The sequence below is a fragment of the Bacillus rossius genome, chromosome 16, assembly GCF_032445375.1.
Source record: "Bacillus rossius redtenbacheri isolate Brsri chromosome 16, Brsri_v3, whole genome shotgun sequence".
Classification (NCBI taxonomy): domain Eukaryota; kingdom Metazoa; phylum Arthropoda; class Insecta; order Phasmatodea; family Bacillidae; genus Bacillus; species Bacillus rossius.
In genome coordinates this window covers 1,390,863-1,460,513 of record NC_086343.1, presented here as the reverse complement: position 1 = coordinate 1,460,513, position 69,651 = coordinate 1,390,863, and the positions used below count along the sequence as shown (strand labels likewise).

General features: G+C 38.4%; 3 protein-coding genes across 9 annotated transcripts; 2 read left to right on the top strand and 1 right to left on the bottom strand.

The window, feature by feature from the left end:
• Positions 1 to 21,509: 21,509 nt before the first annotated feature.
• On the top strand, positions 21,510 to 45,168 carry LOC134540357 (activating transcription factor 3-like). 5 transcript variants are annotated; one of them, XM_063383033.1, is made up of 4 exons: positions 21,510 to 21,598; positions 35,528 to 35,986; positions 36,337 to 36,444; positions 38,872 to 45,168. In XM_063383033.1, exons 2-4 carry the CDS (start codon positions 35,561 to 35,563, stop codon positions 39,118 to 39,120), a joined length of 783 nt encoding a protein of 260 aa, XP_063239103.1. In that variant the 5' UTR covers positions 21,510 to 21,598; positions 35,528 to 35,560; the 3' UTR covers positions 39,121 to 45,168. The 5 variants fall into 5 exon arrangements, with proteins under 5 accessions (XP_063239103.1, XP_063239108.1, XP_063239106.1 ...); XM_063383034.1 differs by lacking the exon at positions 21,510 to 21,598 and adding an exon at positions 21,902 to 22,059; XM_063383038.1 differs by lacking the exon at positions 36,337 to 36,444 and having other exon boundaries at positions 35,528 to 35,923.
• A 2,388-nt stretch (positions 45,169 to 47,556) lies between these two features.
• LOC134540356 (methionine aminopeptidase 1D, mitochondrial) lies at positions 47,557 to 55,148 on the bottom strand. 2 transcript variants are annotated; one of them, XM_063383032.1, is made up of 6 exons: positions 54,999 to 55,148; positions 52,414 to 52,624; positions 51,507 to 51,698; positions 49,680 to 49,830; positions 48,420 to 48,530; positions 47,557 to 47,990 (listed from the first exon to the last, which is right to left on the bottom strand). In XM_063383032.1, exons 1-6 carry the CDS (start codon positions 55,109 to 55,111, stop codon positions 47,767 to 47,769), a joined length of 1,002 nt encoding a protein of 333 aa, XP_063239102.1. In that variant the 5' UTR covers positions 55,112 to 55,148; the 3' UTR covers positions 47,557 to 47,766. The 2 variants fall into 2 exon arrangements, with proteins under 2 accessions (XP_063239102.1, XP_063239101.1); XM_063383031.1 differs by having other exon boundaries at positions 54,957 to 55,139.
• A 2,019-nt stretch (positions 55,149 to 57,167) lies between these two features.
• On the top strand, positions 57,168 to 67,128 carry LOC134540355 (glucose dehydrogenase [FAD, quinone]-like). 2 transcript variants are annotated; one of them, XM_063383029.1, is made up of 3 exons: positions 57,168 to 57,450; positions 60,605 to 60,817; positions 64,897 to 67,128. In XM_063383029.1, the coding sequence occupies exon 3, from the start codon at positions 64,905 to 64,907 to the stop codon at positions 66,747 to 66,749; it is 1,845 nt and encodes a 614-aa protein (XP_063239099.1). In that variant the 5' UTR covers positions 57,168 to 57,450; positions 60,605 to 60,817; positions 64,897 to 64,904; the 3' UTR covers positions 66,750 to 67,128. The 2 variants fall into 2 exon arrangements, with proteins under 2 accessions (XP_063239099.1, XP_063239100.1); XM_063383030.1 differs by having other exon boundaries at positions 57,168 to 57,519.
• Positions 67,129 to 69,651: the final 2,523 nt, after the last annotated feature.

Genomic DNA, 69,651 nt, shown 5'->3' with positions numbered 1-69,651 from the left:
TCCCAGGATAAAAGAAAGAAATAAATAAAAACAAGCGAAACAGAATAAATCAAATAATAGCCATTAAGCTGCACAAGAGATTATTTTGGCAGGATTATTGTAATCCTTAGTGAGCTACAATAATGTATTGCTTCCTCATTTTATCCTTACCAGCTACCAGCCTCACACACAGGAGCGTCAAGAATTGTGTTCCAAGTAGTCTGTGTTAAATGCCGGCTTCCACACATGTTACTGTATGTGTGTTTTTCGCATAAGCTTGTGTGTTTCACGTATTTAATATCTAACATTAATATATTTGTATGTATTTTTTTAAAAATGAAATCATCAAACAATTAACTTAAGAAAAAGTACTAAAGTAATTAAATAAAACCAAAACATGAAATGTTCAGTTTTCATTTCTCAAGCAAAATCATTATTTAAATTTCTATGTGTAAAACTTAAAAACGTCGGAGTTCAAGAAGTCTACCATTCCCTGAGATTTTAGTGTGACAATCAATTTTCTTTTAAAATTCCATTATAAATAATAATAATTACTCTTTAAAAAAAAAGATATAATGTTTATACTAACCCCCTGCTGAAAACCTGGCTACGGCCCTGGAACATCGTGACCTTTATAAGATTCTACTTTTTCAACATAAAGCAACCCCCCCCCCCCCCCCCCTTATTTTTTTTTATGCCTTAATGCCCTCGATACTGGCGACCTCTGGTAGACACCATCTGTGACTTCTCATTTGTATCATGCTAACAGTTTGGATAACAATCCCTGGAGTCATAGCGAAACAGTAGATCCAACATGGCGGACAGGAGCTCGCCAGCCGACACACGGAGCCGCGCGGGGCAGGGTGGGGGAAGCAGTGAGATCAGCGGCAGAAACGGCGCGGTGAAAGGTGTCCTCGCTGGCGGTTCGGCCTTCTGCCGCCTGGCGCGCCACCGTCGCTTCACCCAGGCGGGGGTGCGGCATAGACATCACGACTCTGAGTCACCGCGCTAATGTGGTCACGCTGATTAGCGAGTTACATTTTTTCATAATTTTGATCAAATCAACAAGTGTTTATTAAATTGTTAAAAAAAATTGATGAAGTCCGATTTATATTTCAATCGTGTATTTATGTGGTATATAATTTTCAATTCACAGGATGTATGCAGCCTTTGTCGTATAGGTAACTATTTTTGATGTGCAAACATCCTAGCTCTCGGTATACGGCGTTTGGTAGAAGTAATTTCCTGAAAATGGAAAGGAGTTCGATGAACGTAAACGTGACACAAAGATGGCGAACCCACGTGTAGCAACATAAACACGTATATAGGCCTAGTCACTTTCGAAAAAAAAAAAATTAGGGTACATTACAAACGTATTGATGTGCGAAATAAAACTTAATGATGGTGAAACTACCCTGGAATATATTTGGTAAACTAAAAAAAAAGTCATAGTCATAAGTAGGGTAATCTCACGTTTTAAGATACCTAATCAAATTGGCATTACAATGAATATATTACATAATTATTCTATTTCCAAAATTTTAATTGGCTTAATAAAACAGCGGTAGAGAACGCGCTCGTTAATCTCTAGGAACGTGGTTAAAATCAATGAATATATTTTAATATCATTATAATATTATAATATTATATAATTAGGTTGACTCAGCTCAATAAGATTAAAGTTGCTTTGTATGAAGTATTTACACACTGATTTCAGTCGTTTAAGCAAACACAAATATATAAACATGTACGAGTACTTAGTGTTATAATAAGTGTTTTAAATGTTTCAGGTTAATGTTTTGATAGAAGTATAACATAGAAGTATAACTTTTAAAGCATGCGAAAACTTTATAGTATTAACTCTTCAGTGAATTTTAACAAGATGGGTAGTATGTTAATAAAATTCCTTGTCGAAAATCGGGTCCAAGGCCGGGGTTTTATCGGAGCTATTTCTAATACTTTAAAATTTCCTGTTATTTCGTGCTGCTATTAGATATTAGCGGTCTTTTCGATAACCGGTATATACAAAGCTTATGATACGATAACCGTTTTATACTTTGTTGTGTCGCTGATAACCGGTTATTAAAGAAAGAAAATCTAATTCTCAACTGGTCGGTAGCGCACATCGTCCGATCTAACAAGCATCTTAGTATCTTCCTTCAACTTCCTTGTGTATCTCGGCATGTGCATTTCATTAGCGAAAGACCAGTTTTTGCTATAGATTTTCTGAACTAAACTATCTATACAGTGCTTTCCCTTCACGCAGTTCTCGGTTAGTAAATAATCGTTTAGCAGTTGACATTTTTAAGTTATTTAAGTAGGAACCTAGAAAAGCAATTTTTAAGTTTTTCGAGAAATAGCAAATCTTCAAAGTAACGTTTTATAGCCTACCATATGTCTCACCTCGCGATCGGCATAAACAGTTTTGTGCACGCGATCAACATTTTAACCAATTCTCAGTTATTTGACAACTATCAGGAAGTGTAAGTTATTAATTATTTTCCAATTGTTTGGTTTTAAAAGATTAGCTATTAAAGTTTGTTTCATGTGTGCGTAAATAGGCTATAGCGTATGCACGCCAAAGTTAAGCGGAATATGAAATAAATAATATATAAAACGTGTCATTCATTCGGTCAGTAGAATTTTTCTTGGTAATTATGCAAATAAATAAGTTGCTTGTATCAAATTATATATAATTACATATGTAACCGTAAAAAAAATGATATTCTTATGAATGAAAAAAAAAGAAGGAAAATTACAATGCCAGGATTTAAACTACGCCATAATTTTTATGGCTGTAATGATATTTTAGTCGCACTTTGCAACTGGAATAGTGAATGAAAGAAAACAGACCTTCATGCCCAATAATTGATAACGTTAACTTTCCAAATAACCAGCTATTCAATCGTAATCATAACTGCCATAACTGATATTGGAAAATAACCACTTCGCTAATCCCCAGCTGCTATCTTCGTTCGATGGCGGCAAGCAACGTCTACGATTCTCGCAGTGAATTCTAGCGGTGGGCGCAGTACGTATGGGTGTGGTTCGCCTCCAGGGATTCTGGTATTCGAAAAGCGAATATTTTATTTATCAGTTTATTTATCACACTCGACATTAATTTAAAGAATTCTGCGTTAAATTTTGTGTCCGAGTTTTGTAATTTAAATTTATTTGCAACATGAACATCAGAGACCCGCTCACATTCTTTTAGGACTTCATTTAAAAATCTCTTATCACTATGGAAACTTGGATTTTTTAGAATGTTTAGTAATCAAAATTTTGGAGACTTCTCTTTATGAATTTATAAGAAATAAACACTTTTTACAACAAAAGCTGTATGATCTCAGTCCAAACTGACGTTTTAATATAAATCGGACTTAAGAGTTTTTTAAACCACTAAATAAACAATTAAATTATTTTATTTATTAATTTTATTTATCAGCTTTATTGGTCGCGAAGTTAAGGCGATACGCCTTTCCTTACACTTACCAAATTAAACTTTTACATTTCTCTACATTAACATTGCATATTAAAAACAAAATAATAAAGCATAGAAAATAATACTTGATATAAAACAATCTTGAATGTAAACTAAATACACAAAGATGAAAGATAAGCAGAAAGCTAATTTGTATTTAACTCGAAATTTACACAAACACCCGCTGAAATATAATTATAGGTTAAGAGTCATTAGTTGCCAATATGATACCATCTCCCCACACATTCACACACATTCTCGCAGCAGGTAAGCCGCGAAGTGTCATGTCTAGTAGGTGTTCCTTCAGCCTGTGCTTGGAGGTTGCTGTGCTGTTAGACTGCCTCGTCGCCTGATGCAGTTCGCTCCAGGGCTGCTGCTGGAGGCTGCGAGAGATCCTTAAGTACTTGATGAAATAATTTACAAAGATTTACTCATATTATGGATTCAGTTTGAAATACTGGTAAAAACATAAAATTTAAGAATCCAACCAATAAGGTTACAGTCTCCATTAAGTTGGCTGCCTGGCTGAGCTCTAAGGACTACTCTCACCCGCGCACCACACACTTCTTCGCCTCTACGGACTAGCCACTTGTGTGGCCTGCAGTCTTTGAGTCAGTTCCGCGCCTGAATGGAGATTCTAAGCGCTAAGCGGTAACCCTAGAATTTTGTGGTCGATAGTTACATCTGCGTGTGCCTTTACATTTATGCCCAGCAAATATTATACAGGACTACAGTGGGCCCGTTTAAGTATCGTCGGGAAGTGTGTAATGCTTAGTGCAAATAGTACCTGGTGGTGGCATTGGTGTATGCCTATGGGTGTCTGGTAAGTATTGATGGTGAATAGAGGTAAGTGGTGGGTTGTACCTGAGTGTGACTATGGTGTTTAGGAGGTTTTTGTTGGTGGCTATGGAATATAGGGGTAACTGATTGGTGATGATGGCGGATAGAGGCACCTGATGGGTGTTTATAGTGGATTAGATGCACATGACTCTCACGGGGTTGTAATGTAGCAACGTGGCACGCCTCTTATTCATATGTAATAAAGATATTGGACTCGCGATAATTTGACTGTTGCGGGACCGAGGTGGTGTCAGATGATTAAACATTTCGGATAACTAAAGGTTAATATTTGAAACTGAATTTTGACTTCTAAGGCAAGAAATTTTAAGTTGTTATATATAACAACTTAAAATATATATTATACTAGCTGCCCGATCCGGCTTCGCACGGTTGTATTAATTGGGGGGGGGGGGGGGGGGAAATGAGACCAAATCTCTTATTTACAGTTATAATAAATGAAATAAAATGAAAATTAATTAATTTTGACAAAAATTTAATACAATGCTTTGTAATGTACCGAAGAAAAAACGAATAGCACCGATGGTTTCCCGACTCTCGAGCATGCAACGTTGTCATGGAGACGAAGTGCCCACTGTTTCCCGGGCTTAAACACCAATCAACATTGATGATCAGTTTATTATTAATAATAAATTTTTAAGACCATTGATCGAAATAAAAACCACCCTATCTCTCAAGTTGGAAAAAATTACACATAAATGCCCATTTTCATCGAAATCAGTTGACTTGGTGAAGGGGACCTTTTTAGAAATCAGATGTAGTTAGTAATTGTCTTCTTAATTTGAATAATTTATATCACTTTCAAATCCCGACCGACTTTGTTCTACCAGTGTATAGTTATTTACCTTTATATATCTAAAAATTGGTGGTCTGTATTTAATGAGTGATGAGGACTACACTAACAATGAAATAGTCGTTGCCATGGAGACGAATGAAGCATCAACAATGCTACAGCCGTTGCCGTGGTGATTTTCTGCCAACTCATACATACATCACATTAGAAAACTCTAAAATTATAAGATTAAGACCATTAATCGAAATAAAAACTATCCTATCTCTCAAGTTGGAAAATATTACACCTAAATGCCAATTTTCATCGAAATCGGTTAAGTGGTTTAGGAGTCCATTGAGGACAAACATTGTGACACGAGATTTATATATATTAAGATATAATAATAAATTTATATATAGAGAGAGACATTGAGGATATAAAAAACTAATTAAGCGTGGTTTTACACAAATGAATAATACAAATTTATTATTTATCTACAATATGTAGTTATATATATATATACACATAAATACAGTAGAGTCCCGCTAATCCGAACCCCGTTAATCCGAAAATCCGCCTAATCCGAACAGGGCTAGGACAAAAAATTTAATTTTTATAACATTTAAGAATTAGGAAAAGTAAAGAAAAACAAGTTTTTTTCAAGTAATGTTGTACGTTTATTAATATGTACATAAGAAAATTATAATTTATTTATTTCACTGTCTAACTGAAAATAGAAAAATATAGGATTACGTACATAGTACTTAAATACATATGTACGTATTGAAAATTTTTGAATTTACTTACATACTATATGTAGAATTAAAGTTCTGTACAGGATTGACACAAAACAAAACGTAAAATCTTCCTTTGACGCAATGCACTAAATCGGCTTGAAGATGCAATGTTTCGCCAACGCCGCATAAACATAACATTTGTTGGGGTTGCATCGGCATGTTGTTCGACGTAGCGCAAAGCCAGATCAAGGGCAGTGGCTGCGGCAATGTGAGAAACATCAGTCGGCGCGTTCCCTTCCTCCTCAGTCGTCTGCATCGAGAGCAGTTGACGTTCCCTGCACAGCTGCTACGATATCTTCATCTGTGGCCACAGGAGTCAATGGCCGTCCACTTTTCAACGCACTCTTCTGCATTTTCGCAACCTGGTACAATTTTTTTCACTAGTTGAAGAAGTTGGAACTTTTCTTTTGCCGGGAGGAAGACCGTTGGACAAACTCTAAATCAGGCCAGAGATTTTTTTTAGAGAATCCGTAAGCCTATGCGGAAAGGAGGATGGGGGCTTTGTTTACTCTGGTTGAAGTTCACTGCCCTTCCGCTAATACACACTCACGAACCGCCCTTCATTTCGACCTAATGTTGTCACGTAATGTAGGCTGTTGGATTTGTTAAACTCGGAATATTTGAAATTGCAGTTTAGGCTATGTGAGTAATTAAAAATATTATATGATACTAAATATGTACGCTAAATAATAAAGGTGTATTTTTCGTCTGACCTTTCATTAATATTTGTCATATCAGACACTAAATACGCCTCAAAAAGACAATATATGGCATCATATGACAAAGTTCCGCCTAATCCGAATTTTCGCTAATCCGAACAGGGTTCGGTCCCAATTAGTTCGTATTGTCGGGATTCTACTGTATCCAAATACCGTATATAGACATTCGTACATGTATAACATAAAACAATACAAATTGTAGCGATTACATTTGTACCTAAAGTACATATTTACGGCTTAAAAAATCTGAAATCTTTATTTTGTTTCTTCTAACGTAAAGAGTCTGGCATGACTTTTTCTTGGATATATTTTAAACATAAAATGTTCTGGTAGTCGAATTCCATCTCCTCACACCAACGTATCAAAGTGTCTGCAGTTGACATAACTTCATCGCAATGGTTGTGCAGTTCATCTCCGTGGCCTCCTTAACAGGTCATCTACAACATGAGCCGTAACTTCCTGGTTATCTCCTCTTAGGTAAGATCAGAAGCTAGGTTATCGTGTAATACCCATCTTCCCAAGTCTTCTGCAGTTTCTTGCGGAATTATAATTTAAGCACAAAGTGTAAGGGCAGACTCGATAACATCGTTGTTATCTTCAGATTTGTCATTTCTGTCATCTTTCTTTGGAAGGAGTGGGTTTTCTGGTCAAACATTTGACTTGATGCCACGCAAATGTTGCATTGACTATGGCATCCTTGGTGTTAAATCTTTTAAGATTGATGTGATGTCTACGTCAGGTTGGTTGACGAAATAAATCAGTAGGCGCAACGTGCTTTCAAAGTCTTGATAACATGTTGATCCATCGGTTGAATCAGTGCAGTGCAGTGCAGTGCTATGCGACTATCAGCCGTCCTAACTCTCAGTTCGCCTTGCCCGGTGTCCTGGAGCTTATCCAACAACAAAAGGGCATTCGATGGCAATTTTTTTTCCCTCTAAGTGTTCTTTGACTTCTCTTACAAAATGGTTAGAAAATCTGTTTAAAAAAATTTATTTAATGACCCACGCTCGGCTTCGGTTTTTATACGTTATTGGAAGAGATTCGACTTTTATGTTTTTAAATGTCTGTAGGTACTTGAAGTTACACACAGCTAAGAGTTTTAACGTATGGCTTCTAGCGGCATTTGCGCACACCATTAACGTGACACGCTCTTTTTGAAGTTTCCTTCCTGAAACTTTTTTCCTTCCTCCATTATAAAAAAAGTTTTTGTTGGGAGTTGCCGCCAGTTTAAGCCGGTTTCATCGGCATTATACAGTTGCTCGGGCTGAAAGCCTAGTTCGGTGACTTGGGCGTTTAAATCTTGAATGAAATAATCTTTAGTCTCGTCAGCTGATAGTTTTCTTCGCTCATCTACAAGAAACGAATGTCATGCTGCTTCCTAAATTTTTCGAACCAACCATCGCTGAAATGAAAATATTCTTTTGTTTATTATTTCACGATAAAAAAAAACTGGGGTTTATGTTTTAAGATATCTCCCGAAAAAAATGACATGCCTGCTTCTTTTTTTTACCTAAATCAAGCGTACAGAGCTTCCTCTACTTGCGGATATTCGCACATGCGAAGGGTTTTTCTCTAGGAGTTTTTATAAATTGTTCTATTTTACCCCTATTTCTTACTATGTCGTAAGTCTCCCGATGTCAAAAACTTTAGAAATGGCATTTGGAATTTCACCACAGTCATAACTTTTAATAATTTCCCATTTATCAGTAACAGTTAAAGTTTTATTCTTATTTTTAGCGGTTTCACTTGTGCTCCCCATCATACAACATAACACAAAAATTAAAACTGGACAATTAAAGTAGCAACATTCAAATACATAACAATAGTACTGGAACTGTTGTGAGTCGCAGGGCAGACGGAAGGAGGTGCCTCTCTCTCCAACAAGTGTGTGTCTCTTTTTCTCTGCAGCAGTGACGTCATACGACGCGGCGTCGAACTACCGAGCGTGTCGGATTATCGCGAGTCAACTGTCTTTAGAAGATCCTTAGGTCCACAGCTACACTCTTGCCACCAAACCAGTTAAGCATTATTTATTACATCTAGAGACCGTACAGCCAGTGTTTGACAAACACAGTGTACGCGATGCTAAAAGCGAAATGCGACACAGTATCCGTATGTAGCACGTGCTGCCTCCCAATGCACAGCCTCCAGCCGGCCTGAACAGCGAGAAGTGACTGCTGTGTCGGCTGCTTGTGTAGCTGTGCGCATGCGCGTTCCGCCCTGGCTGGGAGGATGTAGCGCTGGAGGGGCCTCTGCTCAGTGCGAGTGCGTGCCACATCGCGCTTGCTTAGCTAATCATTAATAATTTAGGTGTTTATTTGACTGTTATATTTTACTATGTGTATCTTTTACTCATTATAAATAGATGCAACTAATTAAGTTTTTTTGACGTGATAACGTCTTATAAATCGATGAACGCCGGCTGCACGCACGAAAAATTGTCACGTTCCGCCTGAGCCGAGCGTGCAAGAACCGGCCAACCACCGTGCGAGAAAATCTTCTATAATATCAAACAGGTTAAGGCGGGCTTTTTAACTAATTGTTCGTGTTTATATCTAAACGAATTATTTAAATTAAATTTGCAAACACTGTAAATAATATTTGAAAATTAAAAAGTATGCAATTTTTCATCAATGTTTTCTTATGACGTTATAACGTAAAATTATCGTCCATAAACCGACTTTACAGGCAACCCCCTTTTTTATTCATTTTGTAAGATTCAGTGAATTACATATTGATTGCATGTACTGCAGCACATCAGACTGTGTGCTTAGCAGCGCAGACAATTGTACCATCATTAAATTCTCTAGTGACCCGGTCTGGGGATGGATTAATGTGATGATCGCCTGTTCTGGCGGAGGACATTTGCTAACCAGGCAGCAAGGGACGAGCGAAGTCCCCAAGTGTGTTACGTAGAGGCCATGCAGCGAGCATCATGGAGTATGATGCCTGGAGATGGACACTAAGACTGAATGGGGACAGTTCACCGACACACTTTCAGAGCGACAACACTTATGTCGAGATACGCATCAACGCAACAAGGGTGTGGAGGAGAGGGGCCTTTTTGTGCAAGTTACCAACTTCCTTGATGCGGCTCGTGTACAGTTCTTCCCCCTCCTCTTTTGAAAGAATAGTTGGCTGTCTGTAACATTCACTTGCTCGTAATTTCATGTGATGTTTTCCTATAGTGTGACCACATTAGTTACAGCATGGCACATTTAACTTAAGTAACTTGAATTACATCTGACTAAATAACATCTTGCTTTATTTGTACATACTTAGCATTTTATAATTGGATTATCTGGGTGTTTTCTATATGCTTTACTTTATTGAAGAAAGAAATCGATGTAAGAGACTTTGCTCGCTATCAAAGAATTGAAATGGCCACGTGTCCATCAAATTCCTGCTCACATCAAAAAATGAGCAACTGGACTGAGTTACTGAATCTTTTCAAATAACTCTTACGGTGCAATCAAACCTGAACAGGGAATATGAAGGTAGTTGATTCCTGACCTGTCGTAGTAGCTTCCAGAACTTAGTGATCATCACACCCTGGAGAGTATACAAGGAGGTCGAGCAGGCGAATAAGGCAAGCCGGGTCTCGTCGGTTGTCGACGAGTTCAGGCGTTCATCAAGCACCAGCCTGAAGCTACTCTACAAGATGGCTAGAAGGAGCTGGTCGGTTTGACGGAACACTTGCCGAGACATGACGGATGAGGGAAGAACATCACAATAAGAGGCTCACCCAATAAGTTCCGGGTTCGAGTCTTCCATCGGCGAGTACCAACTCGTTGGGCGAGATGAGGTTCTAGAGACGAGTGTCTGCACACGACACGAAGGAGGTTGTCCTCATCACCACTACCAGGGTCGCGTTGGAGAGGCGAGTATTCACATACAGCAACACTACTGCGAGGGTCGTTGTTTCGAGTGCACCGGCAGTGAGAGATCCACACTCTGGGTGAGCACCACGGTAATAGCACCGAGAGGGAAGCGATGAAGCAGAGGGTTCATCCAGACGATCGCTCAGGTGACACCACACCCTGAGCTCCGATCCGTGAAAATGGAAGAGAGACGGGCGAGTCAGTGAGACATGGCTTATGTTCCTGGGATGTCATTACAACCTCGTTGTCATTTTGAAGGTCTTAGAACAAAAACGCCGATTACAATCTTCGGTATTTCGTCCCACCATGCGGCGACAGTTTTGGAAGCTCGTGTAGCCATTTTAAATTTTGAATTGAGTTATTGAAATGAAATTGAGATCATTTCAAAACGAACTTTCGAGAACGGGGCTAACCAAAGAACAACCGTTCTTTTGAAAAAGTGCTTGATTTTTGTAATGCCTAGACTAGCTGTTTACTTATCATAGTGAATGCCATATTTAATTCAGCTAGAGCTCAGGTGTACCCATTATAGTTTTACTAAATGTAAATACTTGTCTATATAACCTGTACTGCAAGTAATAATTTGTATAATACATTTTATTCTTGACCTTTGTTTAGAGCCTGTACTGAGGGGAACGCGTCTAAGAAGCAGTCAAGTCTATGGAAGCGAATAACTGTATTCGCGAAGAATGGTGCATTCATGTTTCTTTGTTTATATTTAAAGAGTTCGTTTAATTTTGTAGTAAACATATTATCGGCATCTTGTGTATATATCAACAGCCCATCAGCATTTCCCATACCCATATATGTTTCAAACTCTCTGGTAGATGGCAATGCAAGCTGCGACACCTAGTAAGGCCTTGAAGGATTCACCCTATAAGTTCAAGGAATTTCTTACAGTATAAAATTGTATGAGATTTTTGTCGTCAGTGGTCACGAGGTTTTGCTAGTGAGGAGCTAGTGATGAAGCTACCATGAGCTGGTGGTATGATTCATGCTCTTAGTCCCTTACGAATGCATAGTCTAAAGGAACTCCGAGTGGGTGTGCAATGCATTGCGAAGTTTTTGGCTATGCTTAATAAATTAATAAATTTGTAAAAATAATTTATTTGTTGTCAAATTCAATATTTCAAGACCACAATATCGTTATGCTGTATTTTAGTCATTTCATTGGAATGGTTGCTGAATTTTTTTTTAAACGAGCTTGCACATTACTAACTGCTTCAACTTTCCTAGTAGCAATGCAAGTTGGATCGCGGGATGATGTTTTGAATCAGCAAGTCGAGATACTTATTCGTCCAGAACTTTCGAATTAATTAATTTAACGTTATTCTCGTATACGTATTTAAATGGTCGTAATAGTGAAAATTTTTACTAACTCAATCGGTTAATTTCTTGTTTGTGTAGATAAAGAACACAAGAGTTATTACTAGCAAAGGAATGACCTGGGTTTGTTTGTAAGGCTTTCAAGCTGTATGACACCAGTTATAGCATGCATACATGTTACAACCAATAGCCGCTGATTACTTTAAAAGGAACGACAAGAATGTAGTAGTATCCTAGGAGCATAGAAGTAAGTAGAGATTTCAATCCCAGGTTAAACAGAATCTTATTTTTCTGATATCAGTTACAGTGGTTACAGCAACTGTTGTACTACAACCATACAGCATAAAATCAAATGAACTTAGTTTTGTCCTGAATGATTTAAGTATCTAGATTAGGTTACAAAATTACTCGTGCTCAGAATATAGGTTCCCTTAGTAAATTTATGAATTTTAATAAGTACTAGAGAAGGATAAAAGCCTTCATTTCACCATTAAGTCAATAAATAAATAGTACTTTCATATTCATGGAAAAGTTAAGGATTTTCTTTAAATTTTATTCTATACTAAATGATGTTTCGTTGATGGTGTTAAACTAAGAATTCAGGTTAACCTATTTGTTTCACGATAAAAACTTTGGCTCCTAAATTTTTTATATTGATTTATATAAATGCCCATCGTTTTCCTATTTATCTGAGAAACAATTGCCACTTACTCACTCAACCGCAGAAGAAAAACGCCATGGAAGTTTGTTTATGGCAGAACTAAAGCAAGGTGAACGAAAAGAAGTGAGATAGTTTGTGCTCGAGTGTTGAGAAGCTTCAACAGGATCTGTCCGACGGCCTGTCTCGCGCCGGAGTCTCCTTGGCGGGCCAGGGTCGCGCTCCGACGTAAACACAGGGGAAGGAGTGCTGTGCCAACTGCTCCCTCTCCCTCTCTCTCTCTCTCTCTCTCTCTCTCTCTCTCTCTCTATCTCTCCTCTCTCTCTATCTCTCCTCTCTCTGTCAGTCGCCAGAAGCATCGCGCTGGGACGCCGCGTTGCTTCATGACGGTCACTTTACACACAGCTGATGAATGACGTTCGTATTTCGTATCAAAAGAAACACAAAATTATGAATTTGCTATGTTAGGTACTAAAATAAGCTCGTGTGTTACTAACCTACTTTGAACTTAAAAATAAATTGTTTAACCAAAATGAATGATGATACATAATATATTTTTAATATGGTAACGTCTGAGGCATTTTAGAGTAGAATTTTATAAGCCCCAATTGGCGTTAGTTGGCCTTTGAAAATGTTTGCGCTCATCTGTAAGTAGTTTAGTATCAACCGCTTGGAAGCCGTTATGAATGCAAGGCAAGTAATTGCAAAACAACTCCTAAACCACCAACCACAGAGCACGGCCTGATACGCATGTTGTCTCTAGGTGCGACCCCAGCCAGTGTTGATGTCGAGACACCGAGATTGCTGACATGGAGTGTAGCGTGTTTCCAGTTTGTTAGCGACACGTCACTTAGGGCTGGAAGGGCGTAGCCCAGGCCTGTGCTATGATCCTTAAAGGGGTACACCCCGTATCAAGTCATCATTTTACGTCACACAGTTGCATTTGTAGATTTTTGATGTATAAAAATATTAGCTCTCAGTATACGGCATTTGGTAGGAGTAATTACTTGAAAATGGAACGGAAGTCGCTGAACGGAAATGTGACACAAAGATGGCGGACCCACGTGTAGCTACATAAACACGTATATATCACTTTCGTAAACATTAGGGTGCATACCAAATGTAGTGAGTGCCAAATGAAACTTTATGATAGTGAATCTATCCCGGAATATATGTGGTAAACTAAAGTAGTCATAGTAAAAAGTAATCTCGAGTTTTAAAATACCTACAACTGGCATTACAATGATTACAATACATATTCTCCTTGCAAGATGTCAGTACAGTACTGTCCGGTACTGTCAGTAGCACAGTACTGGAGCGCGAGCGCACTTCACCTCGAGGGTCGTGGTTCTAATCTCGTCAGTGGAATTTTTTTCTACCTTATTAATAACATAATGATATTATTTTATAATAATATTTTATCAGCTCAATAAAGTTAAGGTTTTGTTTGCAGTAATTATATACAGACTGATTTCAGTCGTTTTAGCAAAAATTAATATACAAACATATAATTAGTGTTATAATATGTGTTTTAAAATGTTTCCTGTCAATATTTTTGCAAAGCCATAGAAGTATAACTTCTAATGTGTGCGGAAACTGTGAAGTATTAACTGTTTGATAAACTGAAACAAGATTGACAGTATTTTAATAAAATTTCTTGTCGAGAATCAGTTCAAAGCCGGATTAGGATTTTTTCAAGTAATTTTCACTTTTATCAGAACCGTTTCTAATAGATTAAAATGTCCGTTTGTTTCGTGCTGCAATCTGCGGGTGATCGTGGATAGCAACGTTTACGATTCAGGTAGCGAATTCTAGCAGCGGGCATAGAAAGTGTGTGATTTGCATCAAGAAATTTTGGTTTGTACTTGAAAAGAAAATATTTTATTTATCAGTACATATATCACGCGGCAATTTTTTTTTTTAAGAATAATACTTTAAATTTCGTGTCTGAGTTTCTTATTACAAGCAAATATTGTAGGAAAGTCGTCGTAAAAACGGGTGACAAATAACGCAGCGCATTCTAGCGGCAGCGCCTGATCCAATGGCGTTAGCGCATATGTGATAAGGGTATTTTGGCCATTTAGAAAGTACTGTTTTTTCCGAATTTTCTGCAGTTGTGATTGTTTATTATGGCTGGAAAAGTTCTTGCAATTTTTGATTGCAACAATTACGGTGTTGCTAACTGCTCTAAGTTATTTCTGAAGATAAATTTCTATAGGCGTGTTGTCGCGGAAGTTGTCTGCGTATGGCGGTAATAACTAGAGACCCGTGATATTCGCGGGTTCAATGACCTCCAGGATAGACTCCAATATCCTCTACACACTCGGGCAAATGCCAACTGTTCATTGGCTGCTGACTTGTGAGTCGTCTCGACTGGGTGGCCTGTGATTCAACACTTCTATGAGTGAGGGTCTCTAATTGGCCCTCAGTCCTCCAGATTAACAGTGAACCAATGACAGAAGCAACACTAAGGTATAATTATTTGGATTTTACCATAACACGAAATGAACCCGCGAATTTCACGGGTCTCTAGTAATAACCTATTTTATATTTTCTTACATTGACACCGGGAGACATAGCGCATTCATTGGTGTGACGAAAAAATCTCTGTGATAGAAAAATCATTCTGTAATAAATTTTATAGACTTTAATAGTCACATAAAAAAATACTAGCAACTTTTAAAATACATTACAATTTTGAGATTAAACCATTGATAACTCAATATTTTAGGAAATAATTTTTTATTTTTTTTTATTTATTCAATTTTTGTTCTGTAGATCCCATATGGAGGTAAGGACTCCGGGATATAGAACAAGTCAATTAATACAAATATATACATATATGCAAACAAACTGTACAACCACAAAAACTAAATATTACACAGTACTTTTACATTTCAAACGTAAGAAAGAGAGATTAAAAAAAACATGGGTACATAAAAAAGAACATGGGTACACAAGAAATTGTATAAACTGAAGTCTAAACCTCAGAGTGAAGAGTTAGTTTACAAAACTTAATATTTTTCTCGTTTTGTGATGTATTTAAATAAAATTTACCAGAGTTTAGTTTTCTTATCTGTTATTAGGTCAAAGAATTCTATCAGAGACTAGGAAGGATGTTCTAACAGAACTTGTTTCATTTTTCTTTTGAATATAGGTAAATCGGTTATATTTGTGACATTTTGTGGCAATAAGTTGTAAATTTTTATGCCTATGTAATTTGTGCCCTTTTCATACTGACTGGTATTATGACCTGTTATCCTCAATTTAGATAGGTGTATTTAGTATTATGGTATAATGCGTGCCTGACTGTATGCAAGTTCGTGAGAACAAATCCCGTTTATCACAACATTTTTTAAATGTTCTTATATGACTCATTATTTCATTTTAACACCGTATTTAAAGAAAATAATATTTTACTTGCTATTTGTTGAAGTAAGTGTTATAATAACTTTAAATACGCAGTTCCGGCGTTGTATTGGTTATTTTACACAAGGTAGGCATATAACATTAATTTTTTACTGACAATAAAAATAAATCGTATAAATATATTAGAATTGATCGGTTGGGTATACAAACACAGAAGTGTTTATGTTTGTTTGTTCGCAGCTTCGATGATTGGATGGTAAAATTTCGAAGTTATTTAATGTAGGTACTGAAAGACTAGCTCACATTATTTTCCACTTAAACTCTGATCATTCTGTTTGGTTTTCTGAATTTTTTTCTTCCAAAATAAATAATTTTTTCTCACCATTAAACCTCTACTACTGACATTAGAGGTAACATCGTTAATTCAATTACTTCCGTGTTCGTTATTCCTGTTTCGCTTGGTTCCAAAGCTAATACGGAATACGCGCTACCTGGACAGTTGGACTCCTCGTCAATATTGGACTTGCCATGTCTATAACATGTTCTAGAGATGCTCCTCCCTAATGCGCTTGCGCAGGGGTATTCATAAGTGTACCATTACTTCTTCTTTTTTTCGGGCCCTGCGTTGGGCAGACATTTTCTGTTCCCCTCTGGTTACCCTTAGGTAGCATTTAATCTACCTGGTAGCTCGGCACGCAGCCAGTGCGTGCTGCCTCAGTCACGTGCTCACACGCGCCTTATCGAGCTCATTAGGCACGCAGAGATATGATTGTGAATGAGTGCACTGGCTTCAACCAGCTCGCTGCTTCATTCAGGCGCTCAAGTGCTGTCCCAGGAGTGAGGCGACATAACGCTGTGCACGAGGCGGCCTTGTGTTGAGTGGTCACGTACGTGAGGCGTGATCGCTGATCTGATCACGTGATCTGATAACTCAACAGGAGATCACCTTTAGAGAAGTTGTGCGTAAAATAAAATATCATGAAGTACAGAATTAAGTATTTTCGAACGGTTGCTAACATAAATTTTAAATTGGGTGAGTGCTGTGAATGGTGATTCTTTTTTCTCGCGGATAGACAACTGCCCTAGGCGATAGTAAAATTATATTTTGATGATTTGTCATTCGTGATGCGACACGAAAAAGCGCAGTCCACAAGGAAGGTCGAGGACTCCCCCCCCCCCCCCCTGGTTACTACACGGTCAGCTCCCTAGCCCTACACTGTACAAAACATCGTAAATTTGCATATTCAAAGGTTAATAATTAACATTTATTTGTCGTGAAACTAAAAAAATATTGGTTGTCTGTAAAGTCGGTTTACGGACGATAGTTTAACGTGACAAAGTCATAACAAAACATTGATGAAATGATTGCATACTTTTATGAATAAAATTGAATTTTTTTTTTGAATTATCACTATTTTGTATGGATACAAAGAAGGAGTGAAATGAAATCTACAATTTAATTGATAAATTTACTTTTATTTGCACTCGTTAATTCAAATATGTTTATTACTTTAACGAAGAAAATATTTTAACTATAACTTTTATACATGTTTGCTATTTAACTTCTTCCAATCTGTGTCATTCTGTTAAGGATAGGACGATGATAGGAAAAGTAGGAAACGAATGGGAGTGTTTCAAGTTTAATGTGCCTCGAAAAAGTCAAATCGATGGTTGTTCCAATCGAGTGGAAGAGAGATATTTGCGCCACGGACTCTGCAGCAATGCTAGGAGGAACGGGTTAGTAAAGAGCAATGAAAATGTTACATTGAAATGCATGAAAACAGAATTACGCCACGGATTCGGTTGCAATGCTAGGAGGTTCAGGTTAGCAAACAGCAATATAAAATGAGCGTAACGGGACACAGTGAAACGGGACAATGTGCGTAACGGGACACTTTTTCGTGCGTGCAGCCGGCGTTCATCGATTTATTAGACGTCACGTCAAAAAAAAAAACTAGTAGGTACAAGTTGTCAAGTTGTGTAGTTTTACACAAATGTTTCTAAAAAAACGTGCTACAGAATTCTGTAAAAAAACACGATTGTACACCTGTGTCCGGACCCATCCCTTCCAGGATTAAAAAAAAAATATGCAAGCGACAGGAGAAGACAGATTTAATCTAATAATAGGGACTTAGCTACACAGGTTCCAAAGAGAATATTTTGGATGGATTATTGCAATCCTTAGTAGGCTACAATAATGTATTTCCTCCCTATTTTAGCCAGACGTACATGTACCTCACACAAAAGAGTGGTAGGAATTGTGTTCCAAGTAGTCTGTATTAAATGCCGGCTTTCATACGTGTTACTGCATGTGTGTCTTTCGTACAAACGTTATGTGTGTTTCACATTTTACTATTACATAGGTACAGATGCTTACTTATTTCAACTGCAAAGAGGAAAGGAACACATTTCTGCATTATAGACATAAAACTTACCTCTTTGGAACTACATACACATTTTATTTTTGTGTCATGTTATGCAATATTTTATTTGTGTAATTTAACAGCTATTTGTTCATTGTTGGTATCAAAATTTCAGTAATGTGTAGGATAGAGATAATATTGTGCTAGCTGTGATATCTAAAACCTTTTTAGCCCCCAGCTAAGCAACCTAATTGTTTGTCAGTTTGTTTGGCGCACTATTCGAATGGTATATTAACTCCTGATATTGACTGGAATTGTTTTAAAATTATGTGATAGTAAACCAAGAGGAAGAGATTTTTTTTTAAATACTCTACCATTATGGAGGAGTGAGTGATATAATTTGGTTTGGCCGACTTTATGGCCTACCTGATATTCTAGGAATATATCCGAGTTAAATATTGTTTAAGTTCAAAGCAAAAGAAAAATATTCCTGATATTAAGTCTGTGCGATAGAAGTGTTACTACGAAGATATTAATTAGGTTGTATAGAAATCAGTGGTTGATGTTGTAAATGGCCATAGCCATTTTGGTATCTTCTGGGTGGTTAAACTGTTCACTAAGTGAAATTACTTAACTATTTTGACTGCTTGAATCTAGGTCAATTAATCAGTAAGCTGTGATCAAGAATTTAGTCTGCAATAGTAGTTAACATTTCATAAATTCTTTATCCGGAATCCAAAGAATTAATAACTAATATCAAGCGCCTAACGTTATTTTAATGAATTGATGAATATTGAAGTGACAACGTCTAATAAATCGATGAACGCCGGCTGCACGCACGAAAATGTGTCCCGTTACGCACATTGTCCCGTGACGCAGTGTCCCGTTACGCTCATTGTACGCTTGCGCCGCATCTATCTCTCTTCCGCTCGATTGGAACAACCATCGATTTGACTTTTTCGAGGCACATTAAACTTGAAACACTCCCATTCGTTTCCTACTTTTCCTATCACCGTCCTATCCTTAACAGAATGACACAGATTGGAAGAAGTTAAATAGCAAACATGTATAAAAGTTATAGTTAAAATAATTTCTTCGTTAAAGTAATAAACACATTTGAATTAACGAGTGCAAATAAAAGTAAATTTATCAATTAAATTGTAGATTTGATTTCACTCCTTCTTTGTATCCATACAAAATAGTGATAATTCAATAAAAATGATTCAATTTTATTCATAAAAGTATGCAATCATTTCATCAATGTTTTGTTATGACGTTGTCACGTTAAACTATCGTCCGTAAACCGACTTTACAGACAACCAATTTTTTTTTTAAACCAGCTTTTGAACTTTTGAAATACAGAGCACCAGCGTAATTTCTTAGCTAGTGAATCAATATTTTCTTGATTATATTAATGTGGAAAGTATTGTTTTTTCGATAATAAAAATATGTAATATTATTTTTATACTTGTAATTATATTTAAGATAATAGTGTATTAAGATACATAGTGCATGTTTGTTGTTAAGTTTATGTGTTGTCATGTTGTTAAAGAAAATAGATAGTTACATATTGCAACAACAATAAATAACACTATATATATACACTAAATACTACACTCTTCACTACACTATGTTGTATATTCTATCCCTTCAATGTATTTAATAGCATGAATATATATGTTTTTCTGGCTTGTTTTAATAAAAAAAATGAAACAATTTATCTAAGAAAAAGTATTAAAAACAGTTTAAAAAAAAACCAAATCATTAAATGTTTAGTTTTTATTTCTCAAGCCAAATCATTAACTAAAAATTTCTATGATTAAACGTTGGAGTTTAAAAAAAAAAAAAAGTATACTGTTCTCTGAGATTTTAGTGTGACAATCAATTTTCTTTTAAATGTCACTTATAGTTATAATCAATACTCACTCATAAATAATGATATATTAATACTTAAGCCACTCCTTCACAAAAACCCGACCACGGCCTTGAGAAAACAGGTGAGCTACTTGCTTCGATACATTTCCTGTTATGCCTTCTGTGGATTGTTTTAAAACGTAGTCTCAGCGCTCGGCTATTTTAACTTTTTATTAGATAATAAATGAGACAATATAAGCAATTTTATATGTGTTACCCTGAGCTTTGGGAACTGACCTTTCACAAATATCACGTAGCAAGAAGCAACTATCGTCCAACCATATATGCTAAATAACTCAATACGCAATGCTTATATAGGGAAACATTCTAAATAATTATCAAATAAAATTAAAAAGCAATGGCTTAAAATCAATAAGCCAATATGGCTAGATGGAAAATTTATTTGTAAAGTACAAGAATGGTATCCTGGGCTCTCACTACAGCGCTCCAGGTCTACACAGTGTATGAGTGACCCATAGTCTGACCCCAGGAGAGCCACTATCAGGGTTAAGATGCAGTTTTACAGTTCATTTAGATATACTCATAATTTAGTGAAAATTTTTAAAAATGATTTATGACAACTAAGTTTGTTGAACTGTGTAATCCCTGTTTTTATAGTTTCGGTGCAATGTGCTGTTTGAGGTTTGTTAATACTAAAACTAACATCACCTGGATAATAATTCATCTTGATGAGGCTTCCCTAACTTGGTTCTACGACAGCTTGTAGCCTAATTGATTGGTACTGGGGATGCTGCCAGCAATTTTGTGATGAAACCTAAATAGTGTAAATTTTTAAATTATTAAATAAAAGTTGGTCAAATGATCTTAGTGTACCTTCATATCTAATAATGAGTGGTGGTTTTATTTTCAGCTAGTAGCTCAGACTGTTCGCTTAACCAGACAACACCGTCACCACAGCTCGAACCAAGGACCGCTAGGAGTCCCAGGCCACTGCCTCTTGTTGTAGATTAGAGGTTATGTGTGGATGTCTGTGAAAAATATGATACTGAGTTACTTCTAAAGTGTTGTTAAAATTTGTTTCTTTAGCGGGATCGCGGTAGGGACTCGAATCCAAGTGCTGCTGAGGGCAATGCGATGAATAAAGAAGTGAGAATTGGAAAAGCGGGTAGAGAGGAACCAGCGTGTGTTATAATAATTGGTAGAGTGCTAGAGACAATGGCTATCGCGGATGGATCGGCCGTTAGCGTAGCGCGGCTGTGTTCGCGGGCCACACGGCCACCTGACTGCCAGGCCTCCCCCACTCCTGCCCGGCGGCCGGCCAATGGGCGCCCGCGCTGACGTCACGGCGGGCCAATGGCGTGGCGCCGCGGTGACGACATGCGCTATTGTTAGCGGGCGGTGGGCCGCCTGGGAGCGGCGCGAAGGCCGGCTCAGTGCGTCCCTAGACGCGTGGCGGGCTGGATGTGTGTGTGACGGGAGTTAGTGCTGGGTTCGAGTCCTCCAGGCTGCCACGCCCGCAGGTAACCACAGCGCGCCACTAACCACACTGTCGTGTTTACACAAAAATAACAAAACAACTACCTATTTTTTTTTTTTTTAAAGTGAGTCAAGCATGTCAACACATAAGCCACGCGCGAGTGTATGTGAAATCAAAGGCGTTACACTAGAACGGGGTTGATGAGGTAATATCACTTCCCCCCCCCCTCCCCGGAGAAATCCTTAAAAACACGTATTCCTACCAACAAATGGAAATAATCTGAAAACAAACAGCGGGGAAAAAGTTGTTATATCCCCCCCCCCCCCCCACGTGCGCTCGTGTGTGAGATGGTCACTCGCGGCAGAGGCGCAGTCTCACTTCCAGCAGTGGTCTCAGTGGCTGCAGCCTCGCCCCTCCCTTGCGGCAGGCAGCGGGAACCCACTGCGCTCGTCAGAGGCGCCTGTCGGGGTGCAGGAGGTCGTTACAACAAACACTCTCTGACTGGTATCTACGTTTTATTATTTTTAAAAATGTTATACCTTCGTTTATAATGTTGTTTATTAGTTAAATTCACAAAATATTTAATTCAGTTTAGGTACGATTGTGTGTTTACATGGTGGGTATGCCCGTACATTTAACGATTAGCTGCTTCCGGGACTTCTTATCTCGCGCAGGCCCGCGCCGACCAACTCGAGTTTCAGTTGCAAGCCAACACCGGACGGACAGCGCGGAAGGATACATTGCAGAGAAGCACAGCGAGCAACTGCGCATGTCGTTGGTTCCACGCTTCAGCTGCTGACCGAACACACAAGTCTCTACAGATACGTTCTCTGTGTTTGGTATTGTGAAAATTAAAATTGACGCTTACAAACTTAAAAATCTCGAACCAAACAATGACTGTCAGTGTCTTCTTGATCCCAAATATTTTTCCAAATAGCATATAATTTTTTTTCGTGTCTCCACGCAGTCAGGAGAAGTATTGGTTTGGACGCAACTTAGAACAGTTCATAACGGAAAAGTAAACGTGACCAAATATGTTTGTAAACTAATGTGATTCCTAGGCCGTAACTCAATTGTTTGGGCACGTGATAACTTGGATTTAGTATCGGCTATGATTATTTTAATTGATTGTCGCTGCAGCGATACCACACGTCACAGGTCAGAGCCATTGGGACTGACACCGACTGTGGCCTGCTGTAACGAACCACCCAGCATTGCTTGGAGGGACTTGGGAAGGCATGGCATGACCCTTGCTCACGCGCCATTGCTCAGCAAGTGCTCGCTGCTATGCGACTGGTACACGTGGAATGATATTGTAACACAACTTGATGTCCTACCTTGATCATTTACTTTCTAGGTTCATATTACAGCTACGTAACATGAGCTTAAACTATAATTATTAAAAATTTATATTAAATATTAAAAATTTATAAGCACTTATAATATATTGCATATTATTTATGAAAGAAGGGTTATTCAACCATAACTTAACAAACTCGAAAATGACATCAACGCAACCTCTTCGAAGTTGCTTAAACTTTGGAAAACTACTTTCAGCTGTCTTGAAGAAAGCTGTACAAACATTAGTGGCCTAACTCATGGTCATGGTTACGGCACCAGGGTCCAGTGTATGGATAACTGTGGACAACACAGAAGTGATTTATTTAAATTCTGTCAAGTTTGATGTACAGCTGTGCACTGAAGTAAGACAAGGTGTAGAATTGTGGCATTCTAGATCATAGTTCTGCGGAGACGGTAGAAAAGCCTTATTTGATAAGTGAGATCGGGAAGATATTTTACAGTTGGTTCAATTACAATCAAATTAAAGAAATCTTGAAGATTGAAGTTGAACCCGGTCCAAATCTGTGCCCATCATGTAGAAAACTAATCATTCAGATAAAATCGGCCGGTTTAGATACATCGGCATTTAGTGATGATATAGATAATGAAATGATGAATATTTCAGATTATGCAAACACTTGTCTGACAGTCCTTGGTATACCTCCTCTTCAGTTTCAATGCATTTGTAGTGGAGATATTCAAAGCTACGTAAAACGAAAAATAAGTCATGCACAAAGGACGATTCCAAGAACAAAAGCTGCTGTAGATATGCTAGATTACAGTTTGATGGATCGTCAAGTAAAATACGTGGAAATTGTTTAGATTTCAACCAATTATTTTAAAATTAACGGAAAAATGCAATATCCAACAACAAATACAAATTATGATTTTATAACCATCAAGCTGGTCCATAAAACAGACAAAGGAAGAATTAGATTTTTCAGAAAATCAGGTAAGAAAAGATATAAAACTGAAAGAGAATATTAGCTATGTCAAGTAACAAGCAAAAAGTAAAGCTCACGAGGTCGTGCTGAGGACAGAGTGAAGGAACCGCTGTTCTCTGTAAGCCCTTGACTTGCCTTTTGCTTTGCTCTCTCCAGTTGAAGTCTGCCACACACAAAAACCAAAAAAAAGAATTAAGTTCAGACTGACGAAACCCAGACTGTAGAGCCTTATGGAACCATATTATACTATGGATCCATAACTCCATATGAAGCTGAATGGAGATTTAAAGTTAAAAATACAATTAACATTTATGAGTATATCTGTAGCATCTTCAAAGTGCTTCTACAGGCCTCCAGGTACGATGGCATGAAAATATTAATAAAGTAAAAACCGAGTTCTATCTAATGAAAATAATTACAATCAAATTGGATGGTTCCGATTTTAGATATATAATTACAAAAAAAAAGTAAAATTTCACATTTTCTATTTTTTAGTCATAATTTAAGACCGTATTTAATGACTGAGTCTTTCCATACTTGCCAGTGATGTGTGAACATGTGACCTCGGTACGAGCAGATTCACGTGTTCTCATGGTGCAAATAAACTTATAATACTAAACTCAGACAAAATCATGCCGAGCGAGATGAATATTGGAGAAAAATGGTAAAAAAAAAAATCCTTTTTAAAACCTGACTATAATTCTGTTTAGCAAGATGGTACTAATGATGTCTCAGGGCTAACCGAACAGGAGTACATACCGAAAGCGTCACATCTAAATGCCTCAACACTGAACCTTGACATTTCTCCTTAGACTGGAATTATCATCGCCTGCGTACTTCTTTAGGCGCATTGAGGTTAAATTTTGGTATGCACCATAAATGAAATTAAATAATCGGTCATTACACAATGAAAATCTAACAGGTTGTAAGTCCAATACGCACTACTATAATCAAGAAATTCTTTTATTCAACATGGCGTCGAATATATGTATGCTAACAATTTATTGTGTGTCTACCGAATGACGAACGCTGCGCTATATCTACATCTCATTGTTAAATAAGTATTGTCAAAATTGTAATGGCGTATTTTTTTTTAAGTTGTCATTTCTTTGATGGCTATAAATTATAACATAAAATAAATTAAATGATAATTGTACTATTATAAAGATTTGTTTGGCACACTAATACGTTTAGTACAATAACTCCTACCAAATGCTGTATTCCGAGACCAAAGATGTCTGTACATCAAAAAAATATAATGTTCCTGAGAGTTGCTACAAACAACATTGTTTAGCCATGTAGGCGATGTATAAAATCTTAAAAGTAACTTCCTTAAAAAAATATTTAATCAAAAATAGATATTTAAATTATGTCTAAAATTTAGTTTAGATTTTTCGGTAACTTCCGAAGCTAACTTTAAAAATTTTACCTGAGTCAGCTTTTCAAATACGGCTCTTCTGCATTCTCCACATAAATATGAGCTAGAATGCCAATATTAATATGTCGTCTTGCTTCAGTGCACAGCTGTAAAACATCAAACGTGACGAATCACTTCTGTGTTGTCCTCAGCCATCCACACATGGGATCTGCGGCCGAACCATGTGAATTAGGCCATTAGAGTTTCCCACAGCTTCCTTTAAGACATCTGAAAGCATTGTGCCAAAGTTTATGCATAATCTAAGATGGTCGACCTGGAGACATTTGGAATCACCGAGAAGTGTTATGGCGATGCACTTATTTTTATATAAATAAATTCGGATAGTTATGCATTTGGCCCTTGTACGAGGTTAGAATAACAAACTTCAAAGTTAACAAAACGAAAAATTAAAATTGTCAAAATAAGTAATAAATAATGGCGACAAAATCGAGTAGCACAATTATTGTTTTGTTTGCTGTAGATACAAAATCCCTTCAAGCTCGGCTTACAGGTGCTGATAAGCGTTCACGTTCATATCATTGTTCTCTGGAATAGAAAGGGCCAAAGTACATTTTAATCAAATGTCAGGGAAATCAATTTTTAACTCCACTCATCCAGAAATATCAACGATAAATTGTCCATGGAAATTGCACCAAAAATGTTAAAGACCCAAATGAATGCAACATTAAAATGCAGCCAAATCTTAAAGGTAAGACTTCGAAATTTGTTTTGATTGTTTTGCGACCTCATGTTGGTCATCCCTTGTACAAATTGTTGGTTGTGTCCAAAATTGTTTCAGGCAAAAGTTTTAGATGTATTCAGAAGTTTTACGAGAACTAAGAAGGGATTTGATACTTTGTCTACTTAGGGAATTATGCATTTTTTTTTTTATCTTTCATCTTTTCCCCCCACCCCTTGAGCTTGTGGTTGGTATTAGAAAAACCTATCATACAATTTTTTTTTTTTTAACATTCTTGGGAGTCATAATACTTTTAAACGAATACAATACATTTTTCATATTGAGGGATTTTTTTGAAGTTATAGTGATTTTTTTTAAACAACCTTTCTATTTGCCATTTATATTCTTCCATCTACCTATCACCAGCACATCCTACACCCACTCATCTACTGCGTGTTCTAGCACTCCCCTCTCGCTTATAGTTGGCATCGTATTCTTTTCTCTCCATCAATCATTCGACTTACCTTGTCTTTCTGACACAATATTAACAAGGTTCTTTTTTTTTTTTTGTCATCAAACATCGTCACAAGCCCATGCCCTTGCTAATTAACTTTAATTAGTAGTTTTTTTTACTTTATTAATAAACCAAATTACAGTATTTGGATGGAGCACCACGTTTCAAAATATGTATCGTGTCATGGAGCGAGGTGGCAGTGGTAACACACTTCGCGCTTACTCCGGAGGACTCGGGTTGGAATCCTGGTTCGGATCCTCCATGGCTTCCCTGGATGACTGCAGGCAGCTGCTGGGACAGACCACGCCGTGTTCCCCAGCTCCCTGAATGCCGCCAGCTCATGAGCCCATGAGCTATGAGCTCGCTGCGTCTGCTCTCCGAGTGTTCGCCTCTGCAGTTGTGGGGTCTCGGTGGAAGCTACCGCCCGTCTGTGTTTATGGCGTTCTCGGTTATACTGCTACCTCATTTAGTTTCCCTATTTTGTCATTTTTGTTTTCAAGGCTACGACGTGTGTAGGCTCGCCGACACATAGCTGATTATACCCAAATCTCAAATTCCAACACGTCTGTTCCAGACTTTTCTTTGATATCCTTCATAGCGCACTATAGATTTAACATCTTGTGAGATAAACTGAAACCTTGCTTTACTCTTTTCTTTATCTTTGCTTGTGTTCCATGTCCTTCGACTCTTATCACTGTTGTCTGATTTTCACGTAGACTGTAGATAGGCACATATTATATCAGTATTTAAGTGAGTGCTGTTTTTAAGATCTCAAGCATTTTGTTTCAGTCTTCATTGTCGAAGGTTCTTTTCAGGAACTAACTGCAAGTAAGCAGTTTTTTTTTTTTGTATTTAAACCTTGTAAGTTTCACTTTTGGTTTACATTCAGTTTTTTTAAGGCGGGTTAATGACATATAATATGACTTTAATGGTTACTCGTGTAAAAATAAATGACCTTATGAATTTAGTTTTAAAAAAGTCACATAAAGTTTAATTTTTGAAGAGTGTGTTACGCAAACCTTAAATAATGGCGTGATATTCGCAGGGCCCGCTGTTTCCTCGGCACAGAATCAAGTCGCACTCGCCAAGAGCGCTGTCTGTTGTACAACCTGGACAAATCACACTCAAATTATAGGAAAATATGCCAATAGAAAATTGGTTTACCAAAACAAATGAAAATGTTCGTTGAGCGATATCTATTTAATGTAAAATATTATTATTAATAAAGTTTATAACACACACCTTAATTCATTGACCTTAACAAGCTAACCTAAATAAATTTCCTTCTAACATCATGAACAATAACATGTGAGATACGAACCTGTATCTCCAGCATATGAAGTAATTAATTTATTTAGTTGTATTTATAAGTGTATGGAAAATTAAATTTATGTTACTTTTAACTTAATCGCCTGGCGAGTTCTTTGGAACACTTTTAGCAGTATGTGCGACTTGAGCGAATAATGTTTGGCGGCATTGTGAACTATTTATTTCTTCTTGCACTTTTCTCAGCAGTTGTCCACACTAGACTACATCGTAGCTGCTATGCTCTTGTGACAGTTCGGACTTCATGACAATGGCTGTGTTGTCACCAGCTCGGGTTCGGGCACGGACCTATCACAACGTCCCTCTCTTCCACGTCTTGTGCCGTCTGCCAACCTTTGGGCCGGCCCCGGATTTTCTATGTCCAGTCTCTTACGAGGAAACAGTAATCCATATACAAAAGGAGTGTCTGTCTGCGCTCGCGTAGCGCGAGATAAGGCCTATAGCCGCGACATTGGCAGCTGGATTCTCAACAAGGCGTCCGTTTGCATCTCTAAACCATTTTTTTTTCGGAATTCGTTTTTTTTTTTTTTTGTGATTTTCGACCACGTTTGCCCAATAATCTCTTATTGCGTTGTTGATGTTTTTTTTTTTTCGTCTAGGCAATGGCTATTGCATTTACCATGTATAATACCCACAGCTTCAATACTCGCTCGAGATCGGACCTCCAGGTTTGTACCCAAGACGCGGTATTGCCTCCTGCACTGTTTCTGCGGCGAGACTGCAACACTCTCCACGTTCAAACACAAGCTTGCGAAACACGCCGTTCAATGTCGCCGGTGACTACACAACCACAGCTACTTGTGTGTATCTGCGGTATTCCTGTTTTAAGTTCTTTTAATACTTAACGTTATTAACATATGTTTATGTTCTTTAGTCGTGCAACTGTCTGGATTTTTGTTCCTAAGCTATTAGTTTAGTATTATAATCTTATGAAGTATGATTTTGTGTCGATTTGTGGTACTGTGCCTTGTATAACATAAAAAGAGTGTAACTCAATACACGTGATATAAATGAAACTTCCTTGGCATTTCAAACTTTAACTAATTATGGATACTAGTCCTATCTTCAGATCTCTTAATGCTAGCGCCTGTCGCTAGAAGCGCTGGGCGCACTGGTTGCAATTATTCCCAGAGATTGTCCGGTATTTAACTCTGTAGTCTTTGCTTTGAGTCTTTATTTAGGTTTGTTGTGTGTGTTTGCGATAAATAATGGATGATACATATAAAATAATATTCTAGAAAGGTATTTAATTTTTGAAATTGAAACTTCTTTGGGCGCGATGAGAGTAAAGTTTCAAGGCCAAATTTTAATGTAATGTTTTCATGAAAACATTGTTGTGAAATGTTTCTGGCGCGAGAAAGATAGAGAACAAGTACTTGGCCAAAGAGATATAAATTGATTCGCCAAAGACGTTTCACTACCAACACGTGTATTTAGTTCCAAAAGCTCTTTTGTTAGGTTATACTAGGCACCGACTTCAAAATTATAAAACAATTATTACATAATAAAAATAAGTTTCTAATTACAATAAACGGAAGAAAATAATTAAGTATTAAATTGTTGTATAAAAGATTTATTTTTTGCTTTGTAGAAAACTTATGTTACTTTTGTGTATTTTGAAGTCGGTTATTTTTTAAATTTGTTTATTTTATCTTAATATGGTTATTTTGACTCTTATAGCATTATGTTTAGAAAACCATTTGATAAATGTTTTTAAATAAAGGCGCGAATAAACAAAGATTACACCGTCAGGTTGGAGTCCTTGGTTTTTTCAAAACGCGCTCGTCAAAGGTCAAAAGATCGTTGTGTTTTGCACATGTCTCTGCTGTATTTAAATTAATAAATATAATGCATATGTATTAAATATTGTGTAGCGCCTCAAATGTAAAGGAATCGGTAGACTTAAGTGAACGTTTATTTTTAAATACCAACATCTGTTTTTTTTGTGCGTCCCTGTTATTTTTTTAGATGTAACAGTTGATTCTTTGAAATCACTGATTATATATTCCCTATTTGCGTATTTCCGGTATTTATAGCTTCCACTTTAATAAAGCCAATATTTTTTGAATTGCATTAAATGGCCATTTATGTTAATTAATTAACGAAACAAATATTGTGAATATAATATTGTGAAACAAATAGGTTACCCTAACATTAACCATCTTTATGAAAATCATTCAATTTTATTTTCATGTATATCAAGACACGGAAACAAATTCGACGAAATTTTAATTAAATTTTTATTTAAACGTATAAACGTATAAATGTATAGAAAAGACTTAGTCCTGAACCCGGGCAATCCTGAAATTGACCTAGATCCCGATGATACAGGAGCCACGCATTGTGTGATTAGTAAAAAAATTTAGCGCGCTGGGCTACTGACCACGTGGTGCAGCTAGTGGAAGGGGAGAGCTTCTCGGTGGAAGGGGATTAAGCAGGAGGGGGAGGGGAAGACTCTTTTGTCATTGTATCTGCTGGAGTCCATTTGCTGCGTTATCTGCGCACAAGGTCACTGCAAGGCGGGGACTGCATACCGCTACCTACACCAACAGGATCAAATTCTCGTATCGCCTTGCTTGCTTTTCAACAGTGTTTGAGTTCTTACAGTAATCCAGGGAAGACGCTGACTTCTATTGTAATGGCGACCGTGACTCTGAAGGTGACGCATTCGAAGACTGTGCTGAAGCACCTAAAGCATGCAAGATCGAAGACTGTGCTGAAGCTCTGAGACCAAAACGATGGAAACATTGTGATAAAATAAATAATTCTGATATAACTTACGATGATCAAAGGGTCGATAGTGATATTAAAAATATTTATAATAAACATTCAAGGAAGATAACAGCAGAAGAGATTGATTACGCTTCATGGGAAGATCCTAACTTATTGGTCGTCAGGTTAAGACTTTTACAACTTCTTTGTGCAGAAAACTATTCGCACATCAAAGTAGCCTTCATAATGAAAGAAACGAGGGAATCTTGCTACATAAAATGATGACTTGTTTACCTGCATTTGTATAAATTAAAAAGAGAAAATCAAATTTTTGTAATTTGAAAGTGACTGTTTTTTTTTATTTCACGAAAACTGATTTCTAAGTTAAGTTCTCGCGACTGCATTTTCAATGTGTGCTTTACATGTCCATTGCGTGTCCTGGAGAGAAAAATAAAATAAGGAAGCATGTTTAACATCGGAGTGAAATCTCTGTTTACTTGTATACTCATTGGGCACAGCCGAGGTCAGACACGACCGAGACTGCCGCCACTTGGCTGCTCGCGACCTTGTGACGTCATGGCGCAGTGCTAACACCGCTCAGCGAGGAGTCGCGAGTTACGCCTCGAGGGTGTAAACACTCAGTCTTCGCCGCGCTGGATGTCTGACTACCAACAATTCAAATCATTATTTTGGACATACTCCATTGCTGATTTGCACTGTATGTCATAGATTACACCCGAATGACAGATAAACAAGGATGACTACACAAATACACAGAAAACAAGCCAAAATCAGCCGCTGTCAAATGTTAAATCTATTGCCAGCACGAGAATTCTGTGAACAATTTCACAGCACGAACACAGTGGGCTGGCAAAGACGAGGCAATAGCCAAAAGCAGCAAATATTAACAATCAAAAATAAAACAATTATTGCGTTACGATGAATAGTTTCTTCCTTTCTTCTATTATAAATTGGTTTTCCACGGCCATTCCTATGTATGTATATGTGTGTGTGTGTGTAGTGATGACACAGTAAATAATAGTTATTTATTGTAATGTATTGCTATATTCGTATTTAATTTAAGGTAATTCTAGTCATTGCAAGGCACTATCTATGGATAAATATATTAAAAAATAACAACATATTTAAAATGACTGTTTTTACAATAGTTTGTAGCTATGTTCGTGTTTATTTGAAATCTATAATTATTTGTTTGGCAGCACCTTTAGTCATTATATTTCAACTCCTTAGTCATTAATATCATTCCCTGCATCTTCAGTTCATCTTCTCAGTTGTAGTTAACATGCATGACCCACTGCACTTGGATGCCGGACACATCTCTCGGCGACCGGCCGGTGACAAGAGGCTGGTAGACTCTCTGGTAACCTGTAGCTGCTGTAGCTGCTGGTAGCCTCGTCTAGATCCTGCCCACACTGCCCACTGCGCGCAGACTTCCAATAGTCACGTGTCCTCGCTGAAGCCAAGATGGCTGCTTCGAGCTTCCTGTTTACGTGCCGCCTGCGGTGCCAGAACCCCGCGCCAAGTTATAAACATGACTCGAGTTATTTTTTTTTGATTGGACTTATCAAGTCGTCGCTTGTGTCCGAGGGCTGACTGCAGTGCCTCGCCTCACTTGCCGACACCTCGGCGGGTAGTCTCATCCGTCTGAACCTTGCCAAGCGTCAACTTACAGCGGACAGTCGGATGGAATAACCTCCAAAATGTTAGCAAGATATATATTGCCGGCAACCTTTACTATCTTAAAAGTTTTTTTTTTACGTTTATTTATATATTTAGCTGTTTCCATTAAATGTTATTAACTTATATTTGAACATATTTTGAACTGAAAATATATTAATAAATATCAGAGAGAAAAAAATGAATTTAATTATTTATTAGGTGTTTAACTGTCATGATCGTCAATGTAATATATCTATCTATACAATATAAACATGATGGTAGCTTCCAGCAGACGAAAACAAGATGGCGGAAATGACATCATACTAGCTGGCGATATACATACTTTGAGATTAGTGGTTGGAAGTCAGTCTGTCGGTGGCTTCCGTGGAGGAATGATACATCGCCATTTTCATTTTTGCCCTCTACGGGTTCGAACCAAGGACTTTGAACTTAAGTGCTTTTTAAGTAAAATTTTAATTGTATTTAATTATTTTTTTTATTAAATTCAGTTTTTTTTCCCCTAAATTTATACCTTAATAATTACGAATTTTCAAGATGATGAATATGAAACAATTTAAAAATGGCGGGCATTCTTTATTAAACATTTTTATAAACTTTTTTATTAATTAAAAAATTTACCCCGATTTTCTAGCAAAAAAATACTGATTTTCAAGATGGTGGCCGTAACGAAATTTGTAACAGTGATGCCATAGCTCAAAATGGCGGACATCACATTCTAATGGTCGAGGTCATGACCTCGGTGGTTTAGTGCGGCTTGCTCATGGGGAATTTAAGCCGTTTGTAGGTTATTTGTTTTTTTTTTCTAAGCCAAAATTCTTTTGAGGTTTTTTCGAATTCCAAATTTTTGAATTTTTTACAGGTTTCCCCCCTCAAAAATGGAGATTTTTTTTTAGTTTTTTTGGATGAATTTTTTTTTTCCAAAAGCGGAAAATTTTGGAGAATTTTTACGATTATTTTTGGCAAATTTGGGCATATTTGGAGTCACTTAGGCAAATTTTGAAGGTCAAGGTTGTGGTTATAGGTCATGACCATCCAAGATGGATCGCCGTGACGTCATCGGAGATGCAGGTTTCAAGGCAGCAGACACCGCCGCCACCACACCACACCCTGAACCCTGGCCCCGGATTTACATTCATATACTACTTTACTGGCTGCAACAGAAGCTATCCCGCTCATTATCTTGCAATAACATCTCCCTCAAACAACATCCACCTGTCGTGGCTGGCAGATATTTCACAGCCTATCAGGTTTTTAACAGTCCGCCGCCAAGCGATAACAGCTACCTCCTCACCTAACATGGAAAATAAAAATCTCATAAATATAAATTTTTGTCTTCCAGGCAGATTTACTTGTACAAATTTACCGTGACCACGACTGAAAACTTTATATGAGTATATCGCCTAACTTAATGTTTCCAGGCTTGTAATTTTCGTCCACTATTAGAGTAAATCCACGCATTGTTGCCCGGGCAATGGGGATATTGCCACGACCACCCCCCCCCCCCCCCTTCCAACCATGTGCCCAAATGCGCCATGTTCCTGCCCTACTCGTCGTACGCCCAAGTTCCTGTCTCAGCCCGCCGCTTCTCTGTGCCTCCGTTTCTGAAATAACCTCGCGACTGATTGCCAGTGACATGAGTAGTTACATCTGGTCTGCACACCCCGCAATGCCGAGTGCGTGGCGGCCCCTGGAAGGATGCTAGAGAGTAGGCTCGTACGAGGCGTGACGTCACACTTCAGGGTGTTGGTCCCTGCACCATCCCCGTGCAGTACGGCTTCGACGAAGCATTGGCCTCGCCATTTGGATCTGTATTATTGTTCCGGAGCCAGCACAACTAAGCAATGAAGATAAAGAATGGCAACTCAATGTAATGTAATGCAAGTCCCTTAAGTGCTTTCAGAAATCTGTACCGGTTGTTTTACGCCTAAAAATTACTCTAAAAGCTTGCCTTTTAGCAATTTGAACTCTTATAAAAATACAGTTTAAAAATTTGATCCGAAATCAAAAGTACTTTTCGGCCCTCAGCTATTTCTTAAATACTTTTCGAAAACAGACCCCACTCGGATATCTTGCGTAGTTTTGAAATCGCGTTGTTTTTCCTGAAGCTCTGCGCACCGCATGTGTGCCCGGGCAGACGGCGCCCTTAAATTCAAAACCTCAGTTTCTATTGCCCAAAATACACACGGGTAAAAGCAAAGCGTTTTTGCAGCCATGCTTATTTTATTGCTACCAAAATAATTTAACATGGGCAAAAATTATCTCAAAGAATAATATGTTGCCATTATTATCCATATGCCACTCCGTTAATACACCATACCATAAATTCTGAGCTAAGAATGTTCATAAATATTGTTTATGTTATTATGTTTAAAAAATTCTGTGTTGTCCTGCTATTTAAAACTCAATTTCCGCTCGTTTATTTTAGTGGCCATATTCCGCATGTACAGTTGGCCCCCGACTGATGCTTGCGGGAGTTTAGTGTTTCAAAAGGACTGTATTCTACGGCAGTGGCTGTGTTTGGAGGTCCAGGCAGTATCGTGGGTGTTGCGCTATCACAGCTCCACGTGGTCACACAGTGGTTTGGCCTGCGACTCGCGGCGCGCTGCCATAGCCGGAGCTGCCCGGCGCGGAGGCTATCTGTGGTTGCGGTGGAGCGCGGCGTGCCTTATCGGCGCAGATAGCCCGTGACATCAGATGTCGCGGCTGCAGGACACTAGCGGAGCTTCAGCTTCTCTGTGCCACGCATACTTGAGCGAGTAACCGAGCAGCTAAACTAAACAAATCCTCTGTACATCGAAGACACCACTGTTGTCAGCAACTGGAAATAATGCAATTTTACAGTGCAGTTGTAGCCAGTGGCGTAGCCAGGATTTGTGTATGGGGGGTGTTAAGAAGCATGGCCCTCCCCCCCCCCCCCCCCCGTATTAAAGCGGGGGGTCCGGTGGTCCTCCCCCGGGAAAATTAGGATTTTAAGGTGTAAAATAGTGCTATTTTAGCAGTTTTCGGTATTTAAATTTAAATATTGTATGGTAAAATTTTTATTAATTTTAATATGAAATTTGTTTGAGTGATGAATAAGAAATTAATTAAAGATTTGGTGCTAAGGGGGGGGGGGGGGGAGGTTTGAACCCCTAAAACCCCCCCCTGGCTACGCCCCTGGTTGTAGTAGTGAAGGGCTTTCTAACTCTGTCACCACATAAAACTTGGAACCTTTCAAAGTCTGCCAAGAAAACCTTTAATATTTTGCTGTTTCCACACCTGCGACCTAACAGATATCTCGTGACGACACAATAATGAAACTGTGTGTATGCTGGGACCGTGCCGGTGTCATGTCGCAGGGCGGCCTCGAGGCAATACGGCAGCGCGCGACCATGTACAACCTGAACGTGAACGTGTCCTCCGCGGGCAACCCGGGCCTGCTGGCCGTGGAGGGGTCCTGCTCCACCACGCCCAAGACGCCCGAGATCCTCAACTCCCTGATGGCCATGTCCAACCCCTTCGAGGGCCTGACGGCGGGGCGCGCCCCCGCGCTCACCCCGGGCAGCACCAGCGACACCAGCTGCTCGGGGTCTCCCCTGGCCAGCCCCACGCAGCCGCCCAGCGTGCAGCACACGTGCTCGCAGCTCATCAAGGAGGGCCTCAAGCTCACCATCCAGACCAAGCGGCGCCAGACCGGCCAGCCGCTCGACCTGCTCGCCGCCGGCCCGCCACCCAAGATGGCGCGGCGCGACGAGGTGAGTCATCATGGTGGTCATTACGATGACGATTACGATGATCTCTACTCGCCAGGCATCGGGGTAAGTGTCGCCTTCTCTCGCCGTGCCCGGAGACCTTGGCGTTCCTCGCGACAGACGGTGTCAGGCCGAGTCCGGCCTCCGGCTGCTGCTGTCGCTGTCTGCAGTTCAGATGAAGCAGCGTGTTCATCAGAATAACGTACGGAAACCGACTTAGCCCAAAATTTTCTTTGTTCTTTGCTAGAGTATGTAAATTAGTTAGTCTTGCCTGAATCTGCTCTGAAACGTGAAACGTTAGGGTCTCCAGTGGTTTTGCATGCTCTTCAAATAATCCGTTACCTCGTTCAAACACTGAGGAGGTACTGTGGTAATTCTGTGGTGTCTTGACTGCAAATGTTCTGTCACTGGTGCAGCTGACACCAGAAGACGAAGAACGACGTAGAAGACGACGTGAACGAAACAAGATTGCAGCAACAAAATGCCGCTTGAAGAAACGAGAACGCACTCACAATCTTGTGCAGGTTAGATATCTAAAAAAAAAACATTTCTTGTAATACTACTGCTACTACATACCTCTTTCAGAACTATTCAGCGAATGGGAAATAAAGACTGTAGTTACGACACAGTAAGTTAATTAATCTATATTTTAGAAATTCTTTCCTAAATAAGTACTATTTAGTTTTCAAAAAATCCTTAAAAGCCTTTATTTTTTTTTACTATAGTCTTAAGTAATTGATATTTATTAACTATTGCAGTTAAGAGGAAATTGTGTCCTGTTGCCAAATCAGGTACTTGAATCAAAAGAATTCCCCTTTGGAGACAGACATTACTGCATCTGTAGAGAATTTTTCACAAAAAATCAGAATGTTTTAGGGTCATTGTGTTGTTTATTCAGTGTATGTTCAGTTCATGAAGACAATTATCAAAAGTAAAGACCAGTAATATAAGCTAACTGAACCATTAGGTAGCAGTTTTGCTAAAGCATAAAAAAATTAAAAATTTTCATTTACTACCTATTATTGCAGATTTTGCAACACTCAATAATTTTAATGGAATAATGTAGGGTATTGTGAACAGTGACTGAAAGAATTATTCAATTGTTTGGCATAAATAAGTGAATTTCACCTTTTTATTATGAGAGTTGGCATTCCTGACTTCCTTACCATGAAGACGGAATTTAGAACTTTATTGGTTTTCGAAACATATTGCCAAACATACCCGAATTTAGATACACATACCCAAATCACTATATCTACTGCTCGGGTACGCAAATGTACCTGAATTTAGGAGAATGAAAAAATTAGTAGTAGGGTAACAAATTTTTCTCTACTTTCTTAAAGTTACTCACAATTTCTGGGTTTGATTACAGAAACTTTATTAGCCAAGGTATTTATGTATGCTATATTTGGGCATTAGTAAAACATATTTTCCATACAAAAATACCTTTCTGGAACTCCCACTTTTCTGCATGCTAACTTTTTGCAGTAAGGTAGTTCCCCCTGTTGCAGTGCATGACAGAACTGATTCCCTGTGCCAGTTTCAGGCAGGTCAGGGAGCAGAGGTACTATATCTGTGAGCAGAGTATGGTTGTAGTGTGTAGTGGGGCAGTAAGATGAATAGTGAGAACTCGAGAGTTAAGTTGGACTTTTCCGTACTTGGGATATATTGGGGTTTTACAGGTAAGCTACAGTATTCAATATTTTCGTGTGTATAACAAGTGGCTCGAGTTACCTGTTCTTATGTTTTACTTTTGCTGTGTTTTTAATTTGTACTTGCTGAATCACGAATAGAAAATTCAATATGCCTTTAGTTAAAGTCTTAGCTGTATCCGAAAACATAGGGGATTGCATCCACAGCACACTCATCCCTACATCCCTTAGCAAATGCAGCCACAATGGAGAAGTCGCTTTTCTAGTGGACGAATACTGTTACTGCTAGCACCAAATCTCACAATATTAAAAATTCTTATAATGAGCATTAAATATCTTTATAAGGTTTAGTTCACATTTTGTTAATTTTTATTAATGTTTTTATTTGTCTGTATTTTAGTTATCACTTATGCTTATAATATTTTTAACAAGCCTTATGTCGAAAACCTGAAAAAATATTATATACAAATTAAATCAAACATGATTCTGAAGCTAATGGATGTAGGTACACATCACTGTACGTGAGTGTTGCGTCCCTAGAAACTTTGAGTTAGCATACGCATATAGGGATGCATCTGCATCGCTTGTGAGGATTCGGAAGTAATGCAAAGATGGCCGCGTCCACTGCGATGCACTTTTAGTGGATCCCTTAGGCTAGTATTCGGATGCAGCTAAGCTTTTAACAAATGACAAAACAGCCTAGATAGGTAGTGGTTGGTTCATTCTTGGTAAAACACAAATACTTATTTTGCCATTAAATAAACCAAACAAATTTTTTTTTTAATGGGTGATGATAAAATTTTACAAGGGTCCATTAAGAAGTAATATGACAGGTTTAAGTATATTGACAACTATTCAGAAAAACTTTTTATAAGCAGTGAAGTCAGAAAAGTTGAGTGGTGAAAATTGATCCCTGGGGCACATCAAAACAAAGGCAAACAAAAATTTAAAAAAGGGCCTTTTTTTTATGTCCTTACCTTCTCCCTAATCACTATGTAAAACTTCATTGCAAGTAGTTTAGCTGAAATCACTGTTTTGATGGTTAGATTCAAATTAATCAGTTGACATTTGGTATGAAATTATTGTGAACATTAGCTGCATTAAGTGCTTAATAGCTTAGCTGAGCTGTTTTCCACAAGAGAATACCCTGATTGTTGTGCAAGAATCGTGATGGTGGAAGTGAAGAAGAAAGGTCAGGCACATGGGAATCTGAATGAGCTTGGTTGGCCTGGTGAGACGGGAAGGTCAACCACAAGCCTGCGACAGTGGGCACATGGTGTGAGGTGCGTGTGTGCGCAGGAATCGGAGGTGCTGGAGTCTCAGAACCACGAGCTGAAGAGCCAGATCCAAGAGCTGGAGGGTCAGCGACGACGTCTCGTCGACATGCTGTCCGTGCACACGCCCACGTGCATGCGCAACAACGGCAGTGGTGCGCGCCAGCCCTATGCCGGCGGCTACGCTGCGCAGTCTCCCACGGGCTACGAGGCGCACTGCGGCTATGTGCTCGGCTACGCCGCGTCGCCCCTCGACCACCCGTGCATGGCGTAGTGTGCACGCCACCGCTTCAGTGCGTGCTCTCTCTTTCCAATAGTACTAGGACAGAGTTAACATGTAACATACACAACATATGGCTACTTCTGTGTTGTTAACTCAAAGTGAGGTTCATGAGAAAAACACTCACAAGCTATTGCCTCACCCTTCTCTTCCGAGTGCATGTCAAGTCCTGCGGCATGGTGTTCAATTTGAAACTGCCGCTTTACAGGACCATCCTTGGATCCAGTTTAGGGGACATGATGTTGGTAGATCATTCGTGGGCCAGTGCCAGAGTTGGATATCATTACTGAACGGATCGTGGAAATTCTGCCATGTCAGGCTCTGTCATTGAGAACAGGACTTACTAGCATCCCAGAAGTTAGGTATGTTCTAAAGTCGTGGATATCAGCGAGCATATTACAAGGTTGGGCTCTGAACCGTGCCTTTTGGGCTACCTCGGTGGTGAGTAGGTAGTCATGACGAGCGAGGACTCAAGTCAAACTTGCCTTGTCACTTCCAAACAAATGCAACTTGAAGGTAATTATGATGCTGGACTTTTTGCTTAATCCCGTACTCTTACGTTGTAAAACAAATTACATGGTGTCAGAGTGTAATGATTTGCAATCTGAAGGAAAAATTGTGGTTTTAAATCTTGTAATAAAAAGGACTTGATAGTGGAAAACCAGCCAATTATAATAAAAAGGTGTTGCAGGTAGTAGATGATTCAGCATCTGGCAGAACGATCAGCAACCAGTGACATTACCATTCCTTTAGGACACTTTTAAACTGACTTAACGCATGCTTTGCAAATTATTTGTGTGTGTGCGAGTGTGCCTTACTACAAATGAAATTACACGTGTTTTATAAATTTTGTGTAAGAAAAAATATTAGCAGACTGCTCTATTCCATTAATGCATGTTAATCTCAAGAATAATTTTTTGTTTTTTAAGAGTAGGTTTGGCATGGAACATGATGTAATTTTAGCAATATTCATATTGACACCAATTTTAGTTCATTATTTTTTTTTCTTTCAGATATATTGTAAGCAAAATTACATTTTATTATATAAATTGTGGAATGAATTTCAACAGTTAACATATTCATATATACAGGCTGTATCTTTCTATGTATTTGTACTGCAAATTCAGTGATAATAGATTGATTAAAAATATTATGAGGTCTTTCACTGGGGTGCTACCACAGGCAGAACCAGTACATATGACCAAAGACAATGTAATCTCATGTTTATTATTGTAATGGAAATCATGACAGTAGTTACTGATACTTGGAATGTACATGGTTAAAATTATTGTTAGACAGAACTTGAAAGAATGAAAAGCAGGAAAGAGATGGTATGTTTGTTTAGTTGGGAAGAGGTTAACGTGTGGTGTGTTCATGAAAAATTGAAGAACTAGGGTGTAAATAGTGATAACACTCCGTCAAGTGTGGCCACAATGAAGTCCATGATTAAGAAATCAGCGAGAATGATTTTTTACAAAGCTTTGTTCTTAAATTTTTGTGAACGAAACCATTAAAAATGTACACATATCACACTCAAACCTTGAAATGGTAATATTCTTTTGAGGCTTATCACTATGTACACCCGAGGTATTCAATTGTGTTTACAATTTTATAACTGCAGTTTTACATTTTAAGCTTTCGTCCATAAGTTGCATTTCCTTACAAGGGCTTTTTATAGATGTTAAAGTAGGACTTCATGATTAGGTAATTACAATCCTCCCATTATTTGGCACTGTTACAGACCATTTTGTTTTCTACCATTTTTCTTCTTTAGGAGCTTGGACTGCAATGACTATGACAGCAATCTTTTCTCAGTTTTATTTGGCTTGTTGTTTAGTAATCCCCATATTTCATGGTTAAAAATAGCTGTATTCTTGGATATGCTATTAATATTGTGCAAATAATTGTGGTTATTCAACATTGCACATAGCAGTGCAGTTATTACTTAGCAGTCTTGGAACATTCTCTTTGCAGTCAAAGTTGCAACATTAAGAGGTATATTTTTCCTTGTTTATTTTATGTATTTGCTCCATCATTGTTTAACCAACACCTTAGAAGTTATACAGACACATGAAAGTACCAACTTTGATCTTGGTGATTGTTGGTTATTAGTTCCTCTTTGTGTTCTTTGTGTGGCGTCTGACCATTGGTGCAGCCTGGCTGCGGCTGGGCTGATGCCCAATCACAAACAAGCAAGCCTACGTGCAGTGGTTTCTTTGCCGTTGGTTGCAGTTTCTCGCATTCAGATCACCGCCACCGGTTACTAAGTAATGGAAATGTTCTCTTTTCCGCTTTAAATGTCTGTTCGGATGTCGTCAGTGCATCTGGATGAGGGACAGAAGTTGTGATTACATCATTTCATATGGAATATTATCTGTTGTACATATTTTAAAATGTTTGTTGTTACGTTGTGTGCATGCTAAATTATATTATTATCATAAAGCTTACATTATATTGTTTAGAAAGACTTAATTCCTATTAGGGCTAATTTCACCACGATCATGTAATAAAAAATCACATTTAAAAAAATATTTACTGACGTTTAAGATAGATACCCATAGCTTAACTTAACACCCAATGTAGGGCATTTAACTTATTACCGAATTTTAGCAGCTGGCAAAATGACACCACAATTGTCAGATGATATTTGACAAGGATAACAAGGCACATAAATAACTTAAAATCTTTAAGTAAAAAAACTAGTTAGATATGATTGTGATGATTTTTTTAAAAATAAAGAATGTGCTAAAGGAAAGTGAACTTCTGTTTGTTTCCATCAAACAAATGTGTGTGTGTGTGTGTATACATGCATTGAAAATTTAAGTTTATACAACATAAATTAAAATAATAATAAAATGAAAATTATAAAACAAAAGTTTAAGAAATTACTTAAAATATTTTCCTCTTTCTTAACTAAATTTGTTTACAAACTTATCTTGATATGACCCCAAAACAAACAAAAATGAAATATCACTGCCTTGTAATTGTGTTTCTAACGAATTCCAATAGAGTAACTACAGGAATTAAGGGGTATACGAGAAATGTGTGGTTTACTTGAACCTTTAAGCCAGGCTTAAATTCATGAAGTAAATTTAAGGGAAGCTTAGTTACTGAGGGTTTAACCTAGCTGTGGTGAAATTGGCCTTTAGGGGTATTATAAAAAACATAAAACGAGTACATGATCAATTTATACTTATTTTTTTAAATTAGTACTTTACTATTATTAATACTTAAAATGAACGTTTCATTCCTGGGTCAGGCCACAGTCAAGTGGGACATAGTGCATATTTTAATATTTAATAATAGTGTTATATGTTGCTGTCTCCTGTATTCATTACTAGCAAATTACATACACATCATTCACTTCATCTGCTTTACTCTGGTTCTCGCCAGTTCACATCCATAACGACTGCACAGCACATCACAACAGGCCCGCCAACCTTCTAACACTATTTACACACACAAACGACAACAATACACAACAATTACATCAAGAAAAATATTAAAAATTGATATATCAAACTTTAAACTTATTGTAGACAAATTGCATAAAGGACTTAGCAAAACTGTGGTTTTTTTTATACACATGCTCAAACTTAAAAATCAAAAAAATTTTGGTCACAGAAGGACAACAGTTTTTTATAATTTATTAAATTACAATTTCCTTTTTGTCAATTATTTTATCATAGGCTTATGTTACTTTGTATGAGTAAACAAGAGATAAAAATATGTAAGTATAAATAAATATAACAAGATTATGTGATGCCCTAAAAATTAAAGTATCCTTCCGTGACAATTTCAAGGCATTTTTTTAAAAGAAAATACCAATAATTATCAAGGTATGAAATTATAAATTCACATTTTCATAAATGCAATCATAATTGATCTAATTAATCACTAATATATTATGTGATATTTTTACTGGGGAAAAAAAAAATACATACTGTCACAGGACATTTTTTGTCACTGAGGTAAAAATCCAACCAATGTCTCAACAATATTGTTTTCTGTTCCCTCCTATTTTTTGTATCACATGATATTTTCCCTCCATTTGCATTACTAAAAGCTGGAGGTTGAATAATTTGTTAAATGTGGTAAGTTTATTTCACTGTCATTTCATATTTATAAAAGTGGTATTGATATATGCTTACAATTCTGTCTGGTAATGTACATTCTTTAAGCAATGGAAAACTGGCTTTAACTTACATTTCTATAACTTTACAAGTGAAGTGTTATGTTTGTAGTAAACAATGGGCAAGACAGATGCTCAACAGATGCAGGAATGCAGAAAGAGGCTGTAAAGTGTCCAAGTATAAAGGTGAAAAGGTCGGGGGGGGGGGGGGGGGGGGGAAGGTTTGTTTGATAAATAATGGGGAAAAATTTCCTTCCATAAAGTCCTTCTATGACGGTACTTGAAGTGTTTTCATAACTGAAATATGTAAGTAAACAAAACCATAATTTTATTTTTGTATCTAAAGTGATGTACATACCTGGAGTATTAAGCATACAGAGCCTTGTTCAATTAGTATTCTATTCAGAGGTAAAAACTGCAATTTCACATTGAATAGAGAACAATAACTTATGTCTTTTTTTGTGTCCTGTGATGTTACACATTATAATTTGTATAAATTAATTCTACACATATTAAAAAGCAAACCTAATGTCAAACCATTCCTATCAACTCACATTTTCTAGCAAAACATTTTCCTAACTAATATTTATAATACTCAGGAAATTATTATGGTTGAATTGTTAAAATGCCATCCTTCTGTGACGAAAAAAAAAAAAAATAATACTGTGGCCTGACCCTCCTACGTTCTAAAATTTTATATTTTTGTATGTTAAACATTTTTTAATAATACTATGTATTTCTCTTGCTATTTTTTGTATTTTTTTGAAAATATAATGCAGAGTTACTGGAAGAAGGTATTTTAAGACACTAATTCATAAAATTTGTTTCTGTGTCACGGAGTCCCAGGAATGCGCAGCTGGAAGGTAAAAATGCCTCATCTTATTGAGGGTCAGTCAGTACTTTAGCCACCCTGATAGGTCGCTAACTTAAACTGCTACAGGGTGGAGCCAAATGTCTATCAACAGGGCAAATTGGAAACTGAAGGTATCGCAGTATACAGAGCTGTAACTAAAATTCGCAGTTTAGCTATAGACGTTGATTGAGTTGGATTTGAAACACTTTCTAGTTGCAGACATTCTTGGTGCCAACAAGGCATAGACTTTTCTTTCGAATAAGCTTGCATTAAACTTGAGAGTTAGTTATGTTTTCTTCTAAGCACAGCTGCATGTGTGTCAGCCGTACAATGTTGATGGTGCTCACTGATGAAAATGTTATAAAGTCTTATGTTTTGTGCTGGAGTGTTTTTATTTTCCCATGAGTTGTAGTTAGTGCATTGGTGTTCCATCTACTGACTGGACCTTAACATGTTTGTTTCATGAAAACTGCCGATTATTAACTTTTTTTTCCATTTCAGATGAAGGTGGTGATAATTTAAAAATGTAACCTAGTGTATATACGTACTTAAAAATTGTTTGCTTTCACGTGTCACCGCATAACCCCAGGTTGTGGAGGGAAAAACTCATTGATTGCTTCTGACATGAGTTGCTTGTGTGTAAGATGAGATCTAGCCTGTTGTATGCCAACACAAAAAAAAAATCCTATCATATCAATAGTGCGCATTAAAAAAATATTACTGTAGTTTGCTTTTGAAAACTTAAATTTTATTGGTTAATATCTATGGATATTAATTTTGTAAAGCATCTTTAGTGTGTCACATGTAAATATTGTTTTTTTAAGCAAGATATTGGTGCTATTATTTGTAGTCTGAAAATCAAAAGTATTGTTTTCTACTTCTTTGTGTGAATGTTTCATTAACTGTGTCGAAACATGTTATCTTCCAAGCACATTGCTTATATTAATGAATGGGCAGTAATGTTATACATTCTTGTACTGTGTACCTGGTCGTAGTGGCCTCTCAAGAAACCCACTATGTATTTTTTTATAGTAATAAACAAACTTTATTATTGGAATGTGTTTATTAAAATAATCAGTAAGATGAGAAAAGTTCAAAATTATAACACCTCAGTATGTAGTTAAAAAGTTTATATTTCATATTTAGTTGTTTACCTAGCATGAGCAAGTGTGCCCGTAGTCCGCCTGTGAAGATACACAGTTCCAGTTGACATACAGATGCGTACTGACCTGCGTATTGAAAGAATGACACAGGAGAAGCTGGCTTGTGATCATGCCAACAACATGCTACTATCAACTCCTTTTGCCAGGAAGATTAATTCTATCAATAAAATTTGTATTAGTATTCAAAAATGAATCACATTACTCTCCAGTAAAGTGTCCAAGTATAGCGGTTTGAAAATGCTAATATCTCATTACAAAGCTAATACTTTTAGGGGTGTGCGGGATCCCGGTGCTTCGGGAAAATAGGCTTCCCGAAATGCCGGGCGGGAATTATATTACTCCCGAATTTTTCGGGAAATTGTTTAAAAATTTTGCAAATGTTTACTAATCATGTAAAAATGTTTTCTATCAATTAAAACTGTTTTTACAACAATACATAATTGTTATGGATTCGTACATTTTTTAAGGGTTTCCGTACTATGTAAACGCAAAATATCTTTTAAACGTATGCCGATCGTAGCGACAGCTGTGGTGTGCAGTGAATTATGATAATCGTTTACACATATCTAATTGGAATATAAAAAACGTACATGGAGTACCTTAAATATTGTATGCGTTCATAAATATATTTCTTCAAGGGTACAAATTTGCAAGATACGTGAATAGTCAGTTATCAGTAAAACCTCCATTAACGAATATTATATTTAACGAAAAACCTCATGCAACAAAATAAAATTTTGGTCCCGCTGAACCTCCATAAGATCAATGCTGTTTTAACTTTTAAATACCGAATTTTATTTTTTCCGAAATAGTGAAATTCCCTTTACAACGAACTGCCGCTTTTGAAAAACACGCTAAAATAAACATCTCCTACAAGGCATCCACTAATTTTTTTGCATTCACTGCTTAAATATATGTGCGTATAACCTTAAAATAATATACACCATCGCGGAAGTCAATAAATAAACAAAGCATCATGGATAACACACGTCGTGTATACATGCCACACTTTGTTCAAAATGGCGGGTACATTTAGCGCTAGTGGCAGAAATCTCCCGTACCATTTCTCTGGCAAGACGAACAACTAGTATATTTTGCGTTTCTATGGTTAAAGATGCGCACACGCAAATATTTAATAACTATGGTGTAGTACAATTTCTGTACTACACTGTTTTCACTGTTGTTTATTTATTTCCACACGTTGTTACGGAAATAAACACAGTACTCCTGAAAAATTAATTCTAATCCTAAAAAGCTGTGACAGATTGACATTAAAATGAAATTAGAAATTTTAAATGAGTTGATGAAGGTGGAAAAAAAAAGTGATATAGCTAAACGTTTCGACATCCCGGCGTCTACACTTTCGACCATATTATCCAACCGGGAACAGATCGGAAACAACGCTTCTATGGTAGGAACAAATCAAAAACGTGTGAAAGTATGTAAAAATGATGATTTGGACAAGATAGTGATTTATTTCGACTTTATTAAACATGATATTAATCAAGTGTATTCTATGTACTTTTTCATGTTTAATTCCTCATATCGTATTAAACAGTCAGAAAGACAGTTCTAGCCATTTAGGTGAAGCTTTATGATGACTAGAAATATATTGTGCGAAACCTCCATTTTACAAACCCCTTTACAACAAACACAACAAATTTTCGTTCCTTTAGATTTGTTAAATAGAGGTTTCACTGTATAACGTTATTGCCGTCACCATCGAATACTTAACCAGACAGTAAATCCCTGGCAAAGTGTGTCTCGTGTGGAATATTTTTGAGATGCGAGCATGGTAGCACGTCTGGATTACTAAGACATCTCAATAAACATCCCTCTATAAAAAAAGAATTTGAGGATGCTAAAAAATATGAAGTCGCCACTGAAAAATGGGCAAGTGAAGCAGACAAAAGAAATAGCAGCAAAAAACAACTAACTTTAAAAGAAACATTTAAATGATCTCATATTAGAATTAAATTTTTTTTTTTTTAATTTTCCCCAATCCCGTCCCCTTTCCCGCGGGAATAATTTACTTTTCCCGAAAATTTCCCGCAGTACAAAAACCTATTCCCACACACCCCTAATATACTTTTAAAAGGAATTATAAATTAATACATATGCACACACAAATTTTTAATTTGAATCATTACCATATTAAGCTTTTTCAGCCAATAAGTCTTAAATTTCGAAGTTCCTGGGTATAAAAACTTAACAAGATTTTACTATGTAAAGTGATGCCATTTTCTTTAAGGTAAAAAAAAAATTAACAAACTCCCACACAATAGTTGTTATACTTTCACATTTTTATTTAAATAGCTAACGACCAACCTGTCTCACCAAATCTGTCTGGTTTTCACATTCAGGAACACAAATTATTAATGTACAAAAATTAAATTATTTAGTTTTGGAACACTTGAGTTCATATCACGAGGAACGACGACCCCGGGAAGAGACCGCAGACTGCACCCCGAGGGGACACTGGCGAGCTGTGGTCAGGGCAGTGGTCGGCCGAGGCCCGTGGGCCCGAGGGCGGTGAGCACCTCCGCCCTGGAGGACGTGACCAGCACGGTGTGCTCGCTCTGCGCGGCACGAGCGCCGTCCAGCATCACCGCGGTCCAGCCGTCCTCCAGTACCTCCACCTGGGGCGCCCCCTGGGCCAGCACCGGCTCGATGGTGAAGGTCATGCCCGCGGCCATGCGGCCCTCGTAGCTGTTGTCTGGCACACAGTCCACGGGGCATTCAGTACATCCTACAGTTGTGTCACTCTACACGTAAAAATGTAATATTACCAAATGATATCCCTGATGAAATACAATATAATGTATTCCCAAAATTCTCATTTAAAATTTTCCTTACATAATAAAGTCGTCTGAAACATGCTCTACGACAGTGGCGGATCCAGGATTTTGGTTTCGGAGGGGCTTGATCCAGCTGAGGCTAGTCTTTATCAAGGCAAACACTAAAACAATAGTGGACCCAGATGCTTTTGGAGGGGGCTTGAGCCCCTTAGCCCCCCCTCTGGATCCACTACTGCTCTACGACATCATCTTGCAAGAGAGAATATTGCAAACCAAGGCTCGAGCTAGTCGCGTGTGGGAAATGAAATGCGAAAGCACGCAGCGGGCGGGAGAGAGCAGCGACTCACAGCAGTGGTAGATGTCCGGGGGACCGTGGAAGTACGTGCCGATGCCGTGGCCTGCGAAGGCGGGCACCACCGTGAGTCCGGCCGCGCGCGCGGTGTCCTCTATCTCCTCGCCTACGACACGACGCACAGCATGACTGCACGACAGCACGACAGTCCTCGGGCAGATCGTGGCGACAAGTTCCACACGTAACAGAATACATGCACAAATAAAAATTTCAGGAAATTCTACATAGGAAAGAACTTGTGCAATGGCAATGGTTCATTAGATTCATTAGAACAGAGTGGCCGATTCTGTTACTTTCCCAATACTTAGTTACTGTTGGGAAAACAACGTACTTTTTAAACCACATGCTCGGAAATGACTACCGCAACTGGGAATGAAGTGAAGCGAGACTGTGCAGTCACGGAAGAAGCAGATATACTCCAGCTGCATGTTGACAAGCAAACTCTAATATTTCAGAAATATTAAAATGAGGAGTGGAATATTCTTTAATTAATATGATCTCGACTGCACTGAATTTAAATTGTTTTGTCAAGAAAACTTGTGCACTGTACATATATCAAGTTTTGTTGTTTTTAAAAAGCACATAGAGTTTTTTTTTTCACTTAGCTATGATGTTTTGTCATTATTGTACTTTATGGACATAATTAGTTTCTTCGTAAAGTAACAATATCGTAAGGCAACAGTAAACCTACCCGGTAATCCGCTGACGGAAGATGGTAGATTTATATATATATATATATTTTTTTAACGCACTGGCTTTAAATTGTAGAGAAAAAAAATAATAAAAGGTTAACAGATTTAACAAGAAAAAAAAAACATGTTTACCTCTTACTTCTTCAACCTAAAATTCTATGATTCTAAAGAAACATCACTGTTACTGTGTAACTGCTGGCAGATGATCGGTTTTTACTTTTTAACTGCCAGATCAAGTTGTTTGGGAAAACCTCAGCAGTCACTGTACTGTACAGTAAATGCCAAAAGTCAACTCTTGTGCGCTGTCACGAAGCGCAAAACACAAACACACATACGTGAGCGCCTCTTAGAGAGTGTCTTTTTGAGAAATAATGCTTTCCAAGTTAGTCACACAAAACAACCATATTCAGTGTTTTTCTTACTGAACTAACCTCCAGCCTGTTACAAATTAAGTGCATCATAGTGTAATTGAATGGTAAGGAAAAGTCTCAGGACCCAGTGTCCGTGCAGCCTGCACCGTGTGGGCACAAGCAACGGTGTTGGCGCGGACCACACCGGCTCACCGAGGGCACAGAACAGGCGGCCTGGGCGGCACAGCGCTATGGCACGGCGCAGACACTCGCGCGTGGTGCGTGCCAGGTGGCGGCCCTGCTCGTCCACACGTCCCACCAGGAACGTCTCTGAGCAGTCTCCGTGGAAGCCGTGCAGGAACACCTACACACGGCCCCAAGCCCGCGGCCAAGGTGTTGCGCACTAGGGTCACAAGTCATTGTTATATGTGCTGGGCAGTCTGCTCTGATTCCAATATGAACAGTACATTTAATTTTTAAAATTTTATTGCAGTACTAATCTGCAAAAAAAATTACCAAGGAAATCTCCCTGATAAATTTTTAAGTAAAATATATTACTAGCTTTAGTTACAAAATTATTTAAATAATTCCCTTCTAATAAGTCCCATTTAAAATTCGGACAAAGACGTTAACACTTCAAACACGAATTGGATTGCTGCCCAAAAACAACGAACCATTTTTATTCATTTGTCAATGACATCTGAACTGGTTACATAACTTTTAACGACAATTTACTTTATAATCATTAAACCTTATAAAAATATTTGTTAAAACAACCACAGTTGATGAAACAACCATAGTTGAACCTAGCAGGGATAATGAGTTAAATTGACATGTCATGCTGTCGGCCATTTCTGTCTCAGCATTCTTACCCTTATTTGTTTCACGGATCGTGTTGTGTCTGTACGTTTACAGTACTACCATCTTTAGTTTATACTTTTTCGCTCGTGAAATCTTAAGTGTTAATTTTCTCAATTAGCTAATGGCTTTAAATTACGTTTCAATCCTTTGTAGGTAACTCATTTACCGAACTTACACAATTCCTCAAGTTACTCTAGCTTAGTTTAAAAAGAAGTGCTTTAAAGTTCTAACTGGTTGAGAAGTTTTTCTTGAGGAGAGGGAGTCTTTTCTATCAACTTTAGTTTAGTTTTCCTACATTGGCCTAGAGCTGAAATCTTAAATGTGTATCGTTGAACCATTATGACACGGTCACTCACCGTTCGTCGCCCTGGTGGCGGTGTTGCGTGGATTCCCACTGACTAAGCTTACGCACCGATTTCTTGGCATAAGAAGCCTTCCCTGACCGAGTTGCAGTTTGTTAATCATAACAGCGCGAATCCTTCCCGTGAGTCTATTTCAAATATTCTTCGTCGCTGATTCGCTGTCAGTAGTCCCTCCCTTTCTCAGCTGTCTCTGTCACCTCCTCCGTCATTACTCCTTCCTCTCTATGGTTCCCTGCCTTGCTTAATCCGTCTCTTCAGCTCTTTTTAAGGTCACATGCTGAGAGTCACTCGTGGCAAACATATTTGTTGTCCTGGACCCCCGCTCGCGGTGGCTTTGTAAACTGTTTCCAGCAATGGCGTGTTTCCTCATCGCTACTGTCTCCTGTGCCACATCTGTCCCTAATGTCTAGATATTAATCTTATTAATAAATGTTTAAAAAGAAAAAAAACTTGGGTTTTTCATACTACTAAATTAAGTATATCTAATTTTTAAGGCCATGTCAATATAATAAACCAAATTTCATTAAAATAATTATTTTCTCCTTTTCAGACTTGTGCATTCTCATTCAGTTCATTTCAAGTCTAGCTCATCGAGAAGTTAGTTTAAAATCGAATGCAGAATTAGTACCAAACAGAGACAAACAAACACACAAACAAGAAAGTGAGTTGATAAAAACTTAGTAAAATTAGTATTTCTGACCAGACTCTTAACAAAAAAAAGAAAAGAATTGTTAAATAGTTTCTGTGGAAAATAGAGCATCATTTATTTAATTCACTCAGAGATGTTATCACGAGGGCACCTGCCAGGGGTACCAACCGTGACGTCCACATTGACCAGGTCACCGTCGCGCAGGGGCCGGTCGTCCGGGATGCCGTGGCACGCCACGTTGTTGACGGACGTGCACACGGACTTGGGGAAGCCGTGGTAGCCCAGGGGCGAGGGGTACGCTCCGTGCTGCACGATGAGTGTGTGCACCAGTGCATCCACCTCGTCCGTGGTGCGCCCGGCCTGCAACACCCGTGCTTCCGTGCTTCCGTGCTTCCGGGTCCCAGCCTGGGCCAGTCTTCCTCCTCCGCTGACACGTTCCACAACTGTCACGTCTGAAGTGCATGTGTGCTTCGGTAACCCTGAACTGCCCAGGGACACCGGTAGTCAGCAGTTTAGTTTGTCTGTGGCTGGTCGTGGGACGAAAATATGTAACATTGATGAGAAACTGTATAGTTTCCATATTATTACTACACTACAGCTGGAAAATATTATTGAAATGTTTACATATGTGAAATCAGCCTTCAAGTTAAATGATTTACTAGAATTAGCAATAGGGCCAAATACCAATATTCTCAACTCCGAATCCCAGAGAGCTTTGGATATACCATCGAATCCAAATATATAAGTCTCAAGGGTCAAAAATAAAATAAAAAATGCACAAGAAATAAAATTGTTAACTATGGTGTCGGAACATTCAATATCTACTTCAAATGTTTATTTCACAAAACAAAGTTTCTAGAATCAGCACATTTTATTTTATTTATAAAATTACAATATAATGGAGAATGGTATAATAGGATATGTATGAAGGTAAAAACCTATAAAACTTATGAGGTTATCAGTGTTGAATGTTAAATTTACTTTATTAATAACGTCAATAGTTATCTTCAAGTATTTAGCCTGAATAGTGGTAGGTGTGATGGTGATCGCTGGGAACTCTGGCGCGGGACGGTACCTGCAGGGAGCGGCCGGCTGCGTCCAGCACGAGCCGCGCCAGGCGACAGCTGGCGCGCATGCCTGCCACCTGCTGCTCCGTCTTCACCTCCGCCTCGCGCTGCTCCGGCTCCGTGCCGTGCACGTAGGGCGGGCGCGGGATGTGCGCTGGCACGGGGCGGGCCGCGCTCACCCGTCCCGGCCGCACCACCTCGTAGTCCCCGAACCCCCGCCTGCAGGGCAGGAAGTTATTTCCTAGATTACTGCAGGAGCTTAGTAAAATAAACTGAAACAAGGTGTGTTTTACTTTCGGCTTAAAAAATGTTATTACCACACAGCAGATATTCAATACGAATTGAGCTTCTCAATTTATAACCTTTTTTAAATAAGTCCTCTTAATTTTTTCTGAATTTTTTTTTTAAAATTTGTAATACTTAATATTAAGCAAATTCTCTTACAAGCACCAACATACCTGTATTATTGTTTATTGTTTTATCTGAATGTCCTGTGTACATTGGTGCCATTTGTAAATAGTTGCAGCTTCTGCATAACTAATATGAATTTTCAATTTTAAGTAAAATAAATACCTAATGTGAACTGAATAGTTTGTTTTCCTTTTCTTTGAAATCGCTCTTTTTAGGCCTTGGTTTAATTTAATTGTTCATTGCTTGTTTAGTGTCTGATGTTTTGCTTCCGCCCACTCCTTGGAAGCACTAGTTCAACATTTAGAATTATTTCCTATGCTACGGCCTAACATTGTTTAAGTCTCTTGCCTCGAGGCAAACAGCTTGCAGGCTCCTTGCTGGTAATGATGAAGTTGTACCAGCGACATTATTTACCCTGGGCAGCTCACGCTGTCAAATACTTGCTTGCAATTTGCTCATTTAGAATTTTATATTTATTCATACGGTTCAATGCATTCTTGTTTAACTTTCCAGTTTCTGGCCTCGTATGTTGAAAGGCTATTATGTTTTTTATGAAAGTGTTTAACATCATTTTGTTCATGTTTCTGCACTAACCATTGTGATCATTGGCATGTAACAATTTGACATATAATTAAATGGTTTATAGCTCTGGAGACATGTCTCAGTTGTGGAACCTAGCTCTTATTTTGTCCCTGAAAACTTTAAAAGTTTGTTCAACACCTAATGTAAGTGTTCGATGGACAGTGAACTACTATCTATTGCACCCTCTTTAATGTTTGTGTCAACATGTTTTCAGTACTCAGCACTTGCTGCATATATATTCTATTTTTTTTTGTATTGCCAAAATAAGCATAAATTTTGAACTTTAAATTCTTGTACTATGGTATGCTTGAACATAAGTACCTGAGACTTTGCTACTTTTTGAGTTCTTGTTAATTGCTACTTATTTTTTGCAAGCTTTTTTAGCTTTAATATAATTTGTAATAACGCAGTCTGTAAGAATCTATGAGTGAACACACATATTTGATTCGTATCTACTCCACCATATACTCCTTGTTTTCCTAACCAAGCTTAGGATTCCTTTGTGTGACTTCAGTTAAGCCCAGGCAAGATTGTTTAGTGTGTTGGGATCGGGGTTCGGACCCAACATGGTGCAGTACGAAGGGTCACCCCTTTTCCAATTCTCTTTCCAGGCACAAAATGCTTCACAATCTGCCCCACCATGCTTCCAAGGGCCACCCATTCATCGTTTAGTTCCTCCATCTCTACCCATCTACGATATTCTGCCATCAAATATGCCTCCAACCCTGCTGTAGCCACTCTACCACATGCTTTCACCCCTTTCTCTCACCTCACCTTTCCTTTTACGCCCGCTGCCACCTTTCAATCTCTGTGGTCACTGATTCCCTTCATCACCATACTGCTTACAACCAACCACCTCCACTAGTCTCACCAGCACCACATCTAGCAGAGTTCCATTCTTCCCCTTCCCCTACCACTACCCCTCAGGGTGAGCTCCCCTCCCTCCTGGCAAGTCTAGGTCGCCCCCCCCCCCCCACCCCCTTGCCAAGGCGGTGCCATCCTCGGGTCCACAACTTCGATACTTTCTTTCATAATTTTCTTTTGCAGCTTTTCTGTAAGTGAAATAATAAAATTCAGAAAATGATTATTCAAACACTAAAGAATCTGTAACCAGCATTTCTAAATTCCAACTGGTTTCTGAGAAATTAAAGTTCATGGGTTACATTACGTAACCCGTGCAGTGATGCAGTCCTCGTTACCCCCTCCACTTTCTTGCTACTTCTACTCCTTACTTCGATATCTTATACCTACCCTTCATTCCTAACTGTTGCTTTTAACCTCTTCCCCCCCCCCACCCACCCCCGTGTTTTTCCACACCACCAAGGTGTCATTTAGCCTCCTCAGTCTGCTGATCTCTCCCTCCCGCCCCACACTATATCAGTAAGCTCCTCAGCCAACATTCTCTCATTTTACACACCTTGAGTCTGCTCGTAACTGGTTCACCGCTTTTATTTTTTTAGTTATCCTGTCGGTGTAAGTGAACTAGCTTGCATACAGAACTATCAGAAAAGTTTTACTAAAATCTTGTTTAGTTCTTGTCAAAAGCTCTCCGACTCACCCACAAATTTGTGGACAATGAGTCTGGGAATGACGTACGTACTTTTTCCAAGGGGTCTTCCAGATTTTATCTAAGGAACGCAATCTTTTATGAATGCGTAAAGTGTTTTGGTCACATTTCAAAAAATATTTCTTACAAATATAATTAACTAACATATTTAATGAACTACCTACTACTCGGGTTGTTTTATTTGCTTCCACTTTTTTGATTATGATCAGGATGCTCTTTTGCGTTTTACTTGCCTAAATCATATTGAGGGTTATTGTTTTACATGTCATATCCAGATGTTCTCAAGTCATTGGGTCACACACTTATTACTCCTCTCGAGGAAGAATCATGAGAACAAATCTTTTGCTTCAGTGTTATTTAAACTGTTAAGCATATTGTGATTTTCTAGATATCGAATCACTTATTTTATCAAGTCACAATTAATAAAGCAAATCGTGCTTTGGACAATTCGGGTCATGATCAAAATACGATACGATACCGAACTAACTATTGGTTGGAATTAAAGCAAATATTGTAATAGGACATTATAGTAAACTCAGGCCTTTTAACATTGCGAACGCTGGTGACACCCGACTTAGCAATCATAGCAGCTCAACCTGAAGAACGCCCGCGAAATTCCAATTTCCTTGTATTACAATGGGCGATCTAGGCACAGATTTTTTCTCGCTGTTAATAATTAAATTTAAATTTGTTTCAATAAAGGTCATACACACTTTTTTTTTCTCGACATTTAGATGTACATGGTAACTTTCTACTTTTATTTTAAACTTCAGTAGTACAACATTTCACCAAGAAGTACCAAAAATTTTTTTTTTTTTTTGGCCTTTTGAGGGGGTTGGGGGGGGGGGGGGATTTTTAGGTAACAGGAGGTGATTTTTAGGAATACAATGAAGACAGTGAATATTATATGCCTATTGTACCTGTATTCCAAAAATTTTAAAGTATTTATAAATTGCTACTATTTTTTTGTGTGACTGTTAAAGTATATATAAAATGTATTCCAGATTATTTTTGCTATCACAGAGATTTATTTGGCACATCGATACGCGGGTTTTTTTCGCTCTAACCTATCTTAAAGCTATAAGTGTGCGGGAGGGGTTTGGGTAGGGAAGACTCTAAGTGTGTCACAGGCCGAAGCTTATATGCAGGAGAGGTAGCATGCATCATGTGCTAGGAGGGGATTGGCCAGCCATGGCAGCGATTGGAGCTATGACCAACTCCCCTCACTGACTATTCTAGACTAAAACTATATAATTTGGGCCCAGGAAAAACCTGCATAAACATAGGGAAAATATTGGGCTCTTACATGCGGAGTGCAAAAATCATGTATTATGCGTGCAAGTTGGTTAAGGGAAACAGAAGGATGGATCTGGAAGAAGAGCTGAACAGAGTAGAAAAGAGTTTACCATGCGGGGGTTTGGGAACTTGGACATTGCTGTCTGTATTTCCATTTGGTGGCACTGGTTGCTTTGGGGGAGACTTTCACAGTGTCCTGCCAGGTTGCCAGCCTACCTAAACTAAATTAAGGAAGGGAAAGTTATTTGTATGCCTATAAATAAATATAACCTTTAAAATAAACATTAAAATATGTTTGTATTCGGTAACTGTAACTTTATTAATTTAGTATTTTTGTCACGAGCTGGTGGATCGGACCCACACTCAGGAGTGGATAGAGCTTCAGGTTGACTGAAGTCGGTTACAGAAATTATCCAGTCCTTCATCGCGCCGATACGGTTGATATGTCCCCCCGAATTTCATGTAAGAGAATGTAAAATAGGTTAATGCAATCACACTCAGACGATGTCGATATCAAAGCACCTAAAGAAATTTAACTTTAAAAAAGACTCCGAGCAGTTAGCAACATTTCAACCAAACGTTGCACGAACTTTTCAAGCCATACAAAATAATTACAACAGCTAAAAACTGAGAAAAAAACGTGCATTCAAAATTGCTAAAAAAATGCCCTTATCGAAAATGGGCTAACGCGGTAGGATCAGGCAATACCGCTAGAATGCGCTGTATAACGTGTCTTTTTTTTTTTTTGGATGATTTTCCTATATTGTCCTACTACAATATTTGATTAAAGTAAGAGAAATCTTTGACGTCCTTGATGTTGGCAATGATATAAAATTGAATTACGGAACGGAATATTTTTTATGATATTGGCAACAGTGAAATCAAAAAATATAACCGTGAAAAAACAAAAACCAAATGATGAGAGTTTTTGAATGATCGTGGAACGAGGAGAAGAGAATAATAAATACAATTAAATATCTTTATAAAGTGAATAAATAAAATAGTGAGCGAGTTTTTCAGAACTCGCTAATGATGCGTAAACATGTAACTTCGGTAACGAGCCTATTCATGTGTTCTCATATGGCAAAATGAACTTATAATATGAAACTAAGACACCATAACGTAGAATGCTTTAAAACAATGCCGAGCGTGATAAACATATGAAAAGTATTCATTTGAGGGAAAAACGGTAACAATTTCCCCTATTTTTAAAAACTAACTATAATAATGTTTAATAAGACGGTATTATCGTTATAAGGTAATAATCTTTAGCGTGTTGAGGGTGAAATTTTAGTACCGGTATGTATTAGAAATGCAATGAAATAATGCACAATGGAAATCTGACAGGTTGAAAGTCTAATGTGCATGCATGCAGGTACGAGCCGAGGTTGTGCTGTTTGCAGACACTGATGTAGGCTGCAATAAATTTTGTACATTTTAATAGTCATAAATAAACATAATAGCTTTTATAAATTTATTAGCCAGGAAATTTGTGTTGGGTCGAACATGGCAATAAAAATAATATTTAACATTTGGTTGGTTCTCTAAAGCATTACGAATGGGGTGCTATTTTGAATTATTTTTCAAACTAAATGTAGCGATCCAATAGATCCCGGATGAGACTTGATTTTCGATAAGGAATTATATTAAAATACTGCCCAGCTTGGTAAAATCCACTAAACAGTTACTACTATATATTTTCTATTCTAAAATATTAACCTCTGGAACATTTTAAAAGACATAACACTAAGTATATGTTTGTGTATTTATTTTTTGCTGAAATGACAGAAATCAGTCGTTAAATACTTCCTACAAACCATCTATTAACCTTAATGAGCTAATTCAACACGGTTGGTTATTGTATAAAAAAATATTATTGATTAGGCTAACTTATATTGTTTAGGTTTACAAACAGTTTGACCATATTTAATAGTGTGCCTTCTAAGGGAGTTATGAATTTTATTGTCCATTCTTTGTGTGTTTCCACCCCTTGCTAAAAGTGTTGGCCGTACAACAAATTATTTCGGTCGAAAGATGAAGATAACATTTTTAAGTAATACGAAAATAATAATTTGTTTTTAAAATTCTTCCCATGTTTTTTTGTTCACCCACTTGCTGCAATGTTTATTTTATCGAGAATTGTTTCAGTTCAAAGTATTAGACAAAACAGACAAAAATGACACGATTTACAGACAAACGGAACGGATTCAAGTGTGCCTACTAAGGGAGTTATGATTTTTTTGTCTTTCAGCCCTTCATTTTTCCATCCCATTCTATAATAGTTGGTATTATAAAAAATATTTCGAATGAAAGTTGCAGATAATAATATAATATTTTACATTAAATAAGAACGGATGTAATAATGCACAAGGTACGGAAATCATCCTTGCATCATTGTTCGTCGTATCAAGAATGTATTTAGTCAGAAGTTTTTGGTATACACCTACGTTTTATAATACGTTCAAATGGATGCAATATTTGTATCTATAATCATGGTAGTTATAGCAATTCTTCTATTTTCCATAAAAACCTTCTCTATTTCTACCCCTTCGGTGGAATTTTGCCCATTAACGAACTCGATTGAGATTCCACTTTACTATATATTTTTAATGCAACAGTTTGGAAGTGATTTGTGCAAAATTAGCGTAGTTATCGTGCCCATAAAATTGTGATATATATATTTATTTATATAATCTTTTGAGTTGACGATGGTTTTTTGGTCTATGTACCTTGAAACGAAAAAATATATAAAATTTCCCGGAAGTCGCACCATGGTAACGTTCACAATAGGTAATCTATCTAACACGCACTAAAATCATTGAAACAACTACAAATCAACATGAAAGTTTTAGAAGATAATTTTTGAAGTAATTGTATTGACGTCACATTACGTTCCTATTTCTAATATAGTTCTGTGGGTGTATGCTGTAACATGCTCAGTGTTAAAACAAATTAAAATTTCTTTTTGTTAAACGGTAATACCCTTAATGAAGAAAAAGAGTTTGCAAACTTTTTAAAAATAATATTTAAAAAAACATACAAGTTTGAGAAAGTGATTTGCATTTATTTTTGGATTAATTAATTTTGTTTGCGTGACAAATGTCAGCCAAGCCCACAGCGGTGGCTGACCGCTGTCCAACTGTCACTGTCACTTAGTTTTGAGACAGCGAATGGAAGACTTTAAAATAAAATAATATAACATGAAACCACAATAAGACAGTTTAAGTTAAGACAATTTGCATGTCTTTGCGGGTCCGAGAATACACGCCTGGACAGCGCGTGGGCCGACTAGAGTAACCACGTTCAGTTAAAGAATAAGAATGAAAATCGCAAAAAAAAAAAAAAATCAAATTTAAACAGTGCATATGTGCGATAAATTTAATAATTGTTTGCAAAAATTAGGCTATGATTCTTGCTGCTACACAATTATTATTTTTAAAAAAAATTAGACTGTGAAAATTGACACAAAATCGAAGTTTCTAACCCTTTTGAAAGTTATTGGTAGATGTAAATACGAAAAAAAGTCGTAGGAGAAAAATTGTAAATCTCATCAACATTGATAGGCATACCGAGTTTGAAAAACAACTGACCGTTAAATGTGTAATTCAATCGAAACATTGCATGGAAACAGTACAAAATTTTCCCTGGACCTAAAAATGTGGCTGTACCTGAGGTATAACCGATGGAGAAATGAGAAAAAGGGATGGGACCGAAATGTAAGACGTAATCTAATCTGATAAAATGGTTCAGTCAGTATTGCGATAGTTCGTTATACACAGTGGACCTTCGAACAGAGAAAATCCAGTAAGATCAACTTTTAGAAAATGTTTTTGTCAGCTACGGACCGAGAGCTACGTGCTTGCACAATCTCAGGTTTCTAGCATAATATATATTATTCGTAAGTTGGTTAGAATCAGTATACGTCAGTCATTGAGTCACACACAGTGCTGGGTGTGAGTGTATATGTGTATGTGTACTTTCTGTGTTACATACGTTTTAGAAATGCAGATATATTAGCTTTATGAAGTTAATGACCACTTCATATACATACACTATATATCATATAAATGGAACATATTTGTTCACTCTCGACTATGTTCTTAACACAACTCATGCCAGCAGTAGGTAAACAATCCAGAACACACGCATGTGCGTGCAATGTCTCTTAATTGCTATTCGGAGATAGAACTCACATCAGAATGGTCATCAATTTTTCAGTGACGGACGGATCTGTGAAGAAGTGCCACCCGCTGTTTTACAACTGTGTTTACTTAAGATTTGTATTCGAAAATAAAACGGTTGAAGACGGGATTTGTTGTAACTGCGAGTCGCTGTTGTTGCAGATGCCGGCGGGCCGGACGAGGAACACATTCCCCGATGACGCGCCTGTTTGTTGTGGTCCGTCGCGAGTGCGTGGACACGTACTGCGGCCTTATCGGCGACCAGGCGGCCGCGTGGCAGCCCGTCGCACTGTCCTGCTGCAGTCCCGCGAGTGAGGCCGCGCGGAGCCCCGAGTGCTGCCGGAGACGACCGGAGGTGCCCGAGCACCTGTGCAGGTACGCCCTTCAGCGCTTGTTGCGTGACCTGCCTCGATCCTGCTCTCGCCGCTTTCCGCGTCTTTGAGATCACAGCACCGTCGGAATTATTACGACCTCCGTGAAGATACTACACGAAGCCAAGAGGAATTTCCTTTGGCAGTTTTCTTTAACACTTACGGTTTCTTTCTTAGGGATAAGATTTTCATTATATTTTTAACATGATTTGAAATTTCGTATCAAAGCAAAACATATGCTAATCAGAAAGAAATTGCATTTATTAAGTTATACCATTTACTAGCTAGAAACCTCTGACAACGAAGAGACACGAAGGGGATCCGATAGATCCAATGGGTAAGAAACCCTAAAATTGATAATCTAAATGATAAACACCTATAGAATAAATAGCAGTCAATTTTTTTTTTTGTTTGGTTCCCATGGTTGATATTTAAAAATCACGAGCTTTTGACTGACGTGTGTGATTTGTGGCGATTCACAAGTAACATGATAGTTTTTTGATGAAACCAATGTTAGTCAAACACATTTTATTCAAGCAAAAATAAAATAAACAGCAAACTTCATTCAAACTAAAAAAAAAAAAAAAGAATACATACCTCGTTCGAAGAAGAAATAGTAATTATTAAACAAATTGATTATTAAAAACACTAAAGTTTAAAACAACAATTGTGGTTTAGTAGTCAAATCACTCGGCTGTAGTTGAGTAGTCAGGTCACTCGGTTGTGATTGAGTGGTCAGGGCACTCGGTTTTGATTGTGTGGTCAGTGCACTCGGTTGTGGATAAGTGGTAAGGTCACTCGGCTGTGGTTTTGTGATCAGTTCACTCGGCTTGGGTTGTATGGTCATTTGACTCGATTATTGTTGAGCTGTCAGGTCACTTGGCTGTGGTTATTTGGTCAGATCACTCAGCTGCGGTCAGGTCACTCAGCTGTGGTTGAGTAGTAAGGTCACTCGGCTGTTGTTTTGTGATCAGATCACTTGGCTGTGGTTGAGCGGTCAGGTCACCGGGATGAGGTTGAGTGGTCATGTCACTCGGCTGTGGTTGAGTGGTCATGCCACTCGGCTGAGGTTGAGTGGTCATGTCACTCGGCTGTGGTTTTGTGATCATATCACTTGGCTGTGGTTTTGTGATCAGATCACTTGGCTGTGGTTATGTGGTCATGTCACTCGGCTGTGGTTGAGCGGTCAGGTCACTGGGCTGTGGTAGAGTGGTCATGTCACTCGGCTGTGGTTTTGTGATCATATCACTTGGCTGTGGTTTTGTGATCAGATCACTTGGCTGTGGTTATGTGGTCATGTCACTCGGCTGTGGTTGAGCGGTCAGGTCACTGGGCTGTGGTAGAGTGGTCATGTCACTCGGCTGTGGTTTTGTGACCAGATCACTTGGCTGTGGTTGAGCGGTCAGGTCACCGGGCTGTGGTTGAGTGATCGTGTCACTTAGTTGTTTTTGAGCAGTCAGGTCATTCGGTTTTGGTTGAGTGGTCAGGTCACTCGGCTCCCGTTCAAGTGATTCATGTTCTAAACCCGGCGGAGTCGCAACCACATTTGTCGCACAACATCATTAGAGTCCACGTAAGGCTGGGTTCACAATTGAAAAAAAAAAAAAACAGTAACTGTAGGTCGCGTGGGCAATATTTTACAGCCATGTTTTTGAACCGACTCATTCACAAAGCTCATAGGATGGTCGTGAGCATGACAGGTCGTGTGCATGAGAGGGAAATGAATGTTTTTAATTTCTGTCATGGACGCATGTCACAACAACCAACGAGACCAGAGTAAGATGCCATTTTGCGGGATTAGAGAACTGTTTATATATGTCAATCATATTGTTTATACCTATATTACAAAATTAGAATGTTCAGGTGAAATTCCTGCTTTAATAATTAATTATTGCTATTGCTTATAAAACGTCACTAACAATTAATATAACAAAAAACAAAACAAAATTGTGGGTAGAATGGGAAACTAAGTTTTTTACATAACCCAAATTAATACTTATGTTGAAATACTGTGTTCACGAATTCCAGGTCAGATGTCACGGAAAAATCATTTGTTAGTTAATATATTTATTTACTAGCACTACCAACGGATGTCGGATACATCGCGAAAATTCATTGGCTGAAATTAACAGTAATATTCCAGTTGTGAACCATCTCGCACAGGTCGTGTGTTGTTTAGTTGTGAAGCCAGCTGAACACTGCAGATAGCGCAGAAGAGTGCTGCAGCAACATCTCATGGCGTCCGCTTCATTAAACTGTTTGCACTCGAGACAGCAAGGGCATGCGAGGCTGAGAGCCGCAGCACTGGTCTGGGCTTCCTCACAGCGCGGAACAGGCCCGAGGTCAGAGGTCAGAGGTCAGCAAGGCCGGACATCCCCTGTCCTCCACAGACCGAGTCGCCCACAACCCGTCAGACTGGCGTCAGATCCGTTACTTAACCACCGGCACACGACCTGGATGCCGCCCACTGTTCCCTGGTATGGGGCAGCAACTAATAAATCAGTTGTCCAGTTGCAAAGGGGCAGCTCCAAAAAATAATGTATACATTCTGTCTGCTAGTTCCGCATAGCATAACTATATTTCATGAGCTTCGGCTTCAAGTCGTATTGTATCATGTTCAAATATCCCCGTGAAGTTCACATACAGTGTCAGAAAGGACAACACCAGCACGATTAGTAAGCACTAAGGGACAAATCCATAGCAGTTGTACAGCTGCAAATTGTAACAAATCCATAGCAGTTGTACAGCTGCAAAATGTAACAAATCCTTGCAAATTTCCATGCATGATTATTCTACAGATGAAAAATTGGGCTTCTTATATTGTATCATAATATTGTAGTTTTATGTGTATAATTTTATAATAATCGAACATTGTGTTTTTTGTCTAGGTATTGATAAGTCATTGTTTATGTTTTGTTTGGTTGATATTATTAGAATACATTACCTTCATTTCCGAAGAAGTTAGAGTTGTTGTTGATTTGAACATTGTAAGTAAGTTAATGTGCCAATGTAAATAAGTTGCGTAGTGGCGGTCACAATAAGACCAAATAGTTTTAGGAATGTTATGCATGTAGTTCAACAGTAAGTCGCCTCCCCGTATTAAACAGATTGATTGTATCTACCCTATGGTTGGCCATTAATTTGTGCCACCAGATATCTGTTTTCCATCTTGAAAAAAAGTTATTAGCAAACAATCTGTAGTAATAGCACCAAATGAGTTCATAGAAATCTTCAAAATGGAAGGAACTATGATTAAAGTGTAATTTGATGTTGTAGATTGTAATATGTATGAGTAGTAGGAAATAGTAGGTTCAATGCCAGGCGCTGAAGTGTAGAGGCAATATGCTAATTAGTGGGGGGAGTGGACCATGGGACAGAGCATGAGGGGTGGGGAGTGGGCGGGGGTCTGGAACGCAGCGGTTGCTGGAGGTCGCCGTCTTGGACGACCACCAGCAGATAGTGACGTAAAGAATAGTTCGGGGCATTCCTACTAGAGAGCGCTAGTTTCCGGGTGTTTTTATAGTTTTATAAAATATTCTGTGTGGTGGGTCGGAATCTAACCGCCGGACCATGTTCATAATAAAATGGTAAGGTTGATAAACATGTCTCCCACTCTGGTCACCATGTCATCATGAAAATATAAGTCTTAATGAAGTATATATAAAATAAGAATAACTCAGAAAAAAATATAATTCTTATGATACAATGATTAACATGAAAACACTCCGAGTTAACAGGAGTAAATCACTGCAAGTATTCCGGAATACCTCGGCTCGTATCGCTCTCCAGCCATCTTGATTTATGTTTACAATGCCTCTCCACACTCACTTCAGGATAAGGCTAGGATGGTTCCTCGCCACAGGCCATTGCTGATCCCTTCCCCAATATCCACTAACTGTGTTTTGTTAGTTTGGATACGACCAGATGTAGTTCCATTATTAGAAATAAATAAAAACAACTTTTTTGCATATGTTTTGTAAAGTAAATATAAACAGGGCAAACCATTTAGAAAAAAAACCTTGCAATGTTATGACCGAGCCACATTAGTTAATTTTAATATAGACATGTCTCATTTTGTTTCAGACTTGAACATGATGCGGATGTTAATTTTTGTGCTGGCTCTGGTAGAGCAGGCTACTCCGCAGTTATCATTGTTTGGCGAAGCGCTGTTGAAGCTTGTCAAAGAAGGTGTCGCACAAGCAAACAACGAACCACGAGACGAGGCGAACATATATCGAGAGTACGACTTCATCGTGGTGGGCGCCGGCAGCGCGGGCTGCGTGGTCGCCAACAGACTCACCGAGGTCCCCGACTGGACCGTGCTGCTCATAGAGGCGGGGCGCGAGGAGAACTACGTCATGGACATCCCCATCATCGCCAACTACCTGCAGTTCTCCGAGGCCAACTGGAAGTACAAGACAGAGCCTTCAGAAACGGCGTGCCTAGGCCACACCAACCGGCGGTGCAACTGGCCGCGTGGCAAGGTCATGGGCGGCTGCAGTGTCCTCAACTACATGATCTACACCCGAGGCAACTGGCGCGACTACGACAACTGGCGCAGCATGGGCAACGACGGCTGGGGCTTCGACGATGTCCTGCCCTACTTTCTCAAGTCCGAGGACAACAACATCGAGGGGATGGAAGTGGACGAGGAGTATCACTCCAAAGGAGGCTACTTATCCGTTAGTAACATTCCTTATCGTACAGCCCTAGCTGATGGCTTCATCCAGGCTGGCCTGGAGACAGGATCTAGAGTCGTGGACTACAACAGCAGGACCCAAGTTGGTTTCTCTTATCTGCAGGTCAACATGAAGAATGGGTCACGTTGGAGTGTGGCACGGGCTTTCCTGCACCCCATACGTCACAGGAAGAATTTACATGTGAAGAAACAGTCACATGTAACGAGAATCCTCATTGACCCCAGAACAAAAGTTGCTTACGGAGTGGAGTTTGTGAACAAGCGTAGAACGTACACTGTGATGGCTAAGAGAGAGGTAATTTTATCTGCAGGTGCCGTTAACTCCCCTCAGATTCTTATGCTGTCTGGCATAGGTCCACGGGAGCATTTGAGAAGTCTCAAAATACCTGTTATAAAAGATCTGAAAGTAGGCTACAACCTCATGGATCACATTGCTCTTGGTGGCTTAACATTCATATGTAATGGTACTTCCTTGCGAACGTATGATTTGATAGGTAATTCCGACAATTATGTGGAATATCTTGCACATAACAGAGGACCATTTTCAATACCCGGTGGCTGCGAAGCCTTGGCTTTCTACGACCTGCAATCACCAGACGCGACTGACGGCTACCCGGACATGGAACTCCTCTTCCAAGGTGGGTCCATAGTCTCTGACCCAACTCTAAAAATGAATTTTGGAATTAGTGACGATTTATTCGATAAAGTGTACAAAGACATTGAAAACGAAGACACTTGGATGGTGCTGCCAATGCTATTACGACCCAAAAGCCGAGGTCGAATAATGCTTAAAGATAAAAATCCTAAACATAAACCTTTGATCTACGCTAACTACTACACTGCCAAGGAAGATTTAGAAATAATGGTAGCTGGTGTGAAGAAGGCAATAGAACTAAGCAGAACGGAAGCTATGCAGAGGTTTGGTTCCAGGCTGCACAACAACACAATTCCCGGCTGCGCGCAGTTTCAGTTCGGGTCGGACGAGTACTGGGGCTGCGCGGCGCGCCAGCTGACCTTCACCATCTACCACCACTCGGGCACCTGCAAGATGGGGCCCGGCTCGGACCCCACGGCCGTGGTGGACCCCCGCCTGCGAGTGCACGGCATAGCAGGTCTGAGGGTAGTCGACGCCTCCATCATGCCGGTGATACCGAACTGCCACACCAACGCTCCTACCTACATGATCGCCGAGAAAGCATCGGATATGATAAAAGAAGACTGGCGTAGACAATCTTGATTCCATGATGTGTAAGCTTCAGTGTTTAGGGGTTTTCAATTTTCAATGGAAACAAAAATCAACATAATTTAATATTACAATATCACTCCTGTAGACACACAGACTGTCAATGATAGGTACTCTTGGTTGATGCATCTCACCAGTTGCTGCCGGTCACATTCACTTGCCAGTTCTGTCTGAGGTCGTTAGGACTTATGGGCAGTTGCACTATTGTGTTTTGAAAGCTGAACGAAATAATTTGAAGCTTCGAGATGAGCCGACACTCGGGTCGGTTCATGGAGAATGATCTCGAATCGACACTGCGTGAGCAAACATGTCCGGAATTTTTACGGACTTTATGCATATTTATTTAATAAAATGTAAATATCAGAGCGTTGTTTTTTTTTCTCGTCAAAACTTCAAATCATTATGTTACAACCACTTATCACCTGAAATATCGTATTTTAAGTGTTTTAAATGCTTGCTATTTTGTTTAAGGCTTTTAATTTCGCCATAATTATTTTCTGTAATGAATAGAGGCTTTTTTTTTAGTCAAAACCTATTAATATTTCAGACTACTTTGACTTACATTAACTTTTAAACAACAGTAAGTGTTTTCAGTCGTTATTAAAATTGAGCCAGCGGCCGCATGTGCTGCTGTCTTGTGTGAACTGTGTTACAATCAGATTGTTGTGACTCATATCATTCCAGTCCACGAATATAAATGCAGCTAACATTTATCTGACACTGCTGCTACCTTCAGTTCACTCGAGGGACAATAGTGTAATCCCAGTCACGGTCATATAGTTGGGTATGGCCACTTACCTTCAATCTCTGTCCGTTTAGTGAAGCTCGCGACGGCCTGCGAACTAACGGCGATAGTAGTAGTGGAACACATCATTAACATTCGTCTTAAATTGAAGTTTCGTATAAAAGTGGGCATATTAAAAAAAAATTTCATTTTAAACGTCGGTTACAGTTAAGGATTTTTAATTTATTTGGGGGCTTTATTGGGTTATAATGCATAGCAATAACTTTAAACTTTGCCGCAATTGTCATTAAAAGTTGGAGTGTTAAGAATGCGGATCCCAAACAAACTGGTATCTCCCATTAGAAAGCATGTTTTAAATTTTAATTGCGTATTTAAATCAAGAATATTCGTTTGCTATACTTTTTATCTTCAAGCAAGTGCCATTCTTTCAAATGTGATTTTTAAACCGGTAATTCTTTTTAATCTAACAAGGGGATGTTCGAGTTGGGACTCACCGATTTGGCTTAAACTGTGTAAGTAGAAGCAGGTGGGAGGGAGTCCCTTTCAGCGTCCGGAAATATCTCGCCTGAGTGGGCTCTAGGAAGCGAGAATAAGCTCTTCAGTCTCTTGTGAAGTAGGGTTTCATGGATTTTTTTACCAATTTTTTCAGGTAGTGCCGCGGTGCAGTGGTCAAACTCATGGTCAGGCAAAATGCCGGTACAAATTCGATGTCATCTGGTGCCGTTTTCTTATTTTTTTTTTACATTTTCATATTTTTTCTTGCAATATATAAAACTATTAATATATAGAATTTAAAAATATTCAAATATATATTACCGTGGCCAGAGCCATTTACTTTGTACGCACTGAAGATAATGAGGAAAAACTTCCTGGTTAAATATTTTAATTAACTAAATTACAGTAAATTTTACTAATTTGAATATATAAATTTTAAATATATATATTTAACGGTTTACATATAAAATATGCAATTAAATATTTGATATTGTGAGAAATAAAAAAAAGCAGTACTAGTGGGTATCGGACCCGAGACATCAGATTGCCAGGCCATCCGCTTGACCACTGCACCACATTGTACCACACTACCACACTGTACCACACTGCTCTACACTGTACCACTGCACCACACTACCACATTACACTACATTGTACCACACTGCTCTACACTGTACCACATTGCACTACACTGTACCACACTGCTCTACACTGTACCACACTGAACTACATTGCAATACACAGTACCACACTGCACCACACTGTACCGCACTGCACCGCACTGCACCATACTGCACCATACTGCACTACACTGCACCACACTGCTCTACACTGTACCACACTGCACCACACTGTACCACACTGCTCTACACTGTACCACACTGCACCACACTGCTCTACACTGTACCACACTGTACCAAATTGCACTACACTGTACCACACTGCACCACACTGTACCGCACTGTACCGCACTGCACCATACTGCACCACACTGTACCACATTGTATCACACTGCACCACACTACACTACATTGCCGACTCGACGTGTGGTGAAAAAATATTCTTTGAACTCTACTTTAAAATCTTTAAAGAGTTTTTTCTCCTTTCCCAGGGTCCAAATAGACGAAATATTTTAGGACTTTGAAAGCGGTGAGCCCCGACTTAGACCCTCCTCTTAGTAAGATTTCCTCTCTAAATTTTCCTGGTATTGCGGCTTGCCATTTATCTTTTAACCGGGTCTTTAGGTAGGTATAAAACGAAAAGAAATTGTGCGTGTGTGGTCCTCGCATGACAAAAGTGAAACATTTTGCTTTTTTTGGGTATAGATAGAGATAAATTATTTTCATTTTCGATCAAACTAACCACATAAAAAAGAATAATAATAATAATTATTATTATAAACTCAATTGGACAAATAAATAACTCTTTTCCACACGAATAAATAAATTGTAGATTATTTAAATTAAATAAAATAAATATGGCAGCGTCAATCACCAACCGTTACTTAAACTGAGGTGTAGACAAACACAAGCAGCGTTACGAGAATTCCGTAGCATCACTACTGCGTCATTTCTACCTCTCCCATACAGTCTCCCCTTTTTTTCCGTTACAACTAGCATATAGCATGCTCCGCTACGTACCTATTCGCACCCCTCC

What these genes read in the sequence shown, in the direction of transcription:
- LOC134540355 (XM_063383029.1), top strand. Translation starts at nt 64,905, where the DNA reads ATGATGCGGATGTTAATTTTTGTGCTGGCTCTGGTAGAGCAGGCTACT.
- LOC134540356 (XM_063383031.1), bottom strand. Translation starts at nt 55,111, where the DNA reads ATGTTAGTTAATTATATTTGTAAGAAATATTTTTTGAAATGTGACCAA. An exon ending in CATTGTCCACAAATTTGTGG is followed by an intron (nt 52,625 to 54,956) that starts GTGAGTCGGAGA and finishes CCTGCCCTGCAG; the next exon opens with GCGGGGGTTCGGGGACTACG. An exon ending in CAGCCGGCCGCTCCCTGCAG is followed by an intron (nt 51,699 to 52,413) that starts GTACCGTCCCGC and finishes CGGGTGTTGCAG; the next exon opens with GCCGGGCGCACCACGGACGA.
- LOC134540357 (XM_063383033.1), top strand. Translation starts at nt 35,561, where the DNA reads ATGTACAACCTGAACGTGAACGTGTCCTCCGCGGGCAACCCGGGCCTG. An exon ending in TCTACTCGCCAGGCATCGGG is followed by an intron (nt 35,987 to 36,336) that starts GTAAGTGTCGCC and finishes TCACTGGTGCAG; the next exon opens with CTGACACCAGAAGACGAAGA. An exon ending in GCACTCACAATCTTGTGCAG is followed by an intron (nt 36,445 to 38,871) that starts GTTAGATATCTA and finishes GTGTGTGCGCAG; the next exon opens with GAATCGGAGGTGCTGGAGTC.